This window comes from Aegilops tauschii, chromosome 7 (assembly GCF_002575655.3).
Source record: "Aegilops tauschii subsp. strangulata cultivar AL8/78 chromosome 7, Aet v6.0, whole genome shotgun sequence".
In the NCBI taxonomy this organism is placed as follows: Eukaryota; Viridiplantae; Streptophyta; class Magnoliopsida; order Poales; family Poaceae; genus Aegilops; species Aegilops tauschii.
Genome location: NC_053041.3, coordinates 460,513,460 through 460,584,845, shown reverse-complemented (window position 1 = coordinate 460,584,845; position 71,386 = coordinate 460,513,460). Strand labels below are relative to the sequence as shown.

General features: G+C 47.4%; 3 protein-coding genes and 2 long non-coding RNA genes across 7 annotated transcripts; 3 read left to right on the top strand and 2 right to left on the bottom strand.

Moving 5' to 3' along the window:
• Window positions 1–26,832: 26,832 nt before the first annotated feature.
• Window positions 26,833–28,593, bottom strand: LOC109770907 (uncharacterized). Its single transcript, XM_020329623.4, has 4 exons — window positions 28,348–28,593; window positions 27,891–28,216; window positions 27,525–27,735; window positions 26,833–27,426 (listed from the first exon to the last, which is right to left on the bottom strand). Exons 1-4 carry the CDS (start codon window positions 28,591–28,593, stop codon window positions 26,905–26,907), a joined length of 1,305 nt encoding a protein of 434 aa, XP_020185212.1. The 3' UTR covers window positions 26,833–26,904.
• Window positions 28,594–28,727: 134 nt separating this feature from the next.
• LOC109770906 (pentatricopeptide repeat-containing protein At1g31430) lies at window positions 28,728–30,493 on the top strand. The gene has a single exon (XM_020329622.3). The coding sequence runs from the start codon at window positions 28,728–28,730 to the stop codon at window positions 30,309–30,311; it is 1,584 nt and encodes a 527-aa protein (XP_020185211.1). The 3' UTR covers window positions 30,312–30,493.
• Window positions 30,494–30,863: 370 nt separating this feature from the next.
• Window positions 30,864–34,497, top strand: LOC141027623 (uncharacterized). 2 transcript variants are annotated; one of them, XR_012189254.1, is made up of 4 exons: window positions 30,864–31,698; window positions 31,796–32,118; window positions 32,906–32,996; window positions 34,235–34,497. It is a non-coding gene; the product is annotated as an uncharacterized lncRNA (long non-coding RNA). The 2 variants fall into 2 exon arrangements; XR_012189253.1 differs by having other exon boundaries at window positions 34,189–34,497.
• Window positions 34,498–36,194: 1,697 nt separating this feature from the next.
• On the bottom strand, window positions 36,195–50,268 carry LOC109770908 (protein argonaute PNH1). Of its 2 annotated transcripts, none has more exons than XM_020329624.3 (23): window positions 50,026–50,268; window positions 42,022–42,493; window positions 41,711–41,922; window positions 41,465–41,611; window positions 41,211–41,344; window positions 40,999–41,108; window positions 40,728–40,834; window positions 40,338–40,476; window positions 40,085–40,201; window positions 39,689–39,796; window positions 39,526–39,597; window positions 39,304–39,426; window positions 39,041–39,200; window positions 38,830–38,951; window positions 38,585–38,722; window positions 38,370–38,512; window positions 38,225–38,287; window positions 37,951–38,014; window positions 37,737–37,872; window positions 37,265–37,338; window positions 36,813–36,907; window positions 36,682–36,713; window positions 36,195–36,558 (listed from the first exon to the last, which is right to left on the bottom strand). In XM_020329624.3, exons 2-23 carry the CDS (start codon window positions 42,412–42,414, stop codon window positions 36,389–36,391), a joined length of 2,859 nt encoding a protein of 952 aa, XP_020185213.1. In that variant the 5' UTR covers window positions 42,415–42,493; window positions 50,026–50,268; the 3' UTR covers window positions 36,195–36,388. The 2 variants fall into 2 exon arrangements, with proteins under 2 accessions (XP_020185213.1, XP_020185214.1); XM_020329625.3 differs by having other exon boundaries at window positions 42,022–42,578; window positions 50,026–50,208.
• On the top strand, window positions 36,475–37,288 carry LOC120967836 (uncharacterized). The gene is made up of 3 exons (XR_005761647.3): window positions 36,475–36,608; window positions 36,740–37,005; window positions 37,126–37,288. It is a non-coding gene; the product is annotated as an uncharacterized lncRNA (long non-coding RNA).
• Window positions 50,269–71,386: the final 21,118 nt, after the last annotated feature.

Sequence of the window (71,386 nt, the reverse complement as noted above, 5' to 3'; positions counted from 1 at the left end):
TACGACTTAACCCTAAACCCTAAACAGGATTTAATTTCCTGGCTAGGTAGAACCTGTTAAAGGAAAGACGGCTGGCACCCTCGGATCATACGATGCTTTTGTGCAGTTCCACTAAAATCGAGCTGAGCATCCCTGATGGCAAAGATATTGAAGAAGTGTGATTAGAATAATAGTACTGGCACTAGTTCATGAGACATAAACTCATCACAAATAGAAGCCGGTAGAAGTAGAGAAAGATCGACATGGAGATGGAGCTACGTGGGGAGCTGCGGCAGTGGAGCAAGCCGGCTCCAAAAGGAAGATGTACTACCTGGGACGTCGGGCTATAGCTAGAAGGGCGGTTGGGACGAGGCATCAGCCCATACCGCGGGGACCCCCGATTGGGATGCACTGACTGTGGGTTTTCTCCCTCGCCGATGTCGACGGCGTCTACGCAAAACATTGTTCCCTTCCCCCAGCGGCGGGATCAGGGCGGATATGTGACTAGCAGTGTGGCCACCGTCGTTCTATGCTTGTGAAGAGAGCAACCCAAGCAAGCAGGCTTGTAGCTTAGGCTCCTACTAGTGTATATATAGTGGTTTTCTTTTTCTCTCCATATCAACCATTTTATATTGCGTACATGTCATTGAAGAGTGAAATGATGGTTGCTTATTCCGACTAACTTACTATGTGATTTGACTGCTCCTTAGTGGCCCCTACACGTACTCCCCCTACGTGTATGACCGTTCCTGAGTCTCACTTGTACTTATCTCTATTTTCTTGCATAACACATGATTAGACAGGATGCCCATAGAGGAATTTTGTTACTGCATGTTGTTACGTAGTACTGTACTACTAGTACCTACTCCCTCCTTCCGGTTCACTACTGGTACTCCCTCCGTCCTGGCTTATTGGTCCCCTTTGTACTCAATTCATGGGCTCGTTTTCCTCAAAAAATTGTCTTTACCAGCGTATTAATATCGGGAATGCATGTGTGAACAACGAATGATTAAACCTTGCATGCAACATTTTGACAAAGCATTAACTTATGAACATGTGAATGTAAGGGACTACAACCTCATGCATGCATGCAACAGTGACACGTACACATGGACGCAAAAACGCGTGCGATGCCCTAATGCATGCATGTCCGAGCACACGACGAAACACACACGGTCACGCTCAAGTGCTCAACCTACACATGAATGCACACACATACTCAGCCAGGGTGAGCTAGTGACCGTATAAACACCGGAAAATGTATATATTGAGCGCAATGAGCATATTATGAAGTCCACTGACTGTATTTTTACAAATATACAGTGACAGACAGTGTATTTATCTCGTTTGAAATTAAGCCATATTAACCGGAAAGGAGGCAGTATGGACTAGCATTACTTTGTTGTGTCCCGTCAACTTGCCGAATGAGGAGAAGCTTGCAGGACGGGAGAAGCTTGCGCGCGGTGGCTCGCAGGACAAGGAGAAACTTTTGACTAATGCAAGCTCTCCCTCGCTCAAGCGGTGGACGTGAAACAGTTAATTCGGTGTCAGATTGCCAGAAGCATACACTATACTAGTACTAGTATTATTGTTTGACTTCCCGAAGAGGCGAACAGCCAAGCGCAAAGTTTACTAGTACTAGTACTACTACTATAGAGGTATGTACTATACTATACTAGGAACCGGATATTGGTGCGTCTGCACTCTTATTATATTTTAAAAATGTGATAAAGCAATCTTCAACACATTTGGTTCTCTTCGAGGGTTCTCACATGTGATAATGGAGTTGATTGCATGGACACTCGCACAATTCTCACTTAATTCTGGCTCAGATCCTTTTACAAATAGGAGCGCTCGGTAATATTTCCTCTTTTTTTGTTATTCAGCATGTAAACAGGTCAGCAAACCTTGCGGCGCATCTTTGTGCGAACCGTGCTTGCTGCACTTTGAATGTGGCCGAGAGCTGGCTTGATGAAACACCTCGTTTCCTTCTTCTTTTTTGCGGGGTACCTCGCTTCCTAGTGACCAGTCTCTTGGCTGATCGTCGTAAGAATGCTTATATATGAATAAAGCTCTCTCATTTACCCACAAAAAAGATTAAGCCATATTAACCGGAAAGGAGGGAGTATGGACTAGCACTACTTTTTGGTGTGTCCCGTCAACTAACAGAACAAGGAGAAGCTTGCAGGACAAGGTGAAGCTCGCTTACGCCTTTTGACTAATGCAACCTACCCTCGCCGAGGCGGTGGACATGCAGCAGTTCATTTGGTGTCAGATTGCCACAGGCATACACTGTAGTACCCAACATGCGGAGTACCATCATTGTTTGACTTCACGAAGAGGCGAAGAGCCAAGCGCAAGGTTTATAGTTGTACGAGTAGTACTACTACTAGAACCGCATGGTGGAGCGTCTGTACTCTTATTTTATTTTAATCTCTGATAAAGTACACATTTATTCGGGAGAAGGACCGAAAACGGCAGCCCAATGGTAGTGTTAAAAAACATCGAACATGTAATGATGATATCGATCAACCATGCTCGAATATATCTTGGCCTCTGTGCGAGCCCGTCTGTGTCTTCTCGCTCCTCGTCTCTCTCTCAAGGAACGGCGGGTTGGCAATTTTGCCATCAATTGAGATCGGTTTGCTCACACTCCGGTCCCACATGTCAGTGATATGCCAAGAGGAAGTGCATTGACCGACTGGCCATACGCGTACTTGGTTTTGCACCTTCAGGCCATGCTTGGAATGGTTGTATTTCAATACGAAGGCGTATAACTTACACGTGTAAGTTACTGGCCGCTGTGCAAATTCCAGCCGGAATTGAAACGACGGGCGCAGGTGTGTATTTTTTTACAAGTGTATTCAAAAGAGAAACGGTGATCCAAATAGGGCGCATACTACTCCTCCCTCCGTTACAGTTTACAGGGCGCGCTTCATTCTGATGCATTTCTCTCCATGCATTTCCACCACCAGAGAGACTTTAGAGCGTATTGATGGTTGCTTCTTCCGAACAACTTACAGTGGGAAAGGTGGGGCTTATGATTTGATTGCTCATTATTACTCACTATTAGTACGGTGCAACAACCGGGCTGAGTCTCCCATGCGGTTGTGCACTACTCCCTCCGTTCTTAAATATACTACGGAGTATTTGTCTTTCTTGAGATTTCAACGAGTGACTACATACGAAGCAAATTGAGTGAATCTACACTCTAAAATATGTCCATTTGAAATTTTTTTAAAGACAAATATTTAGGAACGGAGGAAGTATAATTTTGTGCATGGCACATGGACCCGGATGCTGAAGAGGCTTCTGGCAATGCTATCCAGATTCCAGCATTTGTTTACATAATTGACGTACTATACAAATAATTTTCCAGCGACATGAAATTGTACAATGGTCTAAGTTTTCAGCTTTTGTTTTGTGTGTCTTGCCATCGATGCTCTTTCAGAAACAATAAAAAACTAACTTCCTTGCTAATGCATCTCAATGATTAGCATATCAGAGCTAATATTTACATCACAACTGAAGACAAAGTTGTGAGAAGGTGTTAAATTAAAATTGATCCATGCTTTCATTGGCAGCAACGTCCCCCCAGCTCTGTCTAAATCAACAAGGCATGTTGGGAAAAAAAGTAGCTGTCTGGAGCATGCAACATTCTGATCATTTTGTACAGTTCCACTAAAATAGAGCTAAGCATCCCTGTTCCAAAGATATTAAGTGTGATTACGATAATAGAGGACTGCTGATGAAACAATAAACACACAAATAGAAGCCGGTCACCTTTGCAGTCTCTCTTAAGACTAACTAGTTGGAGAAGATTAAGCAAATAGTTGGAGAAGATTAGGCTCGGAGTTGGATGAGGAGGATAGAGCAGAACCAATCTCCCTTTGTGCAGTCGCACTGAAATGTAGACGTTGCCCGTGTGGCATTTTAGTACAACTGCACAAAACACTCTTAAGAAAAAAGTGATTTGTTCAGTTCACCAAAAGGTCGAAATAGCAACGAGGTGAAATGGATAGCCCTGTTTGCCAAAAAGAGGTAGAAAGGAAACAATAACTAGCCAATAACAGTTGATGACACATGCGACCACAAAAAAGAAGCATATTCCATGTCCTAAGGGAAGATAACAACCCGGTTGTGCTTGTCTAAAACGGTGTGAGGACGAGATTGCAATATGGAAAGTACACCGGACGAGCTATGTTTTTGGCAAAGAACTATGTTAGATCCACATGCAAGATTTTCCACATGCAGCGATGTGGGAAGACGGGCAGTGGAGCAAGGCCGGAGGGGATACCTGGGGGTCGTCGGGATGTAACTAGGTGAGCGGCGGCGGACGGGATCTGCCCATACTGCGGCAGCAAGCAGGTGGCGTAGGCCCTACCACGCTGGAGCTTGGTCAGAGAGAACGGCGGGTACCGCAGATCGGGACGTGCTGCCTCGGCGCCGTCGAACGGAGAAATGATGCACATCCTCCCTTTCCGCCGGCGGACGGGATGCGGCCGAATCAGTGACCAACGGTGAGAGAGAGAGTCCACCGCCGCCTTGTGTGAGATACTTTGAAGAGAGACAAACCCAGGCAGGCAGGCTCCATTGTATATAGTGGAGCGGACTACCTTTTTCTCCATAAAAATCGTTTTATATTCTGTGTACGTGCCATTGAGCGATATAACTTTATTTAAAAATAACGCGCCAACGCATCAAGTCAATCTTTGTTTCGTGCACGCGTGGTACACGACCTACGTAGGTAAACAACCGCTACACGCGTTCAAATTAGCACGTGGGCTGCCATTTCATACAGAAATGAGCTCCACCGTGTACCCGCGCGGGTGCGGCTGGGCACGAAGCGTGACTATACGCACCTATTCTCTTCGTGTACGTACGCCACCTACGTGGGGTTGTGTGAGAGAGATACAAACATAGAGAGATATAGTGTGTGGGTTCGTGAGTGTTTTTAGGGGGGGTGTCAATCAAAAAATGTAACACATGCAATGCGTGTGAAAATAGAGTCCTGGATATATCATATATATAGAGGGGGTGATCACGAGAAGAGAGTGGAGGTATCATCAGCTTGAGGTATCCATAGAATCGAAGAGAGGGATGATGTGTGTGTGTGTGTGCGCGCGCGATCGATAAAGAGTGCCATCGAATTTGTGTCTGCCCACGTCAAAGATATAGGGTGGCTGGCCTACTGGAACGTGAGAGGGGACATGTGCAGTTTGTCTCTGTGGCATGGATACCTACCTACAGCGCTCGACTATCGGTGTGTGGTGGGGGGAGGCCTTATTAACTATAGAGGTACAATGGCTGGTATATGTGTGGAGGAGGGGAGAGGCCTACCTTATGTATTAAGGGAGATCGATCGACATCCATGCATATGTGTAGGAGAGGAATAAGGTTGCGAGAGAGACAGAGCTAGAGTGTTGGAGGGGGTGGTAGCGGAGTTGCTTCTAACAAATGGTGGGAGAGGCTTGCTAGACAAACGGAGGGCACGCCTGTAATATCAATAAGAGAGGGGATGGCTGCCTGTCTGTGCGCGTGCGTGTGAGAGACGGGTCAGGAGGCATGCACGAAGATGTGGGGGACGATATGGCTGTGGTAAGCAGACATAACTACATAGAAGATCAATCGTCCTCTGTCAGAGAAAGGAGAGACATAACTTGTGAGGTACGTCGATCGATGGGTGGGGGGAATAGTTAAAGTCGACCTAGGTATATGTAGGAAGATCGATCGGTACACATGCATGTATGTGTTAGAAGCAAATAAGGCCAGGGGAGAAGGATAGAGAGAGAGAGGGATGCATCTAAGAGGTGGTGCGAGAGGCATACTATGTCGAGGGGGAAGGAGTGTGCGAGTACGAGATCGATGAAAAGAGTGGTGGGAGTGAGGCATGGACAGTGAGAAGAGAAGAGGGGAAGCTTGTGTTTGTGGTAGGCACACCTGGATAGAGAGGCATATCGATCGATGTGTGCCATAAAGAAGGAGCTGGGGGGCCTACACACACCGTGGGTGAACGACCTAAAGTGAAAAGACGAATTTGCGCGATGGAGCTAGAGAATGCCGAGGGAGGGTGAGAGGGATGCGGGCATGTGCATGCGCGAGAGAAAGTTAGCGCTATCTACAAAGATAAGAGGATTGTGTGGGTGTAAAAGACGAATAGAGATCATAATTCATTATAAAAAGCGAATTCGGATATTTGAAGAATTTATCATAGTGTTTTAAACCGACGCATGCGTGAATATATATAACGGTGATACACATGGTGTGGTTAAGAACATGTTATACTACATATAATATATTTTATCTCTACTCTTATAAAAAAACAGAGTTGTTGATGATGGTGTGCCTGCCATCCTGCAATATAGGCCATCCGATTTATATCTGACGGATAGGAAGGAAACTATGGCAATTTTGAAAAAAGATACCCACACCCCTCTCCATATTTGCAAATAAGGCCTCCCCTTGATCATGTTGATGTTCCCTGGAACGCATGGGCATCTTGCTAGTACTACATATAATATATAGAACATTGATTATAATTTGGGCTAATGTGTGGCTTTTGCAGCTCAGGGCTAAATACTTGTCATAATGTAGGGGGCAGGACACTATACTTTGTGTGATAAACACGGTGTACGTATGGAACATGGTTTAGATTATGAATATATAGTTAGTACATCAAATGTACTATTATATGGAATCAACATCAAGTGTATTCAAAAGATTGAATTCGAGTTCATATAGTACACATAGTTCATATCTATCTCTATAGTAATCATGTGGTGTGTTGTTAAGGTAATACACGAATGATGGTTGACGTTGGCAACAATCATGATTGTACATTCTTATTGAAATAGAGAAACGAATTCAAATTCAGTTTGAATTGTAGCGGTAGTATAAACATTTGGAATGCACTAAAATGTTGGTATGAGTAGGTTACATGCATTATACAGCCAGCAAAAAAATTTAATTGGACATAACATGGATTCATACTCTCTCTTTGTGTAGCTTTGAATAGCATTTGTATAGTAAAACGGGACAAGACTCTCTCTTTGTGTGGTGTGAATAGTTTTTTTCATTTTTTTTCATTGAGGGAAGTGCGAATTGATTTGGTACGTACAAGTACAATATTACACATTAGGCTTGTCCCTAAAATTCAACCCGCGCCTTGTTATATCCCGAAAATTCTGATATCGTGCTCCCAAAACTGGCGCTTTCACAACCTGCGCCTTGCTATCCCGAAATTACAACGCGCATGAAAAATCCCTCCAGCTGCCAAATCCCGACACGTGAAATCCCCCTTCTAACCCTGAGCCGAAAGGGACGCTAGTTCAAATCGGTGGGGGTACTTTTGTAACACACCCTACATTTTGGACAAGCGCGTCCCTAAGTCATGGTCCCCCTCCCATCGCCTCCTTTTTGCCATTCGAAATCCCAGGCCGCCATAACCTCTCCGTTCCAGCCGCGAAACCCCACCCTCCTCCGTCCGCCACCTCACCTCTGCCCAGCCGGGGCCTCTTCCTCGATGACGTCGTCCACCGCAACACCTCGACGTCCCTCATCCACCTCCCCGAATGAGGATCCGTCGTCCATCTCGTCGTCCCACCAGTTCAGCCGCCCCGTCCTCCACCTCCAAGGAGCTGCTCCGATGATCGCCTCGTCTATCGCGGCTGCTCCATCCCCACAGCGCCGCCTTAACCTGCTCCACCGGCACCGCAGCGTCCTCACCGACTCCTCGGATGAAGCCGAGGCCTACTCGGCGCCACCAAAGAGGTTGTACACTCATCGCATCGCACCTTCTCCTTAACTCGACCTCCCGGCGCCGGCGGTGCTCCATCCCGCACCCCCATGTAGTGGCTACCTCGAAGCCAGCGCCGCGGGCGACATCTCCACGGCGGCTCTCCCCCAGTGCGAGGCCCCTTCGGCGGCGGCGTCCATACCAGCCGGATCTGCTGCTGCTGTTCCGGCTCTCGCTCGCTCGCTCGCCCAGCTGCTGCTGCTCCGGCGCTCGCTCGCTCGCGCTGCTGCTGCTGCTCTCCCCCTCGCTCGTGTTGCTGCTCTGCTCCGATTTACCTCCACTTCAGTCGACTGAATCGACTTCTGGGTCAGTCGATTTTCAGGGGGTGGGGAGGGGGGCTCGCCGGAGTTAAGGAAGAACCACCGGCAGCGGGGAGGGGGGCTCACCAGAGAGGTACCCCACTATCTATCTTAGGGTTTTGGGTGGGGCGGTGCTCGCCGGGGGTGGGGGCGCGGTGGTGGGGCGGTGGCGTGGGGATCGCCGGAGAAAAAGCTTGGCACGGGGGGGAGGCTAGAGGGCTGGCCGGGGCGGCGGCGGACCAGCGGTGGGGAGTTGTTTAGGGGCGGCGAGGCGGCGGTGGACCGGCGGTGGGGAGTTGTTTCGGGGCGGTGAGGCGGCGCGGGGTTCGGCCGGTGGTGGCTGGCGGCTCAGGGGGGTGCAGATTGAAGATGAACTGCAGGCCCTCCCTAAACTATCCCATGTGAAGTTCCTCTCTGCTACCATTGCGTTCAGTTTCGACAGTAACATTCAGATTCCACAGTAAATTTCAGCTTCGACAGTTAAGTTCAGAGTCAACAGTTTTTACCTCATCTGTTGTAGCCAGGTGGTTTTTGGTGATGTAAATTTTACATCTATCACTTTTTGGTAATGCATTTTACATCATCTATTGGAGATACTATTAGAATCCCACTTGAGATTAACGATGGCAAACCCTCCCCCCTCTCCAGATTGTAATCCAGAGGAAGATATCTGTTCTGAGGCGGATTCAGACGCAGCTGACCACTCCTATTTACCCCCCAAGGTGTTTGCTCTAACTTGGCAAGATGATGTTAGTCATATCATGCATATGTTGCCTTGTAGTGCCTACTTTTGACATCATATATGTCATCTGCTTAGTTTAGACATGTTCTGTAATGCCACCTGTTTAGTTTCAATATCATATATGGGAATTATGCAGTCTCATGTCTTTTAGCCAGCCATAATATATGTGAAATGTGCAATGCCATCCTGTTTAACCAGGCATCATATATTTGAATGATATCTAGCCCATCCTTTTCTTCATTAAATTTCCATTTGTCGACAATGTTTGTGCATTAAACTACTCTTCATGTGAATCAGCCATTTGAGTGGGTGATGGAAAAATCTGGAGTGAAAACAAGGCCTTCAGAGCAGACAGTGCTACCTGTCGAAGCAGATCTCTTGCTGGGTCCCGATAGCTCCTCAGAGATGGATTCAGAGACAGATGACCAGTCCTATTCCCCCACCAAGGTGTATGCTCTAACTTGGCATGGTTCTACTGCTCATATCATGCATATGGTGTCTTGCATTGCATAGTTTAGACATCATATACACAATATTCAACACCATGTTCTTAGTTCAGACATCATATATGCGAATGCCCTCTGCTTAGCATATAAATCACATATGTGAATTAAATCATATGATCCTGGTTACTTAGATAACATGTATGTGAATTATGTCATGCGATCCTGTTTAGTTAGTCATCATATCTTTGAATTATGTTATGCTATGCTATCCAGTTTAGATAGACATCATATATGTGAAATTATGTCATGCTATCCATTTTAGTTAAACAATATACATGTCAACTATTTAATGCCCTCTTTTTTCGACACTATCTATTGCATCTATCTCTCATACAATGTCTGTACATTCAACTATGTTTCCTGTTTATCAGCCATTTGAATTGGAGCGGGTGATGGCAATATCTAGCGGAGTAAAAACACGGTCTTCAAATAAAACAGTGCTACCTCTTGGTGGAGATAGCACCCAGGTTGTACATGCACGAGAACCAGCCCTACCACACATAACCCAAACTCTCGCAGATTTTACCCCTACTGCGATGGACAGAGAACCAGCTTCACCCAATCTAATCCCAACCCCAGCAGATAGTAACCCAGCTCCGGTTGACACAACACCATCTCCACCACAGAGCTCCCAAACAAGAGCAGTTAGTAAGGCAGCTCCAATGCCCAAAGCGCCAGTACTACCACGGCGAACCCCAACTCCACCAGTTGGTACACCTATTCCTGTGGAGGAAGCACAACTAGCCATTCATAGTTTAGCATCTATCGCATTTGATGTTGTTAAATCCTATGTGCGTATCTTCCCATCATGGAAATATTTATACTGAAGATGAAGGAAAATGCCAGTTGCAGGTGTTTGTCCAGGAGTTAAGTGTAAGTAATGTTATTTATGGCAATTACTTTGCTTTGTCCCATACATTCTACCTCCATGATGGTTATAATACAGCAAATTTTCCCAATTTTCTCTATAGAGAAGGACCGATTTGGAAACTCAGGATGAGGTAACCTGTGCTAATACCTCTGCTATCTTCAAGAATGCTTGGTGGCAGTATTGGAATTACCTGAAGAAAAAGTACTTCACTGGCAAAAAACTCATGAAATTCCCTTACGTTCTCCTGAGACACATTTACTGGACGACGACTGGGAACGCCTTGTTCTTTACTGGTCCCGAACCAAGAATGTGGTAAGGTCTATGAGCTCATTTTATTTTAAGTACTATATGCTTGTGTCTTACTATGCGCTGTTCATGTAGAACAAGTGCTTAATCCTGAAGAACAACTGTTCTCATTTAAGATTCCATTACTATCGTGCATACTGCTTTGCTCTTGTATCACTGTATTTACTCATACAAACTTATTTTTAAATTGAATGATCCAATGGAAACTCCAATGGCACAACAGGTATGTTTACGCATGTTTCTTTAATAGGTTTCCTCTTATAAATAGCTCTATTGATTTCAATTTGAATTGTGTACACAGTTGACTTCTCATATCATGCACATTACTAGCATCATAACAGGGCCAATAGTGTTGTTGTACATGTAGACCCGTGGTACCCATCCGAAATCTTGTTGTGTTGTGTGGTTTCCCACGCTTTGTATTCTTTCAATGCTGCTTTCTCTTGAACTGATATGATTTGAACCGTGTCACTATTTTGATTTGGCAAGACAATGCAGTGACCATAGGACATAGATATATGTTTGTTTGATGCTTTTGTAATGTACTACTTGGCAATAGAAGACTTGGTACTTTAATCTTGTCCACCTTACTAATGAACTGGTTCACCGAAATGAGTTTCATATACTAGTACATGCTAAACCTGTTATGTGTCTGCTTGTTTCTTCTTTTAGAATGCTGACAAAATATTGGGGAAGAGTGCCTTATTAAGAAATGATAAAGGAAGTAATGTAGATAAGGTTCAGGATTGTGAGACATCCTTGTTGATCTCCAACAAAGCTGATAAAACAGCTAAGGAAAACTATCTTGAAGACAGTGAGGCAACCCCAAAGTCCTGTCTTGGTTTAGTGTTCGAGTTACTGGCCACTACCGCTTGCACAAGCTATTCAAACTCATTGTCTGAATTAGTTCGGTTTCTTGAGTCTCAACTACAAGTTGAAAGACATCGATCAGCTGTGCTGTGACAAGAAGCAGAAGGACTGCGGAAGTCCCTGGAGCATTCAGACGCATACTTTCTGGTGCAACAGCAAGCGTTGGAGGATTTTAGCGCCAAACAGGACAAAGCTAATAAGCTTGCTAAGCTTATTGCCAGCATGGCGGATACCCAGGATAAAGTTTCTTGAGCTCTTTTGAAGTTGTTTCAGTTATCGACTTGTTTTGTTGCCGCGTTTATTTGCACTGGTGGCCAATTTTGATGGCCAGTGTATGTAATATGCTGCTTTGTTCCCTATATTTGCACTGGTGGCGAACTTTGATGCCAAGTGGATGTAATATGTGTAATAGCTGTAATAGGCTAGCGTAAGTTGCTTGCTTATTTATTTCCTTATTGTCTTGTTTATTTGTTTGCTTGTAGTCAGTGTAGTTCTTTTTCTGCGGTTTGCTAGTGGCCGCAATAACCTATTTTTTAAAACTAGGCCACAATAACCATGGGCTACATATTTACTGTAGTTACCATGGGCCTCCTACGGGCCGTAGAAATAATGGGCCTTCTAAGGGCCGTAGAAACAATGGGCCTTCTACGGGGCGTAGAAACAATGGGCCTTCTACGGGGCGTAGAAACAATGGGCCTTCTACGGGGCATAGAAACAATGGGCCTTCTACGGGTCGTAGACACAATGGGCCTTCTACGGGCCGTATCATCAATGGGCCTTCTACGGGCCGTATGATCGATTGGCCAAACATGGGCCAATAACAGACCACATTATGGCCGTAAACGGGCTAGAGTTGGAATCGTTCGTTCATGGGCCGACCATAACGGGCCGTCGTTAATCGGCCATATTTGATGACGCTATGAAAACGGCCCAATGTATTAACGGGCCACAAACGGGCCGACTGTAACCCCGGGCTGAATTTGGCCCACAAGCAGAAAATGACAGTAACGGGTCGTAAGTAAACGAATGCTGGAAATGAGCCCAAGAATAAATGGGCCTTGAGAAGGCCGAAAGATAACATGGGCTGGAAACGGCCCAATGGAATTATGGGTCGTTAATGGGTATAAAGTGGCACACTGTTCATTACGGGCCAGTTTCACCACGGGCCGTTAATGGGCCAAGAGTTACAAAGGGCCTCATATGGGTCGAAAGACTTCATGGGCTATACATGGGCCAGAAGTTAAAATGGGCTGGAATCATATTGGACGGCCCAGATGACGCTACTGGGCCTAATTCGGATAGGTCGTAACGGGCCCTGGGTTAGCGGGCTGTAAATGGGCTATATGCGAACATGCCGTTAACATGCTTTCCGTGGGCCGGCCCGCCACCTTTTAACCAAGTCAAACGGGCCGGCCTTTTCTCAGGAATGGGCCTCTGTTGGGCCGTGCCACGTGTTGATGTATCATAGGCGCCTTCGGTCCAATGAGTGGATGACATCTGTCCCGGCGGTGAGCCGACACGTGTTTCCTCCAGCCAATGATGATTTTACACATGGAAAATCCCCATTGGTCGGGGCTGTTAACGGGTTATCAGATCCAAAACCGTACCCGATAGCGTAACGGCGAGCCGTTACGGTGGATGCCACATGTCGGTCACCCTTGACGAAAGCACTTCTATGACGCGTGATTTATCGTCATGGAAGTGGACACTTCCGTGATGATATTTTTGTTAATGTCATGGAACACTTCTACGACAGCACAGGTATGACTATCTTTATTCTGTCATAAAATCGTCATGGATGTACATGCATGACAAAAAACATGACCTACTGTGACAAACACGTATCATCACGGAAGTGTATTTTTTTGTAGTGTCCATACCAATCACGCTATCGAGCAATGAAGGGGGTTGGTGGACTCGGTCCATGGTGAAGGGAGGAAGACCGATCAACTGACCGGGAGTTGGAACATCCTTACAGTAAAACCAACTCGACTGCCATCCCCTAACCGAGTCAGAAAGGTCATTGCAGGGAAAGCACTCCTACCTCTCGTCTGGATCCCTAAACCCCCACACATCTGGATCACTCGGGTCTTATCATCAGTCGGACTGGCCTTCTTCACAGACTAAGAGCGACAAGTAAAAATGTGCTTGAAAAGACCCCAGTGTGGTCGACAGCCCAAGAAGTTTTTGCACAAAGATACATACATGGCAAGATATGTGATTGTGTTGGGAGAAAAATGATGAAGTTGGGCTCCGAAAAAGTTCAAGAAACCTCGAAAAAAAGGATGGGGAGGCAAAGAGAAGCCGCGGTCGACATGAGTGGAGAGGAGGACGCACTCACCCTCCTGCGGCTGCGGCTCGAGTTCATTCCCCGGCAGCCTCCCAAATCCAGGGGCAATCAAGCCCCCCGCTTCCAAATCATCCAAATCTTCTTGCCGGATTGCAGACCGGATCCAGTCCCCCTGAATCCAGCCGGGCGGCAATCCGGACCTTGATGACGACCCCCGACTCGTCTTCTTGCCCTTCGACTTCGCCGTCGCCGTCACCTTCTTGGCACGCTCCAGGGCCGCCGTCTTGTCCTTCCCCATTGTCGAGGATTGCTCTCGGTCGGAATGGCGGCGTCGAGAGCAGAGAGGGGAACGGTGGAGAAGCAGAGGAGGAAGAAGGGGAATAAGGAACACTGTGCAATCGCATTGACCTCAACGCCTTTTATGGGCTCACTTCCGAGTGGCTGACGCGTGGGCCCAAATGATCCTGTCAAATCTCGCAACAGTCGCGCGCTCGGTACATGGCGAAAAAGGTGGCGCGAGGATTGAGGCGTCCCTGCCTAATCCATCACGTTTACTGCGGCGCCCTCCGTCCCGCGCGCTTCTCCAAATTTCGGATCCCGTGAGATCCGGGAACGGCAGCGCAACAAATCGCGCCCAAGATTTCATGCCGCTCCAACACTCGAAGCATATTTGCATAAGTTCACTCGACAAACTCTGAATGGATCAAGGCGACTGAAGATGGAATCGAAAGTTCTAGCATGGTTCACCGACCCGGGTAAAATGCCCCTGAAGCATAAAATTCGGGTCGAAATCATCTTCAACCCCTTCTCCACTCGGACCCCGATCCATTCGGCGGCTAATGACGATGACATGTACCTAGGGTAGGGTAATGGGCTTGACCTAAACACCCTTCCCAAGGACACTGCCCTAAAAGTCAAAGACATTCAAAGCACAGTAGCATCTGCCGACTGTAGTCACCTTAGAGTGCAACCCACTCGACCAGAAGCATTTCACTCGGATAACCCAATTCCATTCGACCAGGATATACTCACTTGACCACATCAGAAATCACTTGGAGTACAGAAGATCTAAAGTCACTCAGGATGGCAATGGGTAGGCGTTCACTCCGTAGTCTTAATGATCATTTACATGCCTTTATTGTTGGTGTTACCAGTAACGCTCCCCTTTATGTACATTGAACCTCTTCTAACGTGGGCTGGCTGGGGTCCTGACGCACTCTATATAAGCCACGCCCTCCACTGGCACAAGGGTTCGCACCCCCTGTAACTTCACGCATAATCCAATCGACCAAGCCTCCGGGCACCGAGACGTAGGGCTGTTACTTCCTCCTAGAAGGGCCTGAACTCGTAAAACTTGCATGCACAACCTCATCGTAGCTAGGATCTTGCCTCCTCCTACGTACTCCCTATTCTACTGTCAGACTTAGAACCACGACACCTACTGTTGCTATGGCTAAAGATCTTGGTAGAAAATATTGATGGGCATGTTATTTATTTCTGTGACGAAGCTACTAGAATTGCTAAACCCGATGAAAAAGATAAACATAGACCTGTTGTTGGCATGCTTGTTGTCTCAGTTAAAATAGGAGATCATTGCTATCATGGTTTATGTGATTTAGGTGCTAGTGTGAGTGTTATTCCTTTTACCTTATATCTGAAGGAAATATGCCCTAGAGGCAATAATAAAGTTTTTATTTTATATTTCCTTATATCATGATAAATGTTTATTATTCATGCTAGAATTGTATTAACCGGAAACTTGATACATGTGTGGATACATGGACAAAACACCGTGTCCCTAGTATGCCTCTACTAGACTAGCTCGTTAATCAAAGATGGTTAAGTTTCCTAACCATAGACATGTGTTGTCATTTGATGAACGGGATAACATCATTAGGAGAATGATGTGATGGACAAGACCCATCCGTTAGCTTAGCATATTGATCGTTCAGTTTTATTGCTATTGCTTTCTTCATGCCAAATACATATTCCTTCGACTATGAGATTATGCAACTCCCGGATACCGGAGGAATACCTTGTGTGATATCAAACGTCACAACGTAGATGGGTGATTATAAAGTTGCTCTACAGGTATCTCCGAAGGTGTTTGTTGGGTTGGCATAGATCGAGATTAGGATTTGTCACTCCGAGTATTGGAGAGGTATCTCTGGGCCCTCTCGGTAATGCACATCATTAGAAGCCTTGCCAGCAAAGTGACTAATGAGTTAGTTACAAGATGATGTATTACGGAATGAGTAAAGAGACTTGCTAATAACGAGATTGAACTAGGTATGTTGATACCGACGATCGAATCTCGGGCAAGTAACATACCGATGGACAAAGGGAATAACGTATGTTGTCATAATGGTTCGACCGATAAAGATCTTCGTAGAATATGTAGGATCCAATATGAGCATTCAGGTTCCACTATTGGTTATTGACCGGAGAGGTGTCTCGGTCATGTCTACATAGTTCTCGAACCCGTAGGGTCCGCACGCTTAACGTTCGATGATGATTTTGTATTATATGAGTTATGTGATTTGGTGACCGAATGTTGTTCGGAGTCCCGGATGAGATCACAGACATTACAAGGAGTCTCAAAATGGTCAAGACGTAAAGATTCATATATAGGACGATAGTATTCGGACACCGGAAGTGTTCCGGGGGTACCGGGTACGTATCGGCTCACCGGAAGGGGTTCCGGGCATCCCCCGGCAACTACATGGGCCTAATGGGCCAAGAAGGGGACAGACCAGCCCCTAGGGGGCTGGTGCACCCCATGTAGGCCGAAATAGGGGGAAGGAAAGAGGAGAAGAGGGAAAGGAAGGGGAGGGATTCGGCCCCCCCTTCCTTCTCTCCTCCCTCCTCCTTCCTTCCCCCTCCGGATGAATATGGAAGGGGGGAGGCCGAATTGGGAGGCGCCCAAGTAGGATTCCTCCTACTTGGGGCGCCCCCTTGGCTGCCTCTCCTCCCCTCCAACCTATATATATATATATATGAGGGGGGCACCGCTAGAACACACAACATTGATTCCTAGCCGTGTGCAGTGCCCCCCTCCACAGTTTATGCCTCCGGTCATATCTTCGTAGTGCTTAGGCGAAGCCCTATGCGGATCACTTCACCATCATCGTCACCACACCACCGTGCTGACGGAACTCTCCCTCGACACTTTGTTGGATCAAGAGTTTGAGTGACGTCATCGAGCTGAACGTGTGCAGAACTCGGAGGTGTCGTACGTTCGGTGCTTGATCGGTCGGAACGAGAAGAAGTTCGACTACATCAACCGCGTTGTCAAACGCTTCCGCTTTCGGTCTACGAGGGTACGTGGACACACTCTCCCCCTCTCGTTGCTATGCATCTCCTAGATAGATCTTGCGTGAGCGTAGGAAAATTCTTGAAATTGCATGCTATGTTTCCCAACAATATCAAGACATTATGAATGATATAGCACCTGCTGAAATAGAAGACATAGATCTTACTATTAAACTTGCAAATAGAGACACCATCACACCACTTGGGATTGTTAGAGATGTCGAAGTCTTGTGTGGGAAAATAAAATATCCTGCTGATTTTCTAGTTCTTGGTTCCCCACAAGATGACTTTTGTCCCATTATCTTTGGTAGACCTTCTTGAACACTGTCAATGCTATTATAGATTGCCATAAACAAACTGTCAATGTTAGCTTTGGTGATTAGTCTCATGAATTTAATTTCTCTAAGTTTAGTAGACAACCCTGTAATAAAGAATTACCAAGTAAGGATGAAATAATTGGTCTTGCTTCTATTGCCATGCCTCCTACTGATCCACTAGAACAATATTTGCTCGAAAATGATATGCACTTGCGTGAAAGAAATGAAATAGATAAAATATTCTTTGAACAACAACCTCTCCTGAAACACAATTTGCCTATTGAAGTTCTTGGAGGTCCTCCTCCACCTAAAGGTGTTCCTGTGTTTGAATTAAAACAATTGCCAGACACTTTGAAATATGCTTATCTTGATCAGAAAAAAGATAAATCCTGTTATTATTAGTGCTAACCTTTCAGAACATGAAGAAGAAAGATTATTAAAAATTCTAAAGAAGCATCGTGCTGCTATTGGATATACTGTTGATGATCTTAAGGGCATTAGTCCCACTCTCTGTCGGCATAAAATTAATATGGAACCTGATGCTAAACCCGTTGTTGATCACCAACGGCGATTGAATCCTAAGATGAAAGAAGTTGTGAGAACTGAAATACTAAAACTTCTGGAAGCAGGTATAGTCTATCCCATAGCTGATAGTAGATGGGTAATTCATGTTCATTGTGTCACTAAGAAAGGAGCTATTACTGTTGTTCCTAATGATAACAATGAACTTATCCCACAAAGAATTGTTACTGGCTATAGAATGGTAAATGATTTTAGAAAATTAAATAAAGCTACTAGAAAAGATCATTACCCTTTGTCTTTTATTGACCAAATGTTAGAAACACTATCTAAGCACACACACTTTTGCTTTCTTGATGGATATTCTGTTTTTTCTCAAATACCTATCTCACAACCTAATCAAGAGAAAATCACCTTTACTTGTCCTTTTGGAACGTATGCTTATAGACATATGCCTTTTAGTTTATGCAATGCACCTGCTACCTTTCAAAGATGTATGACTGCTATATTCTCTGATTTTTGTGAAAAGATTGTTGATGTTTTCATGGATGATTTTTTCGTTTATGGAACTTCTTTTGAAGATTGCTTAAGCAACCTTGATCGATTTTTGCAGAGATGTGAGCAAACTAATCTTGTCTTGAATTGGGAGAAGTGCCACTTTATGGTTAATGAAGGTATTGTATTGGGGCATAAAATTTCTGAATGAGGTATTGAGGTGGATAAAGCTAAAGTTGATGCAATTGAGAAAATGCCATGTCCTAAAGATATTAAAGGTATTTGTAGTTTCCTTGGTCATGTTGGTTTCTATAAGAGGTTTATTAAAGACTTCTCTAAAATTTCTAGGCCTCTTACTAATCTTCATTTGTTTTTTATGATAATTGTGTAGAAGCCTTTGAAACACTTAAGAAAGCCTTAACTTCTGCACCTATTGTTCAACCACCTGATTAGAACTTGCCTTTTGAAATTATGTGTGATGCTAGTGATTATGCTGTTGGTGCTGTTCTAGGACAAAGAGATGATAATAAATTAAATGTTATCCATTATGCTAGTAAAACTCTAGACAGTGCTCAAAGAAATTATGCTACTACTGAAAAATAATTTTTAGAAGTTGTGTTTGCTTGTGATAAATTTAGATCTTAAATTGTTGATTCCAAAGTAATTGTTCACACTGATCATGCTGCTATAAAATATCTTATGGAAAAGAAAGATGATAAACCTAGACTCATTAGGTGGGTTCTCTTGCTACAAGAATTTGATTTACATATCACTGATTGGAAAGGAGCTGAGAACCCCATAGCAGATAACTTGTCTAGGTTGGAAAATATTCTTGATGACCCACTACTTATTGATGATAGTTTTCCTGATGAACAACTAGCTGCAATAAATGTTTCTCATAATACTCCTTGGTATGTTGACTACGCTAAATACATTGTTGCTAAATATATACCACCTAGTTTCACATACCAACAAAAGAAAAAATTCTTCTATGATTTAAGACATTACTTTTGGGATGACCCACACATCTTTATAAAGAAGGAGTAGATGGTATTATTAGACGTTGTGCCATGTCCTAAAGATATCAAAGGTATTCGTAGTTTCCTTGGTCTTGCTGGTTTCCATAGGAGGTTTATTAAAGACTTCTCTAAAATGTCTAGGCCTCTTACTAATCTTTTACAAAATGATGTTCCATTTGTTTTTGATGATGATTGTGTAGAAGCCTTGGAAACACTTAAGAAAGCCTTAACTACTGCACCTATTGTTCAACCACCTGATTGGAACTTGCCTTTTGAAATTATGTGTGATGCTAGTGATTATGTTGTTGGTGCTGTTCTAGGACAAAGAATTGATAAGAAATTAAATGTTATCCATTATGCTAGCAAAACTCTAGATAGTGCCGCAAAAATTATGCTACTACTGAAAAAGAATTTTTAGCAGTTGTTTTTGCTTGTGATAAATTCAGATCTTACATTGTTGATTCCAAAGTAAATGTTCACACTGATCATGCTGCTATAAAATATCTTATGGAAAAGAAAGATGCTAAACCTACACTCATTAGGTGGGTTCTCTTGTTACAAGAATTTGATTTACATATTACTGATAGGAAAGGAGCTAAGAACCCCCTAGCTAATAACTTGTCTAGGTTAGAAAATATTATTGATGACCCACTACCTATCGATGATAGTTTTCCTGATGAACAACTAGCTGCAATAAATGCTTCTCATGATACTCCTTGGTATGCTGACTATGCTAATTATATTGTTGCTAAATTTATACCACCTAGTTTCACATACCAACAAAATAAAAAATTCTTCTATGATTTAAGACATTACTTTTGGGATGACCCACATCTTTATACAGAAGAATAGATGGTATTATTAGACGTTGTGTACCCGAGCGTGAATAGGAACAAATCCTACGGAAATGTCACTCCGAAGCCTATGGAGGACATCATGCAGGAGATAGAACTGCGCATAAGGTACTACAATCTGGTTTTTTATTGACCTACTCTTTTTAAGGATGCCCGTAAGTTTGCCTTGTCTTGTGATGAATGCCAAAGAATAGGTAATATTGGTAAGCGCCAGGAAATGCCTATGAATTATTCACTTGTTGTTGAACCATTTGATGTTTAGGGTTTTGATTATATGGGACCTTTTCCTTCCTCTAATGGGTATACACATATTTTGGTTGCTGTTGATTATGTTACTAAGTGGGCATAAGCTATTCCAACTAGTAGTGCTGATCATAACACTTCCATTAAAATGCTTAAAGAAGTTATTTTCGCAAGGTTTGGAGTCCCTAGATATTTAATTACTGATGGTGGTTCACACTTTATTCATGGTGCTTTCCGTAAAATGCTTGCTAAATATGATGTTAACCATAGAATTGCATCACCCTATCATCCTTAATCTAGTGGTCAAGTTGAACTTAGCAATAGAGAAATAAAGTTAATATTATAAAAACTGTCAATAGGTCCTGAAAGAATTGGTCTAATAGATGATGCACTTTGGGCCTACAGAATAGCTTATAAAAATCCTATGGGTATGTCTCCATATAAAATGGTTTATGGAAAAGCTTGTCATTTGCCTCTTGAGTTAAAACATAAAGCATATTGGGCAATTAAAGAACTCAACTATGATTTCAAACTTTCCGGTGAAAAGAGGTTATTTGATATTAGCTCACTAGATGAATGGAGAACCCAAGCTTATGAAAATGCCAAACTATTCAAAGAAAAATTTAAAAGATGGCATGACAAAAGAATCCAAAAGCGGGAATTCAAAGTTGGAGAATATGTTCTTTTGTACAACTCTCATTTTAGATTCTTTGCAGGAAAACTTATTTCCAAATGGGAAGGACCATATATTATCGAAGAGGTTTATCGCTCTGGAGCTATCAAGATTAATAATGCCAAAGGTACTAACCCAAAGGTGGTCAATGGGCAAAGAATTAAACACTATATCTTAGGTACGCCTATTAATGTTGAAAGTAATATTATCCAAACCATGACACCAGAGGAACACATAAAAGAAACCTTTCAGAATACTCCAGAATCCTGAAAAAGAGGAGGTACATGATACGATAAGTAAACAGACTCCAAAAAATCCGCAAAACTATTGTCTGTCAGTTTTGGAATATTAGAAAAATTAAGAAAATAAGAAACAACCAGGAAGGCAACCGAGGTGGGCACGATACACCAGGGCGCGCCTGCCCTTCCTGGCGCGTCCAGGTGGGTTGTGCCCCCCTTGGGAACCTTCCCGACTCCGTTTTCCTTCCGTTTGCTTCCTTCCCAAGATAAAAAATCTTTATATACCCCCCGAACGTATTAACCATCGTATCACGAAGAAATCTTCTGTTCTTGTTTCTTGCTATTTTCTGACAGATCTAGATTGCCATGGCCGCACCGAGCTCCTCCAAGGACAAGTTCTTCGAGTGGGTAATCAACCCCTACTTGTCAGAGGTGATGAAGCACCCTCAAACCATTGAGATGCGTGAGGGGGTGCTCCACTTCTGGGATGTTCAAGGGCCCAAGAAGACGGAACTGTGGAGGCCAGGCTTGAAGCTATGGAGCGGGAGGTCTTCAAGTGCAAAGGGATGGTGGAGCGTGGACTCAATGCCAATCACCTCATGATTACAGATTTCACCCGTGATCACAAGGTGGATGGCCGGTCTATGAAGGACATCGTCTTCACCCTCAACGAGCAATTTTTTTTTCTGCAAAGCCAAATCTATGATCTCCAAAATCAAGTATTTGAATATGAGGCAAGATTTAAAGGTATGAGTTTAGCTGCCAGTTGCAGGACTCGTGAGACTCGTGCTTCCTCTTATGATGGTGATCCACTGCCATGGAGGCCGGAAGATAAACTCTCTACTACCTCATCACCACCACCATCATCATCTTCCCCACCAAAGGAGACTTGAGTACATGGGTATGGGCACTCCCCTTGGCTTTTTCCAAGCTTGGGGGAGATGCCCCAGTATCGGATCACCATCACTTTTATTGCCTTTACCTATTTTAGTTTGATCTTTAGTTATATCATGAATTAGTTGAATAAAATTTTAGCATGATCTATCTTCGAGTATTAGTTTCGTGATCTATCTATCTATGTAATCGAGTGAGAGTAATATAATAAAGTTTAGTTTGAGCTTTTGCTTCTTTACTTTTATGTTCCAATCAAATAAAAGGAAATAAATGAAAAAAAAGATCATATGCTAATCTTATGGTAAGTACTGACATCACATAAGGAAAAGTATAAGTGGTAAAATTTATTGAAGATTGACAAACATAGCATTGGTCAATGATGCAATTCATGAAAGAATTAATAAGGGAAGAGAAGATTCATATGCAAATACACTATCTTAGACATCTTTTATGATTGTGAGCCCCCATTAAATATTATATGTCAAAATTATTGACGTTAGACAAGGAAGACAACGTAATGATTTATGTTTGTTCATATTCACATAGAAGTTATATTGTCATAGATCCTTCAACATGTGGTTCTTGCTCAATATCTTTGCTAGCCAAAATTCCGCACTAAGTAGAGATACTACTTGTGCATCCAAAAACCCTAAACCCAAACTCATATTTTGAGAGTCTACCATACCTACGTATGGATTGAGTAAGATCCTTCAACTAAGTTGTCATCGATGCAATAAGGCAATAAAAAATGCTTCTAAATGTGTTTGATCATTCAGTGTAAGAGAAAATTGAGCGTTGTATGAACTTGTGATGGCAAAGTAATAAAAGCGACGGACTGCATAATAAAGGTTGCTATCATAAGGGGCAATATAACGTGACGTTCTTTTGCATTAAGGGATTTGGCATACAAACCAAAAAGCGCATGGCAACCTCTGCTTCCCTCTGCAAAGGGCCTATCTTTTACCTTTATGTATTTACTTTTTATGCGAGAGTCAAAGTATTCTTCCCTATTCCATTTTATTTTCTCTTTTTGCAAGCATCATGTGATGAGGAAAGATCTAGGCACATATATCCAGTTGGATATGAGTGAGCATGCGTTATTATTGTTGACATGACCTTTGAGGTGAATACGTTGGGAGGCAAAACTATAAGCCCCTATCTTTATATGTGTCTGGTTGAAACTTTTTGCTCATGGGTATGCTGTGACTGTTAGCAATCATAGAAGATTAAATGATGGTTGAGTATGTGGACTTGCCAAAAGGCTCCGATACGAGACCCTTCCTGAAAATATGATGAATTGTAGTTGCAAAGTTTACTGAGAACATAGTTTGTTGGCTTTCAATAGAGTTTATGCTTTATACTTTGATGTTGTGATGAATTGTTACTTGTTCCTGAGAAGTTATATGATAAAAGTAATTTGATAAAAGTTTTATGATAAAGTTTGTTGCTGTTATGATAATAAGCATGATGCTACTATGTCTGTATTTTGTTCTTATCGACACCTCTCTCTCTAAGCATGTGGACATGTTTTTCGATATCGGTTTTTCGCTTGAGAACAAGTGAGGTCTAAGCTTGGGGGAGTTGATACATCCATTTGCATCATAATTTCCTACTTTTATTTATAATGTTTTTATGCATGATAATGTTTTATGGAGTAATTCTAAATGTCTTTTATCTCATAATATGCAAGGTTTACACAAAGAGGACGAATGTCGGCAACTGGAATTCTGGACCTGGAAAAGTTACGTCAGAGATACCTATTCTGCACATCTCCAAATGAGCTGAAAATTTACAGAGAATTATTTTAAAATATATAAAAAAATACTGGAGCAAATAACTACCGGAGGGGGCACTTGGTGACCACAAGACACCAGGGCGCGCCAAGCCCCCCAGGCGCGCCCTGGTGGGTTGTGGCCAGCTCAGCCCACCTCCGGTGCCCGTCTTCTGGTATATAAGTCATTTTGACCTAGAAAATAAATAAATAAAGGACTTTCGGGACGGAGCGCCGCCGTCTCGAGGCGGAACTTGGGCAGGAGCACTTTTGCCCTCCGGCAGAGCGATTCCGTCGGGGGAACTTCCCTCCCGGAGGGAGAAATCGAAGCCATCGTCATCACCAACAACCCTCTCATCTTTGGGAGGCCAATCTCCATCAACATCTTCAACAGCACCATCTCCTCTCAAACCATAGTTCATCTCTTGTGTTCAATCTTTGTACCGAAACTTCAGATTGGTAACTGTGGGTGACTAGTAGTGTTGATTACATCTTGTAGTTGATTACTATCTGGTTTATTTGGTGGAAGATTATATGTTCAGATCCATTATGCTATTTAATACCCCTCTGATCTTGATCATGAATATCATTTTGTGAGTAGTTACTTTAGTTCTTAAGGTCATGGGAGAAGTCATGTTGCAAGTAATCATGTGAACTTGATATGTGTTCGATATTTTGATGATATGTATGTTGTGATTCCCTTAGTGGTGTCATGTGAACGTCGACTGCATGGCACTTCACCATATTTGGGCCTAAGGGAATGCATTGTGGAGTAGTTATTAGATGATGGGTTGCTAGAGTGACAGAAGCTTAAACCCTAGTTTATGCGCTACTTCGTAAGGGACCGATTTGGATCCAAATGTTTAATGCTATGGTTAGATTTTATCTTAATACTTTTATCGTAGTTGCGGATTCTTGCGAAGGGGTTAATCATAAGTGGGAGGTTTGTTCAAGTAAGAACATCACCCAAGCACCGGTCCACCCACATATCAAAGTAGCGAACACAAATCAAACCAACATGATGAAAATGACTAGATGAAATTCCCGTGTGCCCTCAAGAACACTTTGCTTATTATAAGAGACCGGTTTGGCCTGTCCTTTGCCACAAAAGGATTGGGCTATCTTGCTGCACTTTATTTACCATCACCGTTACTTACTTGTTACAAAATTATCTTGCTATCAAATTACCTGTTACCGACTATTTCAGTGCTTGTAAAAAATATCTTGCTGAAAATCACTTGTCATTTCCTTCTGCTCCTCGTTGGGTTCGACACTCTTACTTATCGAAAGGACTACAATTGATCCCCTATACTTGTGGGTCATCACTGAGATAGGACACAACGTGTCCACCTTTTGACTTTGGGTGTCAGCGAGGCGCACCATCCCCAAGGTCATCAACAGTGACAACTGAGGACTCACCTACTCGGTGTGCTGCAACAGGAGCGTCATGTAGCAGCCAGCGCGGCATGGGCGAGCATGCCGCGCCTCATCGTGTCAGGCTGGTACGGACGACCCTCCCCTCTCTCCTCCATTCGTGCTGGACATGTGGCAACCCCTCGTTGGATAAGGGGAGGACCAAGTATAGTATAAATAGGAGGCAAATAAAATCTAGCAAAGGGGTCGAATCATTTGCAATCTACCATACACATTGTAGCTTGTTCGTCTAGAACACAACAATATCATCTATAGGCAGGAGTAGGGTATTACACCTAGATGGTGGCCCGAACCTAGTAGCTCCGGTGTGCTTTACTTTGTTTCATCTCTTTCCCGGACCTTTGACAGCCAAGGTAGCTTTTGTTCAGTCCCCGGCCGAACTCACAAGGGGTTGTTTGCACATACCCTAATGTCTGGTTCCTAGACACCGACAAAAACCCTATGTCATGCTTTATTGTATTGATTGTGGATAGGGTACAGACTACAGGTGATCTACCGCACGATCATACGAGAATGAATGTGTCCTCTACGGGCCTGGTACCTCGGTTTATATAGACACCGGGGTGCTTAGGTTTACAAATAAGTCGGTTGAATCTGGGGGTAAATGTGTCGTGGACTACCTCAAGATCTTGGAGTACACACAAAGTCTTCGGATCATTCCTTCCCGTCATTCTTGGACCAGACGAACGAGGCCCACCAAATGATGGGTTTAGGGGGCTCCTCGGCCCAGCCCAAAGGACCGGTGCCCGACGTGCCGACCACCCCCTAATCCAGGACTCAGTCAGTGATTCATCATTTTTATTTTTCCTTTAGTGGATGTTGTGGTGGTACCAGAGGCATGTGACATGCATTGGTGTCAATCTTAAAGAATTCTTCGGTCTTGATTGTAATTTTTCCTTCTTCTAGAAATAGAAATGAACTAATATATAGATAATCGAAATTGAAAAGAACTGTCTTTTCTATATACTTTCCCCGTTCTATTGCTACCGCGGGTCTTATGCAATCAGCTGATGTTCCTTTGTGTAAGAGCATCTCCAACAGGCGCCCAAAAAGAGCTACGCACACTAAAAATTCGTTTTTTTGGGCGCCCAACGGCTCCAGCAGAAGCTGTAGCGCTAAAAAGTTTTGGGCGCGCGCTGAAAAACGCTATCGCGCGCAGCATATTTTGGGCTCCGGATTGCGCGCGCTTCACAATTTGCACTGTCTGCCTTTTGGGCGCGTGTCTTTAGGCGTCTGCTAAAGCAATATTGGTCCCGGCGCACTAAAAGTGCTAAAATGGCGCGCTATAACTTTTATTGGGCGCGAGATTTTTGTGCGACCGTTGGAGATGCTCTAAAGGCTAACGTTCTGCTGTCTTTTCAGTTTTGTCAGATCAATGTATACGTGACTTCTACTACTATGATCTTTACTAGACACTTATTACCATGGAAAGAAAAACAGCAGGTTCAGCATAACAATTCAGAAGTACATAGTAATTCACAAACTACCGCCATCTACAGTTGGCGCACCGCCAAAATACGGCATGCCCCTCTGCCGCAGCATCAAAGCCTCCTCCGCCGTCGCCGCCCTCGCGTCGAACGCCCCCGTGTCACCGTCCTCCACCGGCAGGCCCTGTTTGAGCCGCCCGAGCCTGCGGGCGTGCAGCACCTGCGCCGCCACGACCGGCAGCCGCGCGGCCTCGTACTCGTCCATAGCGCGTGGCGGCGGCGTCTCCCCCCACCTCCCGAGGCACTCCCCGAGCACGCGGGCGTCGTGGACGGACATGTTGGTGCTCCGCAGCCCGTGCGGGGTGGTCGGGTGCGCCGCGTCGCCGACCAGCGCCACGCTACCGCCCGCCCACGGCAGCCGCGGCAGCGGGTCCGCGTCGTAGATCACGTTCACGAACGGTTCTGCTGTTTCCCTGATCAGCCGCGCCAGCTCCGGCGACCAGACGCGCTCGGCGTCGTCCTGCATCCCTGCGAGCGTGGCGTCGCTCACCTTCATCGTCACAGAGCTCCCCTGTTAATTAGTCACAACCCGACCGATCACCCAGTCCGTCAGAGAAACACGTCATCAGTGGTTAGCAACTGGACAAGCATACAAGGGATCGCCATTACCGTGAGCTCTGGCTCTGGGCCGTTGATGTACCAGAGCCAGTTGAGCCTGTTCCCGGGCAACTCGTAGAGCACGGCGTGAGTCTTTTCGGCCAGATCGAAGTACAGGCAGCTGCCGAGCTCTGGGTACGCTCTTCGGATGCCGGTGATGATATCAGAGCTTTCCTTCCCGGTGAAATCGAACACGCCTCGCCACGCGCAGTACCCGGAGTACCTGCACATTGGCCGCAAAAAACAAGAAAGGTGTCGTCCCTGATGAACTAATGTCCTAAGAACGAGCTGATCAACTACTGAAATGTGAGATTCTTATTCTTTGTTGTCTCCTAAATTGCTGCCAGATCATAGGTGCCGACGAAATTTGTAACTCACCTGAGCTTGAGGTCAGGGAGGAAGCGCCGTCGGATCGACGAAGTGCAGCCATCCGCTGCGACCAGCAAATCCCCGGCGACCTCCACCGTTTCGCCGGTTCCGAGCAGGCGAGCCGTCGCGACGACCCCGCCGCGTTTGCCACCATGGCCGTCCGTGTCCGAAACCTCGAACGAAAGGAACTGGTGGCCCCAGTGGACGGTCACCGCGGCCGGCAGAGCCTCGTGAAGCCGCCGGTGCAGCTCGCCCCAGTGCGCCGCGCGGAAGTTGAAGCCCTCGTCCCTCGTCAGAGTCCGCGCCGCCTTCGTCTCGCTGTCCGTTGCCATGTTCTGCGGCAGCAACAGGGGTACTCAACCTATGCCCGCAAGGAAAACAAAGAAGCCAAGCTGCGATAATAAAAAAGGAAAAGAAAAGGAAGAAGCCAAGCTTGCGATTTACCGGGGAGGACGGACGGGCTTACCAGGTCGACGGCGAGCGGCAGCGTGGCCGCGTCGAGACCCCACTCGGGGATCCAGCGGGCGAGGGTCTCCATAGACTGCGCATCCAGGCCCAGCCCGGCGCCCGTGCCGCCTCCGGCCGCCGGGCCCGCCGCCTTCTCCAACACCACCGCCTTCCACCCCGCCCCCGCCACCGCGTGCGCGCAGGCCAGGCCCGCCACGCTCCCTCCCACCACCACGACCACCCGCCCACCCATGTCAGGAGCCATCGTTTCTCCCAACTCCGCGGGGGCTTCTTATCGCTCACTGCTATCTGTACACGGCACCTGGCTACTAAAAGTATTCCATCTTGGCCGGCCCGCGCGCGCCTCCACGCGTCCCGCGTCGACGCCACACGCCCAGGATGGCGACGGCGCGCCACCGCGGCATGCCGCGGCGCGAATGCAACCTGCTGATCAGGACCCTCGCGAGGCGCGGCAGCTACGCCCGTGTCATGGCGGTCTACTACGACCTCCGCGGGCGCGGCCTCGTGGCGGACAGCTTCACCTACCCGTTCGTGTTCAGGGCCATCGGTGCCCTCAAGCTACCGGTCGAGGGACGCAAGGCGCACGCGGCGGCCCTGAAGACCGGTTTCCGGTGGGATGCCTACACCGCGAGCTCGCTCATGGACATGTACACGACGGTGGACCGCCCGGAAGTCGCGCGGAAGGTGTTCGATGAAATGCCGCAGAGGGCGCTGGTCGTGTGGAATATGATGATCAGGTGCTATGTCAGGCGCGGCCGAAACACAGAAGCGGTTGCTTTGGCTGAGGAGATGGAAAGGGGCGGTCTCACGCCCGATAGGGTCACGCTGTTGACCGCACTCACCGCGTGCTCCAGAGCCGGTGATCTGAGCTTAGGAAGGAGAATTCATGCCTACATGGATGGAGTCACTGGGTTCAGCCTCCCAGTTGCAAATGCACTGCTGGACATGTACATGAAGAATGGCTGCTTGGAAGAGGCGGTGAAGCTGTTCGAGAAAATGCCGTCGAGGAACATCATTTCTTGGACTATACTTGTGTCTGGATATGCCTTTGCCGGACAGGTGGACAAGGCGAGATTACTCTTCCACCAGTGCACAGAGAAGGATCTAATTATGTGGACTGCTATGATCAACGCGTATGCACAACATGGATGCTTCGTGGAGGCATTGTCGTTGTTTCGAGACATGCTAATGCATCAAGTTGAGCCAGACAGGTTCACTGTTGTCACTCTCCTGACATGCTGTGCCAATCTTGGCGCGCTCGATCAAGGTGAATGGATCCACCAGCTTGCTGAAGGTAAGAAGATGAAGCTTGATGCAGTTCTTGGCACGGCATTGATCGACATGTATGCCAAGTGTGGGCATGTAGAGAAGTCGGTGGAGGTCTTTGAACGAATGCAAGGCAGAGACACTACGGCTTGGACTGCCATTATCTGCGGCCTGGCCACAAATGGTCAGGCAGGTAGAGCCCTCGAATTGTTTGAGGGTATGGAGAAAAGCAATGCTAAGCCTGACAGCGTTACCTTCATTGGGGTGCTGAGTGCATGTTGCCATGGTGGCTTGGTTGATGAAGGGCGGAAACAGTTTCGTGCCATGAAGGAGGTTTATCGGATACGACCAAGAGTTGAACATTATAGTTGCCTTGTCAATCTTTTAGGTCGTGCTGGTCAACTTGATGAAGCTGAGAAGTTGATCAAGGATATACCAATTGACAAGGACGCTATGCCACTGTTTGGTGCACTCCTCACTGCTTGCAAGGCTCAAGGCAATGTCGAGATGAGCGAAAGGCTGACCAAACGAATAGGCAAGCAAGGCTACCAAATTCCTGATGTGGATTTGCTCATGTCTAATGTGTATGCAACTGCAAGTCGATGGGAGGATGTATTAAGAGTAAGGAGCAAGATGGCACACCCCAGTGTCAAGAAAAATGCAGGGTGCAGCTTGATCGAGGTGAAGGGATACTGAAAATGGCAGGTGGCACTTGCACATCTAGTGCTTCAACATAGGAATGGCTAAAACATCCATTAGTCTGAGTAATTTTTCCTTGTGATCCATTGATCTGAGTTCAGATCAATTTAGCTGTGGTGAGTCAGTTCGTTAATGTAACGCCCCAAGACCGACGCTCCAGAAGCCTTCCAGTTATTTCATTGTTGTCGTGTGATTTATTTGTTTGTTGCATTCATCATCGCATCATCCGCATTGCATCCGCATGTTTTCATAAAACTCGTGGTCCGTTCGTAGTTGCCGCTTCTTCATCGCCTCCGTTGACCTTTCGCAGTCCAGCCGTTCTTTTGTGGTCCGGCCGTTTGGCCCTTTCTGCACAGTGCACTGACCTCCTCGCGCACGTCCGAGATTTCCCCGAACCCGACCTGCTCAGTCATCACCGTTGGGTCCGGATTATCCCCAAACATCTATATAACAACTCCGTTTTCTTAATTGGACTCCCTAACCTATTTTATTCCGGACCGTCCGATCGTGATCGGAGGATCCAAATCATCACCCATTTAGTACTAGCCCTAGCATGTCCAATCCATCCAAATCCTCTTCACCGCCGCCACCCTACCTGCCTCTCCTCGATCTCTCCACCAGGCCAACCAGTGCGCTAGGACAAGGCTCCTCCTTCCTCGGGATCTTGCCCGATCCAAATCCAGCCACCACCGAACCATCCATCTCCTCCTCCATCCAATCGAGCCAACCACAGCCGCGGCCTCCACTCCGAAGCCCCGAGCAGCCAGCTCCCTCGACCGCGTCCAACTCCAGGACATCCTCGCGCCGCTGACCTTCCATCGATCCAAGCCGTCTGTGCCCCTTCCTCCTCTACCCCGACCTCGCGCAGCTCACACCTCTGGCCATCCCCGTCGAACCGTCGGCGACCTCCAGCAGGACCGCGCCCTTCCTCTCCAACCTCCCGTCGTCCAGGAGCACGAGCTCCATCACCTCGATGCCACTAGGCGGAGCATCCCCATCGCCGGCCTCCAGGACCTCTGCTCCTCCTCTCTGTCTTCTTCTCCTCCCTCTCTCGATTTCTTTCTCTCTCATGCACCTCTCTCTCGCAGATACGCATGAGCAGCGCCATGGATGGACTCCTCCAGCCGACGCCATGGACGCCAAGTTCCCGCTGCGGCCCTCCTCCAGTTCGCCACCTCGTCCCCGCCGTCCTTCATCTCGTTGCCGCCCCGGCCTCCTCTGCTTCGTGTTGACCGCCTGCTTCCAACCGCAGCGCCATCCCCGCCTCCTCTGCCTTGTGCTCGTCCGCGACGACGCTGGCAGGTTCCGGCCCTGCCTCAAGCGTCCTCTGCTGCTGCCTCCTCATCGTCGCCAGGACCTTCCCCGCGCCGCCGCATCGTCGGAGGTGAGCTCCGCCGTCAAGCCATGCCTCTCCGGCCTTCCTTTTTTCCTCTCCTCGCGTCGCTCCTTGCTGACTGCCCAGTCACGGTTTCTACCTACAGAGACCACGCCGAGGCCCTCCTCTTCTTCTGATCTGGCGCCGTCCCAGGAGCTTGCCGCCAGATCCGGGCCTTCCTCGCCCGTAGCCTCCCCGTCGCGCCGCCCTTCGCCGGAGACCCAAGCTTCTCCAGGCCGCCGCGCCAAGTCCGGCCGCCTCCTCCTCTGCTTCTGCTTCTGCTTTCAGCAGGAGGTCGACACCCCCGCCTCGAGCCACGACCGCGCGTCGCCTGCGTGCATTGACCGCGCCCAGGCCCAGCTGCTCCCCTCCGTCGCGCGAGGCCCAACGCCCCAAGATGGCCTCCTCTGCAGATGGGCCAAGCCCATGGTGAGAAACCCCCAGCGCCTCCTTTCCCTTCTGTTGGGCTATCAGTTTCGGCCAATGTCATGTTTTTTTCCCGTTCTGCGATCTTGTCCATTTATCCAGTAACTGCATATTTACATATTGCACCCTCATGTTCATGCATGTAATAACTAATTAACCATGCATCGGATTAAAATAATTTAAATATGTAAAATGCTTAGAATTTCATCTAGCTTCATAATATCCAACTTTCATCCATGTTTAAAATGTTTAAATTGCTGTTTGATTAAATTTGCTCAAATGCCATGCTAAAATGCTTTATTTCATGACTTAATAACCGTAGCTCCGAATTTAATAAACTTTATATGTAAATGGGGTAGAAAAATGCATAGTTTAACATGGTAGCACTACTTTGCATGTTTAACAACTGTAAGATATGCTTTAGGACAGAACAGTACCAAATCTAAAATATGGACATGAGGATTTTCCGGAATTGTTATTTGTTGTTCCGGCCTTATTTAAACTTGCCTAAATAGTTAGTTTACTTATGCTTCACCTCTTGCCATGTTAATCAACATTTAATATTGTTGGGTACATAACCGAGAGAACTAAACAATTGATGTGGTGTTTCGTCAATATGCAACTCGTTGCATATTGAGCTCCACTTAACTTGTAGTTTTGTTTGTGCACTTTGCCATGCCATGCCTCTTTAAACCGGACATGCATCATACTTGATTGTGCATCATGCCATGTTGATGTGATGGTTGTTTACCATGTTGTTTCCTTCTTTCCGGTTTGCTTCTCTCGTTAGCTTCGGTTTCGTTCCGGAGTTGTGAGGATTCGTTCGACTACATCCGTTTGTCTTCTTCATGGACTCGTTCTTCTTCCTTGCGGGATTTCAGGCAAGATGACCATACCCTCGAAATCACTTCTATCTTTGCTAGTTATTCGCTCTATTGCTATGCCGCGCTACCTACCACTTGCTATATCATGCCTCCCATATTGCTATGTCAAGCCTCTAACCACCTTTCCCAGCAAACCGTTGTTTGGCTATGTTACCGCTTTTGCTCAGCCCCTCTTATAGCGTTGCTAGTTGCAGGTGAAGATGAAGTTGGTTCCATGTTGGAACATGGATATTTTGGCATATCACAATATATCTTATTTTAATTAATGCATCTATATACTTGGTAAAGGGTGGAAGGCTCGGCCTTATGCCTGGTGTTTTGTTCCACTCTTGCCGCCCTAGTTTCCGTCATACCGGTGTTAAGTTCCTTGATTTTGCGTTCCTTACGCGGTTGGGTGATTTATGGGACCCCCTTGACAGTTCGCTTTGAATAAAACTCCTCCAGCAAGGCCCAACCTTGGTTTTACCATTTGCCTACCTAAGCCTTTTTCCCTTGGGTTCTGCAGACTCAAGTGTCATCTTTATTTACCCCCCCCCCCCCCCCCCGGGCCAGTGCTCCTTCGAGTGCTGGTCCAAATCGAGCGATGTCCGGCGCCCCCTGGGCAACCAGGGTCTATGCCAACCCGACGTCTTGCTCATCCGGTGTGCCCTGAGAACGAGATATGTGCAGCTCCTATCGGGATTTGTCGGCACATCGGGTGGCTTTGCTGGTCTTGTTTTACCATTGTCGAAATGTCTTGTAAACCGGGATTCCGAGACTGATCGGGTCTTCCCGGGAGAAGGAATATCCTTCGTTGACCGTGAGAGCTTATAATGGGCTAAGTTGGGACACCCCTGCAGGGTATAAACTTTCGAGAGCCGTGCCCGCGGTTATGTGGCAGATGGGAATTTGTTAATGTCCGGTTGTAGAGAACTTGACACTTGACTTAATTAAGATACATCAACCGCGTGTGTAGCCGTGATGGTCTCTTCTCGGCGGAGTCCGGGAAGTGAACACGGTTCTTGTGTTATGGTTGTGCGTAAGTAGTTTCAGGATCACTTCTTGATCACTTCTAGCTTCTCGACCGTTGCGTTGCTCCTCTTCTCGCTCTTATTTGCGTATGTTAGCCACCATACATGCTAGTGCTTGCTGCAGCTCCACCTCACTACCCCTTTCCTACCCTTAAGCTTAAATAGTCTTGATCTCGCAGGTGTGAGATTGCTGAGTCCTTGTGGCTCACAGATACTTCCAAACAGTTGCAGGTGCCGATGATACCAGTGCAGATGACGCAACCGAGCTCAAGTGGGAGCTCGATGAAGAACTTGGTCGTTACTATGTTTCGTTTCCTGATGATCAGTAGTGGAGCCCAGTTGGGACGATCAGGGATCTAGCATTTGGGGTTATCTTCTTTTCGTTTGGATTTGACCGTAGTCGGACCTATGTGTGTATTTTGAATGATGTATGAATTTATTTATGTATTGTGTGAAGTGGCGATTATAAGCCAACTCTCTTTATTCCATTCTTGTTCATTACATGGGATTGTGTGAAGATGACCCTTCTTGCGACAAAACCACAATGTGGTTATGCCTCTAAGTCGTGCCTCGACACGTGGGACATATAGCCGCATCGTGGGCGTTACAGTTAACAATTAAAAAGGTGCTCAAAATTCCACCTTGTTTTTACCTCCTAGAGACCTATGGACTAAAACTTTCAGAACAGAGGTATTCAGAATTTCAAATGTACAATCTTCCACAGTTACTTGATTTGATCCTGGATAACGATTACTCACTCTGTAAACTAATATAAGAGCGGTTGGATCACTGCTTTAGTAATCCAAACGCTCTTATATTAGATTACGGAGGGAGTACTACTTAGTTTCAGGAACTGATCACAGGTATGGTCCACAGTCTACTTAGTGGAGCTGGTTTCTTCCTATTGTTTCGTTTGCGAGCCACCTCTTATATCTGTTATTAATTTGTTTGAACGTTTTCAGTGAGACTTGTCAAACAACTGTTTATTTAACTCCTGCAATGAAACGACGTACATTTCTGAAAACGAAGGAATGAAGGTTAGTTATCGAGCTATTAGTAGCTTTCACCTATTTCTGCTGCAGATAAATATACACATGGGCTAATATGCACCTTGACACTATTGATAATGTATCAAATTTTAGTGTGACCATTTTTAACCTTATGATGAGACCGTATGAAGTTGGTCGTTTAGTCAACTAGCTAATACTTGGCTTGCCCTTATTGATGGATTTCAGCCGGAACTGTCCAACACCCAGAATTTTATTGACCGTAATGCAGTACGTTATCTTCAGAAGATTGTTCAGGAGATCACATAAGTTGATCCGCAAGTTACAGAATATCAATTCAAGCCACTGTTTGGGTTTGGTGAATTAACCAAACAAGGATTCAGTTTACCATACGAGGCAAAATTCAAGGCTTGTAGCTGGTGACAATATAGCAGTTTTCTGGCTGCATTTGCATTTTCAGTTGCTTTGTTCATTTCATACATGTCATGGTACTTATGTGGGAGAAAATCAGAATGACACACCATAAACTGACAACTTTACTTTTTCATGAAGGTAACCTGCTAGTACTGCCTATTACCTTCATTTTGTATGGGTATCGTTACGGAAAAACTTAATTATGATACAATAAATAAGGTCCTGTTAAGTGTGTTGACAACATCTAGGACATATTATGCTTCCAGCCCCAAAATAGCAGTACATATAGCCATAAAGAAGTTGTCAATATTTCTTGAGACACAAAATCAATCCCGTCGTATCATTAGTATAACATCTATGAAAAGGAAACTTGGAGTAGCTGAGAAGGTACTATTAACTGAAACTATCATTGTGCGTCTCATTATTCAGATTGGTATTTTCAGAGCACCTTATCATACATACCCTAGAAAAAAAATCATGATCATGAGCGCTGCTATTTCGACGCTGGGTGTACACTGTCACCTTAGTCTAGTATCGATAGATAGATATGTTCTTGTTCCACTCCATTTCTATACTCTTTAATTATATTTTATGAAGATGTTCATTTTTGTTGTCATGGGAAAGCATCAGAGCAATTATTTCAGATGCACCGATGAGAAGCATGCAAGTCAGTTATGCTAGTGAATGAACCATCCTTGAAGATCGAAATGAGACTTGAATACCATCTTAGCCTAACTTCTTTCAGACTGGAACTGGATGACATCTGACCCAAGCAAGAACTACTATTATACATGCTTTCAGAGTACTTTACAGAGGTAGTCGAGAGATTGTTCAGGGTCCAAAATGCAGAAATGATCTTCTCTTCTTTTCCTTTCCGGGAGAAAGCTAACCTAACATCTACTGCTAAATTCTACAGTGTTAGGCACATAACTGTGAGTAGTTAAAACTAGTCCCTTTGTCAACAGTAGAACATCACCCTCTTCACCTTCTCTTTCACAGCGGGCAAAGGCTTCACGGAGGTACCATTCGTGCCACTGGAACTCTTCGACGTGTGGTTCTCCGACAGCTCCGGCTCCATGTAGAACCGCGCCCGGAACGCAGCCAGATGCGCGTAATATGCAGGTGGGACTGTTGGAGCAGCAAAGACAAAGACAGCACGGTTCAGATTTGCGACATAGGTATGTGAACTTACGATGTTTGTAAATAAACAAAGAAGCTGGAGAATGTTTCGGCTAGTACAGAAGAACATACCGACGGAAACAGAGCGCGTGCAGCGTGCGTAACTGCAAAATCAGCATAAAATTTTCAGATCAGACAGTTCTTAGAAGATCCAAGTGTGAAGAGCAAGAGACAAAACATAACACAGAGCAGTCATGCCGTACGTGTAGCAAAGGTTGTTTGTCAACGTCTGCATTTCGTCTGCTGAGAAGTTGTTCTCATCCCAGAGGACATGGTAGTGAGCTGGCCTACTTGTTCCCTGGTGAGAGAACTCACACATCAGTCATTTCGTCAATCACAAGAGGGTGGAGAATCTGGGGTAAATATTCCCATACTTCTAGTACAGCACTTTTGCAGGTACAGTACAAGCTTTTCCCAAAAGAAGTGGAAGTTTTATGTGTTTGTACATTCACATGATCTAAATTTTTTGGCATACTATCAGTTAGTTTATTCCTTTTACCATGTCTCCTCTGCTAGGTAACTAGGTGCAGTGAGAGCTTTGTTGAAAAGAGAGTACCAAGTCTATTCAAATGCTTGACCACAAAGGCACGGGACCAGAGCAACGACAAATTCAGTATTTGTCAGCCGTCAGCAAGGACCAGTACAATATTCTTACCTGGATTCCAGCGTGACTACAGAGGTAGAAATCAAACTCCGTTGGGTGGCATATCTTCGAATCAACAACAGTTCCTGTAATTTTTCCCAAGCAATTAGTCCTTGTATTACCAAGACAATGGAAATACATATTACATACAGTATCTTATACACACACAAAAATAGTGTCCTACAATGAGCACACCCAAATTTCCTTTCTGAAAATTATTTAGCTTACCCAAATTGTGTTTCAATAGTTTCAACAAACTGTGGTTCTGAACGCATATCATGAAAAAGTAGTTCTCCCTCCAATCCGTATTAATTGTCGCTGATTTAGTACACATTGTACTAAATCAGCGGCAATTAATATGGATCAGAGGGGTATTACATATAATCAGTTAAAATACCAAAAAGTTCACAACATATTAGTTGAGCTGTAGTGTACAGTACATCCCATAGCTTAAAACATATAGATGTCATGAATAGATGATTACCAGGCAAAATATTTCCACTTTTGTCCATACTACTTCTGTCTTTGTGATTGTTTGCAAACAGTCTTGTATGGTGACGCTTTTGAACCACCACAAACGTTACAGGAGGTTGGTAATTTGGTTCTAGGGACGCACAAGCCTAGAAGAAAGCATTTGTTAGACAAGTCTGCTGAAATGGTTAGAACATGTACATAAGAAAATACGAAGTGCATCCTACCTTACGGATAGCATCCAACTCATAAAGGAGAACTTGGTAGAATTGGCCTTCACTAACGCCATCCCTGGATGAAAGATAGTCTTAATTAATAAAGTTCCAGATAAGCTAGTTTAATTGCCACATAAAAAGGCCTTGAAATGTTTTTTTACTCTGCTTGACAAAAGATGCCAAACCTAAACATTTTTGTGTTTGACTATCTATTACTCCCTCCTCCCATAATATAAGAGCGTTTTTGACGACGGAGGGAGTATCTTTTACTTCTGCACTAGCTTACCGATAGAAAATTATCCTCTGTGGTTTCTGTCCCGTGGCCTTCCTGAAGGATATTAAGAGTTCCCTGCACAGCAAAATAAATACATCATGTATCTCATTGAAAAAGTAATTTTACTAGTTTTCAAAAAGTGTTTCTTGATAAATACCTGACCATGCCTCCTGTTACTGTGCCTCTCTGAGGGTCATGCCATGTTTTGTAAAGGTCCTGAATGAGCTCTTGTCGGTGTGCCTGTGCACACACCAATCCAGCATATTTTGTAACTTCCGGCCAATCTTGAGAAGCCACAACCTGCAAGCAGCTAATTAGAAAAGGGCAATGCATAGTGATGTGGAATAAGCAGAGCAAGTCTCCAAGACTTACTGCAGCAATGGATGGACTAGAGTCCTCCCCGGTTTCAGGATGTGTTACATCTGCGCCAAATATAATAGTTGGTATGTCACTGACCAACGGAATCCTCCAACTTAGCGCATCCACGAGCACGGTGTTCCTTCCTCCCATCTGAATTTAATCATATCAAGATGTAATAAATTAGCATTGTAGCAAATTACTAGATTATAGTCTACAGTACATTAGATGTAAAATAAGGTGATAAAGTAAATAATTACCTTAACATTGATTTTAAGCGAGACATTTGCCAAATACTGCTTGCTGATCTTAAAAACATGTTTCGTTAAGCAACATTGAGATATCAAGCCCAAATCGGTTTCACAGATACGTTTGATGTCACCTGCAAAAATGGAGTTATGATTCAACACAATATAAGAGAATTCAGAAGAAAAGAAAATACACAGAGTAATTAGCATGATTGGCACTTACCATATAAAGCTCCATTATTGTCTGGTAGGATGGCCAAAAGAAGCTCAAGTTCTTTACCCTTGAGTTTGTGTAGTGCTACATTATACACATGCTTTAGTGCCTTCGCTACTTGATCTGGTCTAGCTGAATATATTGGAAGCACAGGTTCACTGTTGAATTCCTGCAATAACAGCGGAGATCAAACTAAACAACATGGTACGCATGACAATTTACAAAGGCCTCTCAGCTGTGTCAAAAATTATCAGAAATGAGGGTTACACTACCATGCCCGAAATTTGACACATTTGTGCCAACTCTTGGCAGAATCCGCGTGCAGTTGTTTCTTGAACACTCCTTGAGAAGTTTATACAAGCCCAGTGGCTTACCTTGCCCCCATTGATCACTTTCTGAAAAAGGCGAGTTTATTTTATTTGTAAACAAAGTGTGATCAGCACCATGATAAATAGGACATGAGGCGTGCAACTGCTGCAAAAATAGAACCTAACCTTGTTCACCATGTTCCATTGACCAACCTGTGGCAGGCACTCCTTTTCCTTTCCAGCATCATGATATTTCAGCTGTAATGCACAAAAAACCATGTCCCACGTTATTAGCAAAGAGTATCAGCTAACTATAGACAAGAATAACACTGCACAATCATAATTCTACCCAAGGTGCAGGAAGGACGCGCGCTTCAACGGATGTTAGCTTCTCACTTATGTTGATCCCAAATTCCTTTGCGTAAGGATCTTGGTCATATCCATTTTGATGAACTGTCTGAAAACAAATTCATTTAGCAACCTGAGCTGATTTAACAACAGTGTTGATCAACAAAATTCTTCCATTAAAGAAAAACCCTAGTAGCATGTCATGGGAAGTTTGGACCACAGGCAAATAAAAACAAACACTTGAGGATAGGACAATTAATGAGCTTGAGCATGCTGCATGCATGTCCAGCAATGCACAGGACTTGTTTAACAAGACCATCAGTTTTGTACAAAACCCTAGCGGATCACATGTAAATGTATATGCATGTATTCATGCGATTAGGAGAAAACTCTGGACCTGTAGAATATCCATTTCCTTTTCTCTAGGCCTTTGGCATGTAACCTTTAGCAGTGATGTGATCTGCTTTTCATTCAACCTCTTTGTGTATCTCTGACCCTCAACAATCTTGCAGGCCTGGTAAGAAAAGTCACGAGAACACAATTAATCTGTTTAACACTGATACTAGCATTACAATTTGTACCGAGGAAGTGAAAAACATTGCAATATACAAATTGGCCACCTAACATGACTTGTGATTTGCCGAGCTTACCTCCATTGGTAGATAGTTTGCCTTCTTTTGGTTTCCAACCATAAGACAAGGAAGATGTGATTGCTGAATGGTAAACCCGTACATTTCCTTGAAATACTCTACGACAGACTTCATATTCATTTGATCGTCAATTGGGAAACTGTCAAAAGAAGCAAAATCAACCGCAGTTGGGCACATTTTTAGCAATCAGGCTCTCATGTACATACATTTAGGCTCCCTCTAGTTACTGATGAGATCCAATCAATGTATTGAAGTCAGCGGTTTGAATTTTAGGGTAGGCTTAGACTACGAATCAAGAGGCCTTTGTGTTTGCTGAAAAGCTTAGTGTAGAAACTTGCCAGATGATGATGGTACATCGGAGCAACGGAATGAAGTAGAATCTAAACTTACATGAGTTCATGAGTTGGTTGTGCTGTCACCCCCGAAATGCGGTACTTCCGCCTTACATTTTCCCGGTGAGTAACTTCGACTTTGACGCCCCGCAACGCTTTCTTGATCTGCTTGGCATTGAGGCAAATTGCTTCGTTAGGCAACACGGCACAATCAAAAGGACATGAACGAACCAGCTAACAGTCTGTAACCAACAGCAAGCAAATAGCAGCTGGTACATGGCCGCTGCAGTAGTATGCCAGATTCCTTGTTCCCCACAGCGACAATTTACCTTAATTCTGTTTGCATCGGACAATGGCCTTGACATGACATCCTTCCCCAGTATCTGGGCCACGAAGTCGATCACCGGCAGCGCCTCGATGAACGCGGTGGACGACATATCTGGCATCAACGTCAATCGCCATGTAAGCAAGCAGCAAGCACAGGACAAGAGCAGGAGATCACATGCATGAGGCCACCAGATATTCGAGCATCTCATCTCACCGATGTTGAGCGACAGCCCCATCTGTGTCGGCCGGAGGCTCTGGTAGAACCCGCACCACGACTGCAGGCCGTCGCCGAGCCGCTGCGGCCTCCTTATGTCCGGCGAGTAGAACGACCGCCCTATCGCCACGTACCTGGCATTGCACAGGAGGCACCATCAGCTCAGCTCCATCCAATCCAACAAGCTTGAATGAAGGTGCAACGGGTGATGCGTGCCGTTGTAATTTGAATCCAGGCGCCGAGTGAGTGAATACCTCTGGCTGGCGAGCTCCCGGAGGACGATGTCGAGGACCTGGACGGCCTCCTGCGGCGCGTCGGCCTGCCGGCCGGCGATGAACTGCCGGAGGTGGTGGAGGTCGGCGCGCGCGGCGAACTTGATGACGACCCTGTACTCCCTCTCGCTGCAGCAAGGCAACGTCGTCGGCCAGGCAAACAGTAAGACATGAGCTGCCATCAAGGAGGAGGGCGTGGGACAAGAAATGTCAAATGCTGGTGCGTACCGTGGGGGGACGCCGGTGCCGCTGTCCTCGTCCGTGAGGCGCACGACGAACTCGCGCGCGTCGAACGGGAGGGCGCCCGCGGTGTAGAGGCTCTTGCGGCCGTCGTAGGCCGGGAGGCGCATTCCGAGGTCGGACTCCCGGTAGAGGCGCACCAGCTCGGCGATGATGGCCCGGTTCACGCACCGGGAGGTCACCTCCGGCGTGATCTTGACCTGCACGAAAGCCAGCATTTTTTTTCTTATCTCGATCGACTGTGCTCTTCCTCTAGTAGATAGAGTGCTCATGAGGCGGGACGGCGGAGGAGCACTTACGTCGTACTGGGTGAGGTCCTTGTCGGGAATCTCGGCGAGGAAGTGGTTGGCCTTGACGACGCAGCGCGCGCCCACGGTCCCGAACCCGGGCCGCCGGCAGAAGGACAGCCCCTTGCTGGGCACGGGCGGCCCAATGACGGCGCGCGTGGCCGGCTCGACCGCAGGCCCTGGCGCCGGCCGCGGCCCCTCCGCGGGCCTGGCGCGCCCGCGCCCGCCGCGCCGCTTCCCGGCGCACCTCTTGCCTCCGTCGGGCGGCGGTTGCTGTGGGGCCTCCGCCTTGGGCTGCGCGACGCTGCTCTGCAGCGGCTGCTTCCTCCCTCCTCCCCTGGGCTGGTGGCGGCGCGGCTGCGGCGGCGGCGGCGGAGGCGGCGTCATCTCCAGGACCTCCAGCATGTGAGCGGCTGGCGACGAGTTGGTTACCCGACAAGGCGGTCGCTGGCAGGACCGGAGCGGGCGGCCCCCTGCACGCTGCCTGCACGGCGCCTTATAATGTTACCACAGCAGCGATCAGCAGCAAGGTGGCGAAGCGAAGCAAAGCAAGAAGGAGAACCCAGCCACTGTAAAACCGAAGACAGACAACGGGCTGCGGGGTAAGGTAAAGGAAGAGAGAGGATGGGTTAATGGGGGGCGCGCGGGACAGAAAGGCATTAGAACCGGCACGGCACTGATGCAGCCACAGCAGCAGGTTTGACCTCTTGTGCTCCTCTTGTGGCCGCAGTCGCAGGCAGGCAGGGTGGGGGTTCCGTGATAAACACATCCGCTGCGGCTGCGGCTGCGGTGCGGCGCACGGCGCTCCTCCAATTAATCCTCCCTCCCTCCCTCCCTCCCTCCGGGATGGGATTTACCAAAGGTGGCAGGCGTCGTAGAAAACAAACCAAACGGCGGAGGGCGGGGGAAAAGGAAAGGAAACGGTAGTATCGGTATGGGCCGTGTGGATGGATTAAGTAGTATAGTGGGGAGATGAGCTTCTTCTGATGGATGGTGTTATCGAAGGGAGGTCGGTCGGGTGATGGGAATTTTCATTGAAAAGTGTATCGCATGTTCGTGCGCCTGGCCGCTAGTGCGTTGTACTCCACTACCATTGTTGTCCATCGCAGGCAGCAGGTCGTAGATTGTTTCTTTAAAAAAAGAAAAGAGGGGCTACTAGTTTGTCTCTTCAAAAAGAGAGCATGTGTGCTTCGTGTTTTTTTTTTCTAGATGGCGTGTGCTACATGATGCCGTGGTGCGCGATTGTGCAAAACTGTGGAATCTAACATTGTGCTCCTCCTGGATGTGTTTTTTTACAATGATTGTCAAAGTTATACCACTTCATGAATGAAATTCCTGTGCGATATTCGCAAATGTGTTTTTAGAAAGATTGTCAAAGTTTCTGCGGGGGATGTTTTTCTTTCTTCAACCCAGCTTTCAGGCGGTTTTTTCTAGACAAAACTTTCATGAAATATTGTCAATGCCAAATTGACACCTTTTTTTTTTCACATCATGTCAAAGTCATGCTACTTGATGGATGAAATTCCTGTACGAACGTTGGATTAGCAGCGGTTGAACTCAAGCTGGCGGTGATGGTCCCGTGACCAGTACCGTAAACCCGACGCTAGGATGCGCCTAAACAAACGACGAAACCGGCGCTGCGCTGCTACAAAGCACCGGCAAACGTCCTCGAACAGCCTCGGTGGCCGCGCGGACGCTTTGGCAGCGTGCCACCCGACCAACAGCAGCAAGGAAGGCGCTCCGCCCCGCTGTTCCAGAATAGAAACCTCATGGCCCAAACGCATTCTATATTCCTTCATCTTTGGCACACCACGCCCACGGTCATGGAACGGAACAAAACAGCAAGGCCCCCCCCACGTAGAGTACAAGAAGAAGATAGCGTCCCGGCTGGGCCGGTTGGCGTCGTGGGCGCAGCGCGCGGCGCGGTCACGGCGGCGACGGCGCGCTGGCCGAGGCGGCGTTCCTGTTCCGCTCCGACCTCCGAGGGAGACAAAGCGGAGCGTTCGACCAGAGGCTACAGGCGCGAGGAGAGGAGGCAGCGGGAGCAGCGGCTGCGGCACGAGGGCCACGCCACGGGACGGGAGGACCGGCACAGTCCCTCCCTCCCGCCTGCGCGCGGCACGCACCAACTAGCCCGGTGCCCACCCACCGTACAGCACCAGCCTGCCTGCCGTTGCCACTGCCGCTGTGCGTGAGTGGGGTTAATGCCTGCGCGCGCATGGCATGGCATGGCATGGCAGCGGCTGCGTGCTGGTATTGCTACTGCTGCTGCTGCCCGTGCAGAGTTGAGGGCCAAAGTCTCTGCGGCATGCATGGCCTCCCTCGCTATCTTGTTGCTGCGTTTTGCTTTGTGTTGTTTTGGGTCCGCCGCCCGCCTCCTCCATTACTTGCTAAAAAGGCGCCATCATGGCAAGCACTGCGGCGTTGCGTCTCCACGATGGATTTGTATTAAGGATGCATGGGCGCGGAAACGCGTTGGCATCAAGCTATAAGCGGCTCGTACGGAATGAGCATGCAGCGACGTGGCGGCAACTTGGTAGGCGTTTGGAACGTTGGAATGTCTCGTGGAAATCGCTGTAGTACTTGTAAGTACTACGTGCTTAATTAAGATCACACACCATCATCATCTTGTCCTAGCACTACCTCCGTCTCCTAATATTATCGTAATCGAGGTCCAATAGTGAGGCGTCCGTGCGAGATTCTCATCACTGTCACGCACCTCTTGGCGCGCAGACTAGCCCCCCTCCATCTCTAGAGAGGCCTGTTCTGGTCAATAAAGCTGCGCTGTGTCGCACGGAGAGATGCCGGCATGTCGCAAGGCTGAAACGCACAACAGAAACAGGTGGTGATCGCGCCCATAATCTGCGTGGTGCGGCGCCAGATTGTGCGGCGTGGGGTCGACGCAGCACGCAGGGCAGGAGGACCATGCCGCGCCACGCCTCTTCCCCGGCCGCAGCACAGCCGAGAGCGACGCCCACTAGGGCATGGGCATGGCGTGCGTCGCGTCGCTCGATCGATCGAAACTCGAAAGAGGAGTTGACCAACGGGCGGGAGGAGATACGTACGATATCCCGCCGCGGCTGATGGAGAGGGCCGGCTATCATGGCAGCGTTGAAGCTAGAAAAGGGCCATGATGCTCAGCCCATGCAGCTGCACGCATGCATACATGCTTTCCTTTCCCATCCGAGAGAAAGATTTTTGGGCGAGGAGAGATAGCGCACGTGAAGGGCAGGGTGCGGGCGGCACTGTTGTGTAACCGGAAGCGCCGTATCCTAGCCGCTGCCTGCCGCTGGTATTATCACGAGAGTGGAGATGGGCTCGATCGGTCCAAAACCGAGGCAAAATGCACGCGGACGGGGAGAAGTAGTACCAGCGCGCGACAGACAGACAGACCACACGGTGGCGTCCCAATCTCCGGCGTCTTTCGCCCTGGCGTGGGCGGGACAGCGACGCAACGTGCGAGCCGCACCGGAGCCAAGCGGCGGGGAGTCGACTCGAGATGCCGGCCATGCCACCACCAAGCAGCACGGGAAAAGGCAGCAGATGGAGGCGACACAGACAGCCCATGCGCTGCGTGCGCGCGCTCCCGGGGTCGCCGTCCGGGGCCCCGTCGGCGTGCGCGCTTGGCCGCTCACGCGCCCACGCGGGGCGCGTACGGGCGTAACGCTACAGACTAGGGAGGCTGGCGGCACGCGCGCGGTATAGCACCGCACGCGGGATGGTAGGTGCTGGTCCCGATCGGGACGGGGATGGAAGGAGCCATGCACGCACGCGCGTCGAGTGTGGGGGGAATGGAAAATGGTCCGGTTTTATCTTTTTGTCCCTCTTTTTTGGAGCAATGGTTTCTTTCACTGGTATAGGAGTAGCGGACTCTTCTACTCCTCTTCTTTTGCTCCGGGAATATAGCTCGTCTGTGACTACGAAGAACATATAATTGTGGCATGTCACCCAAGTTTGTGAAGCTAAACGTGGATGCCTCTTTCCATATGGATGAGGGTGCGGGAGCCATTGCAGCTGTTCTTAGAGACAGTAATGGTAATTTTTTGGCGGCACAATGTCGGTTTATACCTTACGTAGCAGATGTGGTGACAACGGAGGCTATGGCTATGCGTGATGGACTAATCTTTGTAAATTCTCTGGGGTTCCCTCGAGTGGAAGCTGAGTCTGACTCCTTGACAGTAATTGATTATTGTACTGGACAGACAAGATGGTGGGATGATGCGGCGGCGATCTTTGCGGAGTGTGTGGACGTGTCTTCGTCAATCGGGAAGGTCAAATTTAAACATTGTTATCGTTCTTCTAATCAAGCGGCGCATGTGATGGCTAATCATGGTTTTTGTAATAAGATTTCTAGTTGTTGGATGGGGGAGCCTCCGGGCTGCCTAGTTCCAAACCTTGTGGACGATGTAATCCCTGTTTAATTTTTAATAAAGCTAGCCATGATGGCCTTTCCTTAAAAAACATGCCGTCGATTTTTTTTGGTTAAATGTCTCTATACAGCGGTCGAATTCTACTCCATCTGTCCCATAATGTAAGACACTTTTTGACTCTAGTGTAGTGTCAAAAAACGTCTTACATTATGGGACGGAGGGAGTAGATGGGAATTAACAAAGTGACATCTAGCTCCTTCTTTTGTGGAAAAAGTGTCATCTACCTCCTACACTAGTTGATTAACCAAATACAAAAATAGAATAGAAAATCCCTACGAATCTCCGCATAAAAGATGTAAATATCGTATTGTTTTGTTTATATAAATGAGAAGGTAACAATTGTCCTACCGTTTGTGGTTAAAAAATTGTAGAGATTAATAGCGTTTTAAAAGATAAATTCATCATTGTAGAGATTAAATAATATAATATTACTACTACTTTCTATCTTTTTTAGGGGTATTACTGCTTCCATCTAAACCCCTAAAAATCATGTATCTAGGATTTTTCTAAGCTTTCGAAATAGATTTCAGGCTGAAAAGACCCAAACCCTGCTTAGATAGCGGGCTTCCGGAACAGGCCCATCAGCAAGCGCAACATTTTGATATTCCACAGGGAACGTGGTTATGTTGTGTATTATGTGTGTGTATATAAGACACATAATAGCACAATGCAAGTTTCATGAAAAATTCCGTTTTGAAAAAAAAAAGTTCATGAAAACCCATAACAAACCTAAAATACATGTGTACATATTTGTTAAATCACTTTATTTTTATTAAGTTTCAATATTTTACAGCTTTCAGCCATTTTATTATTATTTGTTTTATTTATGTCTAAATATTGTATTTGTTACGATTATCCTTTGACGGCGGAACACAGAAGTGACTAGTAAAAAATCCCAAAATTGCAGCCACTCCCATCTATGTACTCATCTATTGCGCCCAATTTTCTGGAATTAAAAATTGCGCAAAAATCGTGTCTCAAAGTACTGTATTATTTTTCGTTTGTTTCTTGCGCCCGAGAAGCAAAGTGTCTCTGAATATGGACGGATGGCCGAGTTAGAGCATCTTTAGCAGACCCTGTAAAACCGCGACCAGCATAAGGCGTTTACAGTTCGACGAAGAACTGTTTTGCGGGGTCAAAATCGTGCGCGACAGAGTAGAACCTGTATATGAAACTATATAACTTGAAGGTCATATACTACATGATCATTCATAGTTCATCATCACATACTACATTATCATCGTACTACATTCTACTACTACTACTACTACTGGGGGGGGGGGGGGGGGGATCTCGCGGCGGAGGACGAGCCCGCGACCGAGGAGGGCATACGCCCGTGCCGACGGTTGTATTCCTCCGTCTGGCGAAGGAGGAGGAGGTTCGGCGGCGGCTCGACGGTCGTACTCCTCCGTCTCGCGAAGGAGGAGGAGGATCGCCGGCGGCTCGACGGTCGTACTCCACACTAGTACCACTTCCTTGCCGCTCGCGCTCGGGGTCACCGCCTCCGCCGGAGCTGCGGCCGAAGCTCTACATGCGGCCCCACATGGCGGCTGGAGGCGGAAGGGGGCTCACCGGCGGCGAGAAATGTGAGGGGGGAGTGGGGAATTGCAGCGAGACGCGGCGGCGGGGGATAGGATTTCAACCCGTACCTGCCCCGTGAACCCGTAGATATACTGCTTCGGGAGGGCGGTTTGCGGGCCGCCGCGGTAAAAATATTTACGGACCGGGCGAGTATACGGGCTCTGTTCTGGCCAGAAAATTGGGCCGAACCCGTATACCGGAATTTTGCGGGTTGGCGAATATACGGGGTTTGTTAGAGTTGCTCTTATGAACACCTTTGGTGCAACGCCCCGTTTTGGGTAAAAAGGTACTGCTACGTACACAAAGCTTGCACGCATACAAGTGGGAGGCGTATAGCAGCGGCGCGCACGCGCACGGCAGAGCGGGCACGCGCATGCATCTTCAAGCCAAGCAGCACAGTGGCTGACGCACGCGGTGGGGCCGCCAGCCGCGCTTGCTTGCCTGCCGCGGCCGTACGGGCAGCACGCCGCGTGCACGTAAAATCTAGCCGTCACGTCGGTCGCCCGGCGGGGCGCCACCGCCACCGCGCCCTCCCTGCCGGAGCGAGGAGCGCGAGGTGAGGTGATCGGATCGAACGTACGCACCGCGCCGGTGAGGTGACACCGGCCGGCGTCCTCCCTGCGGACGGATGGACGGATGGACGCGCGACGTGCAGGCAGGCAGGCAGGCAAGCAACCGGTGGCATGGCAGTAGTAGGATCGATGATTGACAGGGCTACTCGCTGGCTGAGTCACTCTACAGAGCTCCACTCCGTAGCAGCTGGCTGCCCTATCTAGGAGCATCCTTTTTACCCTGGTCGATGGGTGAAAGGCAAAGAAAAGGGGTGGGTGCAAATGCTCTGCCTGCACAAAGAGGCTTTTCGCACGGACCCATGAAAGTTAGTAGTATTTTTTTTTACTCGTGGATAAAAGTGAGTCAAAAGAGACTTGCTTGCTTTTAAGACTAAATTTCTTTTCTAAATTTCCACTCTCTGGGACGGGGATGAAATGCACTCACATGAGTTTGTAAACTGAAAAAGAGTGGTAGTAGTAGTAGAGTACCACTAGAACAAATCTATGAGAGATAGGGTGTCCACTCATTAGCCTGCGTGGTGTCCACTCACTAGTCGGCCACATGTAACTTGCCAGGCTCAAAAATCATCTTCGTCGATGGTGTAGTAGTACTATCGATCTATGATGGCAGGACAAGTAGATGAACACGGAGTACTATACTGCTTTCATGGAAGGGAAAAGGACTAAAGAATCAGCCTAGGGCGCCCTATCGCGGAGGCAGAGAGGGCCGGAGAAGACGACGGGCAGCAAGCCTACAAGCGGCGCAATCATGAGCTGTTCTACCCAAGTTTGAAGAAGGGGTTCGCGTGCATGCATGCATGCATCCATTTAATGGCCGGCAGAGGAGGGAGAGAGAGAGAGCGGGCAGAAGAGACGTGCGACTGCGAGCGTACTACATGGCCGTGATGTGTGACTGGGATCTCCACAGTGTGTTTTTGGCCTCACGCCATGGCCGTGCAGCTACGGGGCGACGGGAAAGCCGGTTTCCCCTCCCTTGCTGTTGTTGCAGGCCGAACGCGCTCGATCGCTCTCTCTCTCGCCTGCCTCAAAAGCGCCGCCGCATGGCATCAAAAGGAAGGAAACGCAAGGGGGCCGACGGAAATCGACGAGTGTCCAAGCGAATCCGCGGCAAAATGTGCGCGGATGCATATGCGTGCAGAATGAATGTGCAGCAGCAGATCATGCACAGTACCGTGCATACAGTGCCACGCCATGGATCTTAGCTGGCTAGGCCACTCTCGACCGCTGCCATTGCTCGCAACCACCAACTCCCGAGAACCCCCTCACGTAAACGGTGTGCCGTATGTTTCTTAATGAGCTTTAGAGCAGAATTAAGCGACATCCTAGCGAGTATAACTGACATTACAGCTTGAACAAACTTACGACATGGACATGATAAATAAGACCAGAATATGTGTTTCTCCGCTGCTAAGAATCAGCAGAGGATAGTGTACCTGACTGATGTATGCCTGATGAGAGAAGAGGCGTGCTCGAAATCCGAACTGCTCTTCCTAGCTATCCAAGCAAGCTTCCTCTCGGCTGCTCCTCCCTTGCAAGAGTAGTCGGTCAGTCGTAGTAGCAACGGCTAAGTAGAGGATAAAGCAGGCAAAGATCCCGTCCAAAGTGGCATGAAGCGCCGGAGGGGTGCTGCGCTTATATAAAGCCGGGGGGAAAAGCAAAACTAAAAGCAAAGCTAGGAGCCGGGGCCATGCCATGCACGCAGCCTACCCCAAACTAAAGGAAAGCAAAGCTCCCTCCGACGCCAGTGCTCGCGCACGCACAACACAAAGCGGCGGCCGTCTTTTCACGCACACCGGACCGCCCGCTTCCTTTTACTCCTGCGATTAATCTGCTTCTCTCTCTCTCTCTCTTTCTTTTCTCCCTCTCGTCTTTAGGCGAGGCCTTTGGCGAACGTTAATTTACCGCGTGGCTTTTACACACGGTGCAAACACGATAAAAGTATCTCTAGCAGATCCCGTAACCGCGCGTCCCACAAAACACGTATAAAGGCTTTCGCAAATTGTTTTTAGAGTGCGGCGAGTGTTCCAGCCGAACAGATCCTGCAAATGTGTCCCGCAAAGCTCCGGACGAATAGACCCCGCAAACGTGTCCCGCAAATGTATTGCGGGACATGTTTGCAGGATCTGTTCGTCGGAACACTCGCCGCATCGTAAATTTTTCGTAAAACATCAAACAAATTACACATTTCATAAATGTCAACCGAATGAAATCTACAATATGCATAAAAGCAGGAATGAGCTTCACCCGAACCCAGTCCGGGCCAAAATTGAGCACTAGCCGGCATAAGTTTCACCCGAACATACCACGCCCGAAGCAAGCCGCGTCGTGATACCCTCTCTCCTCCGGCCGGCCAACGCAGTATCGCCACTTTCTTCTCCCCCGACCGAAGCAGCGTCGCGCCGCCCTCTTTCCCCAATGCGCCTTGCTCCCCCACTGCCGAAAGTTGGTGGAGTGGATGCGGCGCGGGGCGGCGGAGCTTTCGGACGCCGCAGGGCAGCCGGAGGATTTGCGGCGGCGGCGAGTGAAAGCGGGAAACGAAAGCGGGCGAGAATGCTTTGCGCTAACGGAAAGAGATGCCTGCAAAATCGGGTGGATTCCCACACATATGAAAAAAGGGCTCGCGGATACGGGATCTCAAAAAAAAATTCAGGACTGCTCGATTTGACGGGTCTGCTCGGGCGGGCGATACGGCATGGATCCCGCAAATCAGCGGTTATTTTAGCGGGCCTTCTAGAGATGCTCTAAGCACGGCGTGGCGACCGAGGTCACTTGCGTGTGTTTTTTTCTCCTGGCCCGCGCAGATTATGTGTTGGGTGGCCATTCGATCGCCGGCTGCCACCTCGAAACATAGCGTGCGTCGGCCGGCGCGGCGGCGATGGCGGTCGGAGGCATCGTTGTCGTACGTCGGTCGACAGTCCGAGCAAAGGGACGACGGGAAAAAGCAATGCATGCATGCATGCAAGCACGCGACGGAGCGAGGGAAAGCGACTTGCTCGCCGCTGCCCGAAAAAGAGAGGGGAGTGCTCCGTTTGCGCTAACTTTTGCTCGCTCTCTCTCCTTCTTTTTTGGAAAAGTTTTCAGTTTGACTACTTCACATCTAAATGTTTTTTAAGATGTCACATCTAAGCTCCCACAAATACATAACAGTTTGTCTAATTCACATCTAGATGTTTTTTAAGGATGTCACATCTAAGCTCCCACAAATATATAATGCAGCAACAACAAATAAAAAAGATTAGGACAAAAAAATAGACCACAAACAGAGTGGACATCAGCTTAGATGTGACATAATTATGTCACATCTAGACGTGTCCTAGACAGACCCAATACATAATGCAGCAACAAGAAACAAAAAAACTAGGAAAAAAAAAGACCACAAATAGAGTGGACATCAGCTTAGATGTGACATAGTTATGACACATCTAAATGTGTCCTATACAGACCCAAAAGTTTTGCTCTTTTGTTTTCTTTTTTTGGGTCGCTCTTTTGTTTTCTTTAATAAGATAGATAAAGAAAGTTGGCGCTGGCTTTGTGCGCGTTTTACATGACCGGGCGCGGTCACCGAGGCCTCTTGTGTTTTCTGCTGTTCCGGCGGACTGGACCCGATGAGCAGCTGACGGTAGCCTCAGGAAACTGTTGATGGGTCGGGTACTGGACCGGACCACAGGTTAGCTGTAGCTTGGGGCTGGGGAGCTTCGTTTGAACCTGCGGTGATACAGTTTTGGGTTTCAATTTGTGCGGAACCATGCAGAGGAAGGCACAGTGATGCAGTTTCATGGATACAGTCACGTCCACTTTGCACTCTCTCGGCGGTACTATTCACAACCGGTACCTTTAAAAAACATAATATCTATTTATCTTCAATCATGACGCTACAACAAATACCAGAAATAATAAAAATTACACCTACAGCCATAAACCACCTAACGACGACTACAAGCACTAAAGCGAGCCGAAGGTGCCATCGTCATCGCCCCTCCTTCACCGGAGCCGAGCAAAATTTGTTGTAGTAGACAGCCGAAAAGTCATCGTGATAAGGCCCCATAGAACTAGCGCACCAGAACAACAACCGTTGCCGATGAAGAGTACCGTAGATCAGAAGGACCCACCCGAAGATACACGAATATAGACAAACGACGAACAGATCTGAACAAATGCACCAATGACAGATCCGCCGGAGACACACCTCCACACGCCCAACCAGAACGAGGCTAGGCGGGAAGAACCTAATTCCATCTTCACGGAGCCGCCGCCATCTCGCCTTCGTGAGACACAAACCATAACAAATCTCGAAGACACATCTAAAAACAGAGCCTTCTCACCGGCAAGGACCGGTATCCACCGCGCCCCCTGGCCCTAAGGCCACGGGAGACGAGGCGGACCGACGGAAGGCAGAGGAACCCTAACTTTTGGGAGGAGAAGGCAGTGTACCAACAATTCTCATTCACAAGTACTGCTTCATCTGTTTACTTCGAGAGAAATATACTTGATTCAGAAACGGAATACCCATGTTTACCCTGTTTAAGAGAAAACCTCCATGTCTTATCAGGCTTGACAACTTGTTTCACTTTAGGTGAACTAACCTATTGTTGGATGGTTATGAGAATAATGGTATCCTCAGCACACCATGGTTGAAGTCCAAAACTTAACGTTGGTACTCGCATTTTTTAAACTATTCAAAAATCAGAACGGTGAAGTGATTGGCAGGTTTATTGGAACTAACTGCAGGATTGGTTCTCCTATGAAGAAGATTTGCGTACCTAAAAGTCTTATGGAAAAGGTTCCCGTGAATGTCATCATGACACCACCATGGAAGAAGACAAACCCCAAAGCAAAAGCTTCATATGGACCAAAGTCTTCATACAGATAGAGGTCTTCATATGATTGTGCTAACACTTATGTTTCACAGGGTCACAATGATCAGTCTCATGAATATGAGCATCTTTCCTCAAACCATTATGTTCACAAATCGAAGAACTTTTCTGCATATTCATTTGAGTATTCTATCCCCCTAAGCTATTTGCAAGGGCTTCAAAGCCTAAATTCTCAGATGCTGCACTTAGACTCATTACTTCTAAGTCACCCCTTCAGATGTGGGTGGTTACAAAGAACTGATTTCTCTTGCAGGGTCAGGTCTTCAGCCGAAATGCATTGGGTTCTGAAGACAATGCTGGAGACCTGGAAAATCTTGTTGGACGCAAGATAAAATTTCCAAATAGTCTTACCATTTATTCGTCCATGGATTTCTTGATGATCACCCTGTTATATCCACCAGGAAACTTACATTTCTTGAAAGTGTTTATCGTCAAATGTTTGCTCTTGACAATTGTCTTGGTGAAGCCTATCCCACTAACTGCACTGTAGGGTACACTTGCGAAAGCTACTGAATGGATCCTGGACAGTGCCTGCAGCACTATAAAAAACACTTCTGTGATGATACGTGTTTGTCACAGTATGTCACATTTTCTATCATGCATATACATCCGTGGCGATTTTATGACAGAATCAAGATAGTCATATCTGTGCTGTCGTGGAAGTGTTCCATTACAATACTCAAATTATCATCACGGAAGTGTCCACTTCCATGATGATAAATGTCGCGTCATGGAAGTGTTTTCATCAAGGGTAACCGACATGTGGCATCCACCGTAACAGGCCGCCGTTAAGCTATCGGGTGCGGTTTTGGATCCGATAACCCGTTAACAACCTCCACGTGTAAAATTCTCATTCGCCAACAGATCCACGTATCAGCTCGATGTTGCAGCAGATGTCATTCATCCAATGGACGAGACGCGCCTATGGTACGTGGACACGAGGCACAACCCAACAGTGGCCCAATTAGGTTAAAATGGCCGGCCTAGTCAAAGTTAGCGGGCTAGCCCATTAACGGCCTTCTTGCACACAACCCATTTGTAGGTAAGGCCCGTAGAAATAGTATCAAATCGGCCCGTCACCAACCCGTTGTGGATTTCTCATCATTGCGGCCCATGGCCACATCTGGCCCGTTATCATTCCGCTATGTATTTGGGCCTACTTACAGCCCGGTGTGTTTCTGGCCTGTTTAAGGTCCTACTACATTTGGGCCCATTTGTTGCTCGATGAAACTTTCGGCCCATAAACAAACCGTGATGGTATTGGGCCAATTTCGGCCAGGTCTAACTTTCGGCCTGTTAGCGTCCCAATGTAGATTTGGGCCACTTCCAGCCTGATATGTTTTTTGGCTTGTCAACGACCCACTCAACCCATGGGCTGAAGGAAATATGACCTAGAGGCAATAATAAAGTTATTATTTTATATTTCCTTATTCATGATAAAGGTTATTATTCATGCTAGAATTGTATTGATCGGAAAGTTAAATACATGTGTGAATACATAAACAAATACCGTGTCCCTAGTGAGCCTCTACTAGACTAGCTCATTGATCAAAGATGGTTAAGGTTTCCTAACCCTAGACATGTGTTGTCATTTGATGTGATGGACAAGACCCATCCGTTAGCTTAGCATATTGATCGTTCAGTTTATTGCTATTACTTTCTTGATGACAAATCCATATTCCTTCGACTATTAGATTATGCAACTCCCAGATACCGGAGGAATACCTTGTGTGCTATCAAACATCACAACGTAACTGGGTGATCATAAAGATGCTCTACAGGTATCTCCAAAGGTGTTTGTTGAGTTGACATAGATCGAGATTAGGATTTGTCACTCCGAGTATCAGAGAGGTATCTCTGGGCCCTCTCGGTAATACACATCATAAGAAGCCTTGGAAGCATAGTGACTAAGGAGGTAGTTGCAAGATGATGTATTACAGAACGAGTAAAGAGACTTGCCGGTACGAGATTGAACTAGGTATGAAGATACCGATGATTGAATCTTGGGCAAGTAACATACCGATGGACAAAGGGAATTATGTATGTTGTCATAAGGTTCGGCCGATAAAGATCTTCGTAGAATATGTAGGAGACAATATGGGGATCCAGGTTCCGCTATTGGTTATTGACCGAAGAGGTGTCTCGGTCATGTCTACATAGTTCTCGAACCCGTAGGGTCCGCATGCTTAACGTTCGTTGACGATATAGTGTTATATGAGTTATATGATTTGGTGACCGAATGTTGTTCGGAGTCCCGGATGAGATCACGGACATGACGAGGAGTCTCGAAATGGTCGAGAGGTAAACATTGATATATAGGACGATGGTATTCGTACATTGAAAGTGTTTCAGAGTGTACCGGGTAGTCATCGGAATAGCGGAGGGGGTACCGGACACCCCTAGGAGGGTAATGGGCCTATTGGGCCATTAGAGGGGAGCACACCAGCCCACAAGGGGCTGGCGCACCCCCTATGGCAGCCGCCCAAGTGGGGGAAAGGAAAGAGGGGGGATTCGGCCTCCCCCTTCCTTCCCTCTCCCCCCTTTCCTCCCCCCTGAGGGAGTCCTGGATTAGGGGGTCCTCGGACAGCCGGACTATATACTTTGGCCGGACTGTTGGACTATGAAGATACAAGAGTGAAGACTTCGTCCTGTGTCCGGGTGGGACTCTCCTTTGCGTGGAAGGCAAGCTTGGCAATTCGGATATGTAGATCTCCTCCCTTGTAACCGACTCTGTGTAACCCTAGCCCCCTCCGGTGTCTATATAAACCGGAGGGTTTAGTCCGTAGGACAACAATCACAATCATAATCATAGGCTAGCTTCTAGGGTTTAGCCTCTACGATCTCGTGGTAGATCAACTCTTGTAATACTCATATCATCTAGATCAATCAAGCAGGAAGTAGGGTATTACCTCCATCGAGAGGGCCTGAACCTGGGTAAACATTGTGTCCCCCGCCTCCTGTTACCATTAGCCTTAGACGCACAGTTCGGGACCCCCTACCCGAGATCTGCCGGTTTTGACACCGACATTGGTGCTTTCATTGAGAGTTCCACTGTGCCGTCACGATAAGGCTTGATGGCTCCTTCGATCATCGGTAACGATGTGATCCAGGGTGAGATTTTTCTCCCCGGACAAATCTTCGTATTCGGCGGCTTCGTACTGCGGGCCAACTCGCTTGGCCATCTGGAGCAGATCGATAGCTACGCTCCTGGCCATCAGGTCAGGTTTGGAAGCTTGAACTATGCTGCCGGCATCCGCAGAGACTAGATCTTCGACGGATTCGAGCCCATGTCAGGTGCGCCGCACAGTCACGACGAGCGTGACTTAGCTCTGCCGTCGGACGGTGTTCGGGAGATCACACCTGCGGCTACTCCGGCCCTCAATCCGGAGCAGATCGTGTCGTTCGAGGACGGGTGGATAGACCCCGCCACGGAGGCCGTGCACTCAGCGGCGATAGAGACAAATACTGACTTCACCTCCTATGAGAGCTGTGTCACCGGACCCTTGGATTCGTCCCTGGCCACAGGCTCCGAACCGCTTGCGTCCGTGCCTATCGAATCTGATTGGGCACCGATCATGGAGTTTACCTCCGCGGATATCTTTCAGCACTCGCCCTTGGGCGACGTGCTAAACTCATTAAGGTCCCTCTCCTTGTCAGGAGATCCTTGGCCGAACTATGTCCGGCTCGAGTGGGAAGCGGACGACAAAGAAATTCGTTCCCCACCCACCACCCACTTAATAGCCACTATCGACGACTTAATTGACATGCTTGATTTCGACTCCGAAGACATCGACGGTATGGACGACGATGCAGGAGAGGAACAGGAACCACCGCCCACAGGGTGCTGGACAGCCACTTCATCATATGATATATACATGGTGGATACACCCAAAGAAAACAACAACGAGGAACGGAAGGATGCAGCGAAGGATAATTCCCTCGAAAAGCAACCAAAGCGACGACGTAGGCGCCGCTCCAAATCCCGCCTCAGCAAAAACAGCGATAATAGCGCAAGAAAGAATAATACCCCGGTCGACTCCAAAGGAAAAGACGACCACATGGACCCAGCGATGGAGCAGGATGAGCCGGCGGACGGCGAACATAGTACGGAGCCGCTGTCCGATCATGGCGACGCCGAGGGTAAAACTCATCAACCTGTCTCCGGAGAGGAGAACAGTCCGGACGACGATGCACACATCATCCCAGAAAGGCACTTGGAACAAGAGAACCTCCATAGAGGGCTTATTGCTACCGCGAGGATCCTGAAGAAGCAGAAGCAAAGGCTTAAGGCCGCGCAGAATACGCTCAACAGCAGATGGAACAAGGTGCTTGACACCGAAGAAAAATACGGTGGCAATCGCCACACAAAGAGCTATCCAAAGCGCAAACTGCTGCCCGAATTCGACGACGAGGCTTTAGAGCCCATTCAGCCGAAAAAATAAAACGACCGATCAGACGGACCGACCACCCCGTGGCCGCGACAAGGTGGCTAACGACGTCACACACAAGTCCGCGCACGATTTACGTGAGGACCTGCATAAAAAAGCCGGTATGGCCAGGTCCATCTACGGATCTAGGAAGCGCGCTCCGGCACAGAATCATGGCCTCCCAAACGACTATACTGACCGAATAACAGCTCGGAATCAAAACCGAACACCACAACCGTCAGAAGAATGCCATGGCGCATCCAAATATAGGGGTGCCGCGCACCCCCTATGCTTCACCGATGAGGTGCTGGATCATGAATTTCCAGAGGGATTCAAACCCATGAACATAGAGGCATACGACGGAACGACAGACCCTGGGGTTTGGATTGAGGACTTTATCCTTCACATCCACATGGCTCACGGAGATGATCTCCACGCCATCAAATACCTTTCCCTCAAGTTGAAAGGACCAGCTCGGCACTGGCCGAAAAGCCTCCCCGAAAACTCAATTGGAAGTTGGGAAGAGCTTGAGGATGCTTTTAGGGCTAATTTTCAAGGAACCTATGTCCGACCTCCGGATGCAGACGATTTAAGTCACATAATTCAATAGCCCGGAGAGTCAGCCTAAAAGCTTTGGAACAGATTTCTCACGAAGAAGAATCAAATCGTCGACTGCCCGGATGCCGAAGCCTTAGCGGCTTTCAAACACAGTGTCCGGGACGAATGGCTTGTCAGACACCTCGGCCAGGAAAAACCGAGGACAATGGCAGCCCTAACAAGCCTTATGACCCGCTTTTGCGCGGGCGAAGACAGTTGGCTGTCCCGTAGCGGCACCAGCGACCCAGGCACATCCGAAGTCAGGGATGGCAACGGGAAACCGCGACGCAACAAAAGCAAGTGTCGAAACAATGGAGACAGCCTAGACAACACGGAGGTAAATGCCGGATTCAGGGGCTCTCGACCCGGTCAACGGAAAAAGCCATTTAAAGGCAGCAGAGATGGACCGTCCAACCTAAAAAAGATTCTAGACAGATTATGTCAGATTCATGGCACCTCCGACAAACTTGCAAATCACACCAACAGAGAATGCTGGGTCTTCAAGTAGGCCGGCAAGCTAAACGCCGAACACAAGGGGAGTCAGACACCAAGTGAAGATGAGGACGAGCCTCGCCAGCCGAACACGGGGGACAGAAAAAATTCCCACCAGAGGTCAAAACAGTGAACATGATTTACGCAATTCACATACCGAACAGGAGGCGCCAACGCGCACTCCGACACGTATACGTCGTGGAGCCCGTCACCCCCAAATCTAACCCTTGGTCGGCCTGCCCGATCACTTTTGATCGCAGGGATCACCCGACTAGTATCCGACTGAGGATCGGCTGCCTTGGTGCTAGACCCAATAAATGACGGATACCATCTCACCCGAGTCCTTATGGGCGGCGGCAGTAGTCTTAATCTGATATATCAGGACACCGTCCGCAAAATGGGGATAGACCCGACAAGAATCAGCCAAAGCAATAATACCATTAAAGGAGTAATAACAGGCCCAGAGGCCCGCTGCACGGGCTCTCTAGTGCTAGAGTTGTATTCGGTTCTTCTGACAACTTCCGACGCGAAGAATTAACCTTCGACATCGCTCCATTCCGAAGCGGCTTTCACGCACTACTCGGAAGAACGGCCTTCGCTCGTTTCAATGCAGTGCCGCATTACGCTTATCTTAAGCTTAAGATGCCCGGTCCACGTGGCATCATCACAGTTAGCGGAAACACACAGCGTTCCCTACGTGCGGAGGAATATGTGGTGGCTCTAATAGCCGAACACTGAACGGCCTCTCCAACCAGAATGAATGATCGGTCGTCAAGACCGCGAACACGGTTAGACGAGTCCAGCGCACCACTTGCTGTAGCAGCTCAGATAAACCTGAGATTGGGTCGAGGGATATACCCCCATAGGTGGTGCTAGGGGCTTCCCGCATGTAAAAAGGGCTACAGTTCGGCTGGACCATATTAATACAATAATAGATCGCATTTTAATGGTTCATTAAGAATAACCAATTTTTCGCACGAAAACTTTCACCTGGGTTTTTCTCTTTTTTACAGATGATCATCGTGCTACACCCTTCCAGGATACGGCACAACGGAGACACAGGCGCAGACGTGCAGCGGGGCCCCGCTCAAAGGTTTCTTTTTAGATTAAGACCCTGCATAAACCTTTTTTACTGTCTCTTGTTGCTTCACACCCTCCGGATACTCAACACAACCGAGAGGGATGCTGGCGTTATTGGCATTTTGACACGTCAGACTAATGCACGTACCTGAAAATTCAGGGCTCATTATCGAGGGCGTTACTCAGCCCAGTATATGTTGTAAAGTCCGACTACCTTAGGGAGTGTTCAGCGTCGTGAGTTTGACCTTATATGCATCAGCTCCGAATCATGTCTTTGGTCAATAGTTGGGTTTGCCCGGCTCCCGTGTTTTGCTACCTTACGTTCCGCTCTATCGGCTAAGGTGGCACTGGGAGAACTACTGCGATTGTGCCCTGGTTCATCTGGATGAGCACCTCAGTAGAGAAAGCCGAAAACTGACTGTCATGATAAAGCGCGAGACTGGTCAACCACTCGATGACTCAGTGGAATCCTCACGATTCCTCCGCATTAACGAAGGACTGGTTTCCCGGTCATGTATGTACGCGCACCGTATTCGGATGAGCGCGGAAGTACCAGGGGCTATATAGTAGCCCCACCGTCAAACTCCTATGGCTAAGTGAAAGTGTTAAAGCTATATAGTCTGATTGCCTTGTTCGCCGCGCCATCACCTCCTTAATGGACCAAGACGTTGGATCAAGTGTGAATACGCGCTTTTCTGAACACCCCTGCATTATATGCGTGGGGGCTGAAGCCGATGACTGCAAACTTTCAGGTTATATACGTACATAAACGGCCGCACAGGAGGCATCATAATACTTTCAGGCAAAAGTATAAACACAGCCTTTATAATCCAAATAGCATTGTTTTTACAATTTGGATACATGTCACTCGAACATGATACTCTTCGAGCACTGAGCCTCTATTAAACGAGCGCCTTCTAGGACTTCTTCAACATAGTGCTCGGCTGGGACCTGGCCTATGGCCGGACCCCGGGTTGCAATAGCGGTGGCCTCCATCTCTGCCCAGTATGTCTTAACACGGGCAAGAGCCATCCGCGCACCCTCTATGCACGCCGACCTCTTTACAGCGTCGATATGCGGCACAGCGCCAAGGAATCGCTGCACTAAACCAAAATAACTATTCGGCCTTGGTCCCTTCAGCCAAAGATGATCCACGATAGACCTCTTGGCAAGTCCAGACAACCTATGGAGCTCGGCCGACTCGGCTATTTGTTCAGTTAACAGCTGCGGACGCGTGGGAGCACTAAACTGCGACCAGAACAACCTTTCCACTTCATGATCTTCTTGATCTTTGAAAAACTCAGTCGCATCAGCAGCACTCATTGCCAAGTCGAAGTACGTGTCTGCAGCACTCCATAATTGATCCAGAGGGGCATACTTCGGATCTCCGAACTTCGTCCGCAACAAGAAGGGCTTCTCAACCGTGATATCTCTAGCTTGACGAAGCTCCTCCTTTGCCGCTCTTATTTTAGAGCGGGTTTCCTTGGCTGCCTCCATGGCTTTCTTCAGGTCAGCCGCTTTGGCTTGGCTCTCCTTTTCAAGAAGCTCATATCGGCCGGCGGCATCTTTCAGCTCAACATCCATCTTGGCTATTTTCTCTTCGCTCTGGCGATGAGCGGCCTGTTCGGCTCTTAACTCTTCGGCCGCCTTTAGGGCGGCCGCATCACTTCTCCTGGCTTGTTCCTTGGCTCGGGCAAGTTCCGCCCGAAGGGTCTCCATGGCTGCAGCTCCATCTGCAGTCACATCATATTATAGATACTAGCATCATGTTCCTCTTAATATTTATTGACCAACCGAAAATACATACCCTGCGCCTCGTCAAGCCGCTTGTTCACAAGCGCGATGTCGGCATCTGCCGCGTCAAGCTGCCGCCTCAGTTCGGTAAACTCAGCAGTCCGGCCAGCCACTGGACCCTCAGCCGTCTGCACATGAAAGCAGCGCGATCATTACCTGGGACTATGATCCTCTGTTTGCCGCCTCTGGACGGCAACCAGAGTCTCAGGGGCTACTATCTGTATAGAGCACACCTAGCGTGTGTGGTACCGTCAAAATATATATATTACTTTGCGTACCTCAAAGCCTCTTAGCAGGCTCGTAAAAGCTTCATGCAACCCACTTTTGGCGGATGAAATCCTCTCAACCACCATACCCATTAAAGTACGATGCGCCTCTAAGATAGCTGCTTGCTCCAGAAGACCCATCAGTGCGTCCGGATGGGCACCAGACAGCCCCAGACTCTTTTTATTGCTCTCCTTAGGAGCCGAATACTCTGGACTTCGGGAGGCCGAAGGGTTACCTTCTGGCCTTGGCGGATCAGGAGAAATCCTCCGTGACGACACCTCAGGGTCGTCCGCCCCATGAGGCGGGGAGGCAGTGGGAGGCGTTTCGCTCTCCATCATCTCCGGAAGAAGATCCCCCAAAGACGAACTCTGTCGAGAAGGGCTACGAGCCGGGCTGCAAGATATATGTTTCGGTTATTGTCCTTGGAGATAAAGCAGGATATATTTACCAAAGTACTCCTGTTCACTTACAGCTCGGTGGAGGGCTGGCCCCCTTGCGGGTGCTGTGCGGTAAGGACGCCCTTCGGGGCAGGGCCCCCTGGTGAAGGTTTCTTCCCTCGTTTGGAAACCTCCGTTTCCAAGTCTTCAGAGGCGGTCCTTTTCCTTCCTTGGGGAGATGGGATTCTAGATTCTTCTCCCCGATTATCCTCCTTCGCGGAGACACTAATTCCCCCGGTTTGGATGTGTAATGTGTGAAGCCCGCTTTTGGCTTCTTTATTCCTCCCTTTATCTTCCCCTGATGGCACTTGATAAGGTGTGTGCTCAAGCATCCTGGCCAGTACAGGATCCGGCGAGCCTTCGGGAAGGGGGGCCGAACACCTGATCCTCTCCGCCTTTCTTATCCAGTCCTGGCCGAGAGCAATTTTTTCAGAATGATGTTGTGACAAATAAAAAGACAACATATTCGGCCGCAGGATTACTTACATGGGTATCTAGACGGTTGCAGTTGAGACCCGCATCCTCGGTGGTATCCGGACACTTTATTCGTGATCCGAAGAACAATCCATACATCTCTTCGAGCATCACGCCGAAGAATTGCTGAATGGTTCACGGTCCTTCCGAGTTGAACTCCCACATACGGAGAGATCGACGTTGGCATGGCAGGACCCGACGAACTAGCATAACTTGCATTACCTTGACAAGACTGACATCCCTCTTAAGGAGATCTCGGATGCGACTTTGCAATGTCAGCACGTCATTAACTGCCCCCCAGTCCAGCCCCTTGTTGGCCCATGACGCCAGTTGCGACGGAGGGCCCGAGCGGAAGGCGGGGGCAGCCGCCCACTTTGTACCTCGGGGAGCTGTGATGTAGAATCACTCCCGTCGCCATAAGTCGGACACCTCCGGGAAGGAACCCTTTGTCCATAGAGCATCGGCGCCTTTGCTTATTACGGCACCTCCGCATTCTGCGTGTCGCCCATCGATCGTCTTCGGCTTCACATTGAAGGTCTTGAGCCATAAGCCGAAGTGTGGGGTGATGCGGAGGAAGGCCTCACACACGACGATAAATGACGAGATGTGAAGGATGGAATCTGGAGCTAGATCGTGGAAATCGAGCCCGTAATAGAACATAAGCCCTCTAACAAAGGGATCAAGATTAAAGCCTAGTCCTCGGAGGAAGTGGGAAACAAATACAACACTCTCGTTGGGTTCGGGAGTGGGGATGACCAGCCCTTGAGCAGGCAGCCTGTGCGGGATTTCAGCGGTCAGATACCTGGCCTCCCTTAGCTTCTTGATGTCCTCCTCTGTGACAGAGGAGGCCATCCACCGACCTTGAAGGTTGGATCCGGACATGGTTGAAGGTCCGAAGCGCTTAGCCTGAGCCTTGGGTGTTGGAACTCGAGGTGGGGAAAGACAAGGATCGAGCGTGGGAAGAAAAGGGCAGGCCTTGGCCCCCTTTATAAAGAGGGTGAATGTCAAGCGTCCTCCACGTGGCCGTTTGGAACTTGCCTAAAATCAAGGAGTCATACTAACAAGCACGATTGGGTTACCCACACCCGTATTGATGAGAATCCCGTGATAAGGGGAACACGATCTCTGCTTCGACAAGACATGCCAATAAAACCGCCTCGTAATGACCGGACCACGGCGGGATGTCATGTTATGAAAAGTTATCGGCAGATTAGATTTGTGGAATATTATACTCTCTACGATGGTGTGTGGCATTTGTTTTGCAGAGCCAGACACGATCCTTGTTTTCAAAATCTTCTATGGAGTATTCGGAGAAGGAACCCGCCTTGCAATGCCGAAGACAATCTGCGCGCCGGACTCATCGTCATTGAAGCCTGGTTCAGGGGCTACTAAGGGAGTCCTGGATTAGGGGGTCCTCGGACAGCCGGACTATATACTTTGGCCGGACTGTTGGACTATGAAGATACAAGATTGAAGACTTCGTCCCGTGTCCGGGTGGGACTATCCTTTGCGTGGAAGGCAAGCTTGGCAATTCGGATATGTAGATCTCCTCCCTTGTAACCGACTCTGTGTAACCCTAGCCCCCTCTGGTGTCTATATAAACCGGAGGGTTTAGTCCGTAGGACAACAATCACAATCATAATCATAGGCTAGCTTCTAGGGTTTAGCCTCTACGATCTCGTGGTAGATCAACTCTTGTAATACTCATATCATCAAGATCAATCAAGCAGGAAGTAGGGTATTACCTCCATCGAGAGGGCCCGAACCTGGGTAAACATTGTGTCCCCCGCCTCCTGTTACCATTAGCCTTAGACGCACAGTTCGGGACCCCCTACCCGAGATCGGCCGGTTTTGACACCGACACCCCCTCCGACAAATATGGTAAGGGAGGGGGGCGCCACTTGGGGAGGACCCCAAGTAGGGTTCGGCCTACTTGGGGGCACCTCCTGGCTGCTCCCTCCCCCCCACCTATATATATGTGAGAAGGGGGTGCCTAACACAACCACAACAATTGCTTAGCCGTGTGCGGCGCCATCTCCACCATTAACACCCTCGGTCATATTTTCGTAGTGCTTAGGTGAAGCCATGCGAAGATCACCGTCACCACACCGTCTTGCTGCCAGAACTCATCCAGTACCTCACCGTCTTGCTGGATCGAGAAGGCGGAGGACGTCACCGAGCTGAATGTGTGCTGAACGCGGAGGTGTCGTACATTCGGTACTCGATCGGTTGGAGCGCGAAGAAGTTCGACTACATCAACCGCGTTAACAAATGCTTCCGCTTACGGTCTACGAGGGTACATAGACACACTCTCCCCTCTCGTTGCTATGCATCTCCATGGATAGATCTTGCGTGTGCGTAGAATTTTTTTTGTTTTCCATGCAACTTTTCCCAATAGTGGCTTCCGAGCCAGGTCTATGCGTAGATGATATGCACGAGTAGAACACAAAGAGTTGTGGGCGGTGATAGTCATACTGCTTACCACCAACGTTTTATTTTGATTCGGCGGTATTGAGGGATGAAGCGGCCCGGAACAACATTACATGTCCACACACATGAGACCGGTTCCACCGACAGACATGCAACAAGTTTTGCATAAAGGTGCCTGGCGGTGTCTGTTTCTCCTACTTTAGTTGAATCAAATTTGACTACGGGCGGTCTTTGAAGAAGTTTAAAACAACAAACTTGATGAATCACCATTGTGGTTTTTGTGCAGGTAAGAACGGTTCTTGCTAGAAGACCGTAGCAGCCACGTAAAACTTGCAACAACAAAGTAGAGGACGTCTAACTTGTTTTTGCAGGGCATGTTGTGATGTGATATGGTCATGATATGATGTGATATATGTTGATGTATGAGATGACAATGTTTTGTAATATCGACAACCGGCAGGAGCCTTAGGGTTGTCTCTTTATTATATGAAGTGCAAGCGCCATGTAATTGCTTTACTTTATCGCTATGCGTTAGCAATAGTTGTAGAAGCAATAGTTGGCGAGACGACCCCGACGCAACGATGGAGATCAAGGTGTCGAGCCAGTGACGATGGAGATCATTACAATGGTTTGGAGAGGAGATCAAAAGCATAAGATGATGATGGCCATATCATGTCACATATTTTGATTGCATGTGATGTTTATCCTTTATGCATCTTATTTTGCTTAGAACGGCGGTAGCATTATAAGATGACCCCTTCACTAAATTTCAAGATAAAAGTGTTCTCCCCGAGTATGCACCGTTGCCAATGTTCGTTGTTTCGAAGCACCTCGTGATGATCGGGTGTGATAGACTCTACGTTCGCATACAATGGGTGTAAGACAGTTTTGCACATGCAGAATACTTGGGTTAAACTTGACGAGCCTAGCATGTACAGACATGGTCTCGGAACACTGGAGACCGAAAGGTCGCACGTGAGTCATATAGTAGATATGACCAACATAGAGATCTTCACCATTGATGACTACCCCATCTCACGTGATGATCGGACATGGGTTAGTTGATTTGGATCATGTATCACTTAGATAACTTGAGGGATGTTTATTTAAGTGGGAGTTCATTAGTAATTTGATTAATTAACTTAATTTAGTCTTATAGTTTTGCATATCTATGTTGTAGGTCAATGGCCCGAGCTACTGTTCCCCTAAATTTTAATGTGTTCCTAGAGAAAGCTAAGTTGAAAGAAGATGGTAGCAACTACACGGACTGGGTCCATAACTTGAGGATTATCCTCATTGCCGCATAGAAGAATTATGTCCTTGATGCGCCGCTAGGTGAAAGACCTGCTGCAGGAGCTGAAGCAGATGTTATGAATGCCTGGCAAGCTCGATCTGATGACTACTCGATAGTTCAGTGTGCCATGCTTTATGGCTTAGAACTGGGACTTCAAAGACGTTTTGAACGTCATGGAGCATATGAGATTTTCTAAGATTTGAAGTTAATATTTCAAGCAAATGCCCGGGTTGAGAGACATGAAGTCTCCAACAAGTTCTATAGCTGCAAGATGGAGGAGAATAGTTCTGTCAGTGAACACATACTCAAAATGTCTGGGTATCATAACCACTTGACTCAGCTGGGAGTTGATCTTACAGTTGATAGTGTTATTGACAGAGTTCTTCAGTCACTGCCACCGAGCTACAAAGGCTTCGTGATGAACTATAATGTGCAACCAATGAATAAAACGATTCCTGAGCTCTTCGCGATGCTTAAGGCCGCGGAGGTAGAAATCAAGAAGGAGCATCAAGTGTTGATGGTTAACAAGACCACTAGTTTCAAGAAAAAGGGAAAGGGAAAGAAAGGGAACTTCAAGAAGAATGGCAAGCAAGTTGCCACTCCCGGGAAGAAGCCCAAAGCTGGACCCAAGCCTGAAACTGAGTGCTTATACTGCAAAGAGAATGGTCACTAGAAGCGGAACTGCCCCAAATACTTGGCGGATAAGAAGGATGGCAAAGTGAACAAAGGTATATTTGATATACATGTTATTGATGTGTACCTTATTAATGCTCGTAGTAGCGCCTGGGTATTTGATACTGGTTTGGTTGCTCATATTTGTAACTCGAAACAGGAGCTGCAGAATAAATGAAGATTGGCTAATGATGAGGTGACGATGCGCGTCGGGAATGGTTCCAAGGTCGATGTGATCGCCGTCGGCACGCTACCTCTACGTCTGCCTTCGGGATTACTTTTAGACCTCAATAATTGTTATTTGGTGCCCACGTTGAGCATGAACATTATATCTGGATCTTGTTTATTGCGAGACGGTTATTCATTTTAATTCGAGAATAATGGTTGTTCTATTTATATGAGTAATATCTTTTATGGTCATGCACCCTTGATGAATGGTCTATTCTTGTTGAATCTTGATCTTAGTGATACACATATTCATAATATTGATGCCAAAAGATGCAAAGTTGATAATGATAGTGCAACATACTTGTGGCACTGCCGTTTAGGTCATATTGGTGTAAAGCGCATGAAGAAACTCCATAGTGATGGACTTTTGGAATCACTTGATTGTGAATCATTTGATACTTGTGAACCATGCCTCATGGGCAAGATGACTAAAACTCCGTTCTCCGGAACAATGGAGCGAGCTAATGACTTATTGGAAATAATACATACGGATGTATGCGGTCCGATGAGTGTTGAGGCACGCGGTCGGTATCGTTATTTTCTGACCTTCACAAATGATTTGAGTAGGTATGGGTATATCTACTTGATGAAACACAAGTCTGAAACATTTGAAAAGTTCGAAGAATTTCAGAGTGAAGTGGAGAATCATCGTAACAAGAAAATAAAGTCTCTAAGATCTGATCGCGGAGGCGAATATTTGAGTTACGAGTTTGGCCTTCATTTAAAACAATGTGGAATTGTTTCACAACTCACACCACCTGGAACACCACAGCGTAATGGTGTGTCCGAACGTCGTAACCGTACTTTATTGGATATGGTGCGATCTACGATGTCTCTTACCGATTTACCACTATCGTTTTGGGGTTATGCATTAGAGACAGCCGCATTCATGTTAAATAGAGCACCGTCTAAATCCGTTGAGACAAGACCGTATGAACTATGGTTTGGCAAGAAACCTAAGCTGTCGTTTCTTAAAGTTTGGGGTTGCGACACATATGTCAAAAGGCTTCAGCCTGATAAGCTTGAACCCAAATCGGATAAGTGCATCTTCATAGGATACCCTAAGGAAACAATTGGGTACACCTTCTACCACAGATCCAAAGGCAAGATCTTTGTTGCCAAGAATGGGTCCTTTCTAGAGAAGGAGTTTCTCTCGAAAGAAGTGAGTGGGGGGAAAGTAAAACTTAATGAGGTAATTGTAGCTTCTCTCGAATTGGAGAGTAGCACATCACAGAAAACCATTCCTGTGATGCCTACACCAACTAGAGAGGAAGCAAATGATAATGATCATGAAACTTCAGATCAAGTTACTGCTGAACCTCGTAGGTCGACCAGAGCACGATCTGCACCAGAGTGGTACGGTAATCTTGTCCTAGAAGTCATGTTACTAGACTAAGGCGAACCTACGAATTATGAAGAAGCTATGATGAGCCCAGATTCCGATAAATGGCTTGAGGCCATGAAATGTGAGATAGGATCCATGTATGAGAACAAAGTGTGGACTTTGGTGGACTTGCCTGATGATCGGCAAGCCATTGAGAATAAATGGATCTTCAAGAAGAAGACAGACGCTGATGGTAATGTCATCTTCTACAAAGCTCGACTTGTCGTGAAAGGTTTTCGACATGTTCAAGGGGTTAACTATGATGAGACTTTCTCACCCATAGCGATGCTTAATTTAGTTTGAATCATGTTAGCAATTGCCGCATTTTGTAATTATGAAATTTGGCAAATGGATGTCAAAACTGCATTCCTTAATGGATTTCTTAAAGAAGAGTTGTATATGATGCAACCAGAAGGTTTTGTCGATCCTAAAGGTGCTAACAAAGTGTGCAAGCTCCAGCGATCCATCTATGGACTGGTGCAAGCATCTCAGAGTTGGAATATACGCTTTGATGAGGTGATCAAAGCATATGGTTTTATACAGACTTACGGTGAAGCCTGTATTTACAAGAAAGTGAGTGGGAGCTCTGTAGCATTTCTGATATTATGTAGATGACATATTGTTAATTGGAAATGATATAGAATTTCTGGATAGCATAAAAGGGTACTTGAATAAGAATTTTTCAATGAAAGACCTCTGTGAAGCTGCTTATATATTGGGCATCAAGATCTATAGAGATAGATCAAGACGCTTAATAGGACTTTCACAAAGAACATACCTTGATAAAGTTTTGAAGAAGTTCAAAATGGATCAGTCAAGAAAGGGTTCTTGCATGTGTTACAAGGTGTGAAATTGAGTCAGACTCAAAGCCCGACCTGTTGAGGAACGTAGTAATTTCAAAAAATTCCTACACACACGCAAGGTCATGGTGATTCATAGCAATGAGAGGGGAGAGTGTTGTCCACGTACCCTCGTAGACCAAAAGCGGAAGCGTTAACACAACGCGGTTGATGTAGTCGTACGTCTTCACGATCCGACCGATCAAGTACCGAACGCACGGCACCTCCGAGTTCAGCACACGTTCAGCTCGATGACGTTCCTCGAACTCCGATCCAGCCGAGTGTTGAGGGAGAGTTTCGTCAGCATGACGGCGTGGTGACGATGATGATGTTCTACCGACGCAGGGCTTCGTCTAAGCACCGCTACGATATTATCGAGCTGTAATATGGTGGAGGGGGGCACCGCACACGGCTAAGAGATATATAGATCAATTGTTGTGTCTATGGGGTGCCCCCCTGCCCCCGTATATAAAGGAGCAAGGAGGAGGCCGGCCGGCCCTTGTTGGCGCGCCAGGAGGAGGAGTCCTCCTCCTAGTAGGAGTAGGACTCCCCTCTTTCCTACTCCTACTAGGAGGGGGGAAAGGAAGGGGGAGAGGGAGAAGGAAAGGGGGGCGCCGCCCCCCCTCTCCTAGTCCAATTCGGACCAGAGGGGGAGGGGGCGCGCGGCCCCTCCTGGCTGCCCCTCTCTCTCCACTAAGGCCCATAAGGCCCATTAGTTCTCCCGGGGGGGGGGGGGTTCCGGTAACCCTCCGGCACTCCGGTTTTCTCCGAAATCACCCGGAACATTTCCGGTGTCCAAATATAGTCGTCCAATATATCAATCTTTATGTCTCGACCATTTCGAGACTCCTCGTCATGTCCGTGATCACATCCGGGACTCCGAACAACCTTCGGTACATCAAAAATATATAAACTCATAATATAACTGTCATGTCATCGTAACGTTAAGCGTGCGGACCCTACGGGTTCGAGAACTATGTAGACATGACCGAGACATGTCTCCGGTCAATAACCAATAGCGGAACCTGGATGCTCATATTGGCTCCCACATATTCTACGAAGATCTTTATCGGACAGACCGCATAACAACATACGTTGTTCCCTTTGTCATCGGTATGTTACTTGCCCGAGATTCGATCGTCGGTATCTCAATACCTAGTTCAATATCGTTACCGGAAAGTCTCTTTACTTGTTCCGTAATACATCATCTTGCAACAAACTCTTTAGTTGCAATGCTTGCAAGGCTTAAGTGATGTGCATTACCGAGAGGGCCCAGAGATACCTCTCTGACAATCGGAGTGACAAATCCTAATCTCGAAATACGCCAACCCAACAAGTACCTTCGGAGACACCTGTAGAGCACCTTTATAATCACCCAGTTACTCTGTGATGTTTGGTAGCACACAAAGTGTTCCTCCGGTAAACGGGAGTTGCATAATCTCATAGTCATAGGAACATGTATAAGTCATGAAGAAAGCAATAGCAACATACTAAACGATCGAGTG

Excerpts from the sequence above, each read along its gene's own strand:
- LOC109770907 (XM_020329623.4), bottom strand. The coding sequence starts at position 28,593 with ATGGCTCCTGACATGGGTGGGCGGGTGGTCGTGGTGGTGGGAGGGAGC. Across the intron at positions 28,217-28,347 it reads TGCCGCTCGCCGTCGACCTG|AACATGGCAACGGACAGCGA; the intron begins GTAAGCCCGTCC and ends TTGCTGCCGCAG. Across the intron at positions 27,427-27,524 it reads GCCCAGAGCCAGAGCTCACG|GGGAGCTCTGTGACGATGAA; the intron begins GTAATGGCGATC and ends ACTAATTAACAG.
- LOC109770906 (XM_020329622.3), top strand. The coding sequence starts at position 28,728 with ATGGCGACGGCGCGCCACCGCGGCATGCCGCGGCGCGAATGCAACCTG.
- LOC109770908 (XM_020329624.3), bottom strand. The coding sequence starts at position 42,414 with ATGCTGGAGGTCCTGGAGATGACGCCGCCTCCGCCGCCGCCGCCGCAG. Across the intron at positions 41,612-41,710 it reads GGCACCGGCGTCCCCCCACG|CGAGAGGGAGTACAGGGTCG; the intron begins GTACGCACCAGC and ends GCCTTGCTGCAG. Across the intron at positions 39,427-39,525 it reads AATGGAACATGGTGAACAAG|AAAGTGATCAATGGGGGCAA; the intron begins GTTAGGTTCTAT and ends CGCCTTTTTCAG.